The 72,089-nt window shown below is 46.7% G+C and overlaps 1 protein-coding gene across 1 annotated transcript; it reads right to left on the bottom strand.

The window, feature by feature from the left end:
* Positions 1-16,193: 16,193 nt before the first annotated feature.
* On the bottom strand, positions 16,194-52,260 carry LOC147683429 (C-C motif chemokine 20-like). Its single transcript, XM_086944844.1, has 4 exons — positions 52,018-52,260; positions 27,297-27,414; positions 23,256-23,333; positions 16,194-16,729 (listed from the first exon to the last, which is right to left on the bottom strand). Exons 1-4 carry the CDS (start codon positions 52,091-52,093, stop codon positions 16,702-16,704), a joined length of 300 nt encoding a protein of 99 aa, XP_086800970.1. The 5' UTR covers positions 52,094-52,260; the 3' UTR covers positions 16,194-16,701.
* Between the last annotated feature and the right edge of the window lie 19,829 nt (positions 52,261-72,089).

Raw genomic sequence — 72,089 nt, 5'->3', positions numbered from 1 at the left:
ATCAATTGGGGCAAATCCCAAATATACCCTCTCACCGACTCCACTCCCAGATTCGAACCAGACTACCCCCTAAAATGATGGGAGGACACGCTCACCTACCTTGGGACAGTCATCTCCCGTAAACGAGAGGAACTTATGAGGGAAAATTATGGTCACGCATTAGACTCAATCACGAAAAAAATTGCAAGGTGGGCCGTGCTCCCCCTGTCCATGGCCGGCAGAACCACTCTTATAAAAATGGTAATATTATCCAAACTATTATACTTGTTCGTTAATATTCCCTACACTCCCAGCCGGCACTTTTTCTCATCCCTTAAAAGCCAACTCATAAAACTGACTTGGGGAGGAAAAATATCCAGACTTCGCTGGACCACTCTCATGTGTCCCTTCTGCGAAGGCGGGTTAGAAATACCAGACCTGGAGTTATGGTTTAGCTACGCGCAAGCCCATTTTGCCTCATATTGGATAAACCCCCCTCCTACATGCCGCACTTAGCAATCGAAGACCGATATATAGCCCGACCCCTTGCACTACCTATTTAAGCAGCCCTGCAGTCCAGCGGCGTCTCGCCTTTACCACTGTACAATGCACCATCAGCGCATGGCAAGACCTAGCGAACCTCACACAGTGTGCTCTGTTGTATTCTCCCTTCTGCCCCTGTCCAGTAGACAGGATATCCCAGTTACACAAGAGGGTGGATGTTGCAAACTCCTCCGCAAACTATCAATACAATCCTGGGGACATCTCTACACTGGGGGTAAATTCCAAACAAGTGAGGAATTCTTCTGATCTGTAATTACCTCCCTCCTAGAGCATTTCTACTATGTCAGACTGCGCCAAGACATTAAAACCCTGACGCCCTGCTTCCCACAGGAACCCTGTGGTGGCTGGTGACATTTGAAATTGGTGGGGCATAAAATTATTGCCGTACTGCACCGCGATGAGCAAGCGCAGCGAGTGAGCCCGAACAACCTATAGGGGGTTCGGAGGGATCTCCCCTGAGAACATTTTGAAAAAGAGAGTTGATAAATAGTGCATTGCCAAGCAAATTTGAGGAAATGAAAAAAAATATGGCTGCTCTGGTAAATTGATAAACATTCCACACAATAAAAATAACAGAATACGCAATCAAGCCTAGCTAACAAGCAAAGACGGGTGTTTCTAGATTGCATTGCGTCTGAGAAACAAGGCACAGCAGGAGAACTTTGACCTTCCAAAACAAAATGTTATGAATTTAGGTAATCATTTGCCTTCGTGACTAGCATACACGGTACAGTGCAAGAGTTAACAAAGAGCTCGGCAGGAAAAAGCATCAAGGCACACACATCCGTCCAACATCTTAAGCAGAATGCAGCGAACAAAATGAAATTTTAACATCAAACATGCAGTTCTAGGTACCTGTCAGTGCACGGCCCAATGTACTTTACTGCTTTCCACGCGAACCACTAAGATCTATCGCTCTGTTCAAACTCTCAGCCCCCATGTTATCGCAATAGCAAAAATGTCTGGCAAGCCACAAACAAATGTATTCTCAGCACAGCAGCTCTTCAGTTAGAAGCATAAAATAGCACTATATTTTTAACATCTCGACAGTCTAAAACCTTATATAAAAAGTAAAAATATACGTGAGAGTGGGAAAGAGATGCATGAGGGTGCAAGGGGTGGAGGGGCTGAGGATTGTCACCCAGAGCGACTAGTAATGCACACTGAGTCACCCAACATTCTCACCGCCTACTGTGCTATGGGAGAGCATATTATTATTACAGGGAGGGGCAGTGCTTTTTCATGTGGGAAGTTCCTTTTTTTGTGCCTTTAAATCATTTGGACAGAAGTAGATGAGAAAGGCAGAAGGGTGTCTGCACACAAGCTTTTCAATAATTTCTATCCAGGACAGTATAATTTCCCATATGCGACATTGGGATATTGCCTTTACCTGCTCGTGAAGTGATGCTCGACTTTGAGCTATAACTGTGCATAAGATAATGTAGCTTTCACTAAGGGCTTTTTATGTTTGTGATGTAATATTATTCTACCTTTACTAGACCATCGAAGTTGTAGTGTATCTGAGTGTATATTACAGTGCCTTCGAAAGATAATCCCTATAGGTAATGCATAGAAGTGTTTAATGACGCCAACTCCGTGTTCTTGTGCGCTGACATATGCAAACACTGTAATAGACCCTAACTGCGTGTTCCTCCTCCTAACCCCAGAGTACATTAGCAAACCTTGACTGCATCAGTCCAACGTAAAACGTGTAATGTCTGCTCTCCACTTCACATTTACAACTGACCTGTCAATGACATTTTGACAAAGCACCAATAATTCAAAAACACAAAGGCACACAGACCTTGCCAGAACTGACATAAAGATTCACACCAGTTAATGGCCCCCTTACCAGTCAGCAAGTCAGGTCCTACGTGTATGCCGTTTTGACACTATATGCTGCGCTGCATTGGTAAATGGAAACACAGTGAACACTATGCTTACCCACTTCACCTTTGGAATGTAATACAATTATTTCTTACATGCTTTTTGCAGGCTGATTACAAACACTAGACAGGGAATGAAAACGTAGTTGAAAATGATTGACAAGACATGACCACGGATGTAAAGAAGTGACGTTCATTTCACGTCTATATGACTTCACTGGAGGCAGATAATCACAAAAGCAACTGGAGAAAAGAAAATCAGTGTTGCCTGTGGTTGCAGTCAGCTAAATGATGATTGCATTTTCACTCTAATGTTTAAATTTCACTGAAATTATGTCTCGCGTGCCTTTCAATTATGGGTTGATTACGTATTTATAGACAATCAAAAGACGTATACTGAATAAGGCATACACGTTTACAGGACAGCTGTGATTTCCCTTGTTTGCACTTATGGCTCTGTACTGAGCCCCCCCCCCCCCCCTCTCACCACATAAGCTTCACTTAATTGAATATCTACCTCAATTTAAATGAAAACACCAGGACATGTTTCTTTGCTAAAGAGGAGGCATCCAACCTGCATCCCAGAGCGCCCTCCACACCCGCCACCATATTATTGCTGCCCTCTAACAAATTAAGTGTTAAAGGGTGGAGGTGAACTATGTCCATAGTTTTAGGCATTTTATGTTGGTGAGGGGTTGGTGAAGGGGTCGGGGGCATGTGGAAGGCGGAAGAGACTACATTTGAAAAAGCTTTTTGGATAAACGGTTTTAAGCAGCTAATCCTGCGTCGCGTGTTGCTTGCCAGTGCTGGTTCTTTCTCATTGTGCGGTCCTGTTTTAAAGGGTGTCAGCCTTCCTCATTTACTTGTTTTGAATTCTGTGTGTAGATGGTTTTCTTTGCTTAGCTATCCCTCTTCATGTTTTTCTACTGCGCTCTCTGTCTCTTTCTCTAACAGCAGTATATTTTATGTCCGTGCTTCATGCCTCAGCGCTGGGGAGCCCAGTGCCCTACACAGGTGCTCACTGCATGTCAACACTTATCTCGGAAGGTAGTGCTCAGAACGTTCACCACGTCAGGTTTTTAAATAATTCATGGTGCTGCTATTTTAATGGGTGTTAAATATGCTTTTAAGAAACGTTGTTTCCTCTGTGAATTAGCCAGAAGCGCAGCTCACGCGTTCCTTTGAAAACTCCGGGTAGACAGTCACAACTCGCTTGCAGTTTGGGTCGGGCGGGGGGGGTGGGGGATTTAAAGTAAAATAAAAAACTTACCTGGTCTTGACCGGTTCCGCGCCGCCTCTGCTCCGGGGTCCCGTTGGCGCCTTGTGCTGGAAAACGCTCTCAGCCAATCCTGGCGCTGCTGGCAGCACCAGGATTGACTCAGGGCACGGTTACTCTCCGCCCGCCTGCCCATTAGGAGACCGAGGCTGCTCTCCTAATGGGCATGTGCAAGACAGAGCAGACACTAGTGCGCATGACTGGGCACGGCGGAAAAATTTGCCGACCTTCACAAGTCATGCGCACTTGTGCTGCTGCCTGCCCCTGGTCTGACAATGCCTGTCAGTCAACATGACGCTGGACTGCCCACCCCCTTCAGAATCTGAATGGGGTGGGTGGTCTGATGTCCTGCTGACTGTCATGATTGTCAGTTCTCCCTTGCGTCTCTGAGCTTAAGTAAACTGAGAGATTACTTAAGTTCAGAGACCCCGAGGGAGCTGCGGGGGTTGGCAGCTTGTGGGGCAACGCCCCAGCGCCCTAATGGACACACCACCGCTGCAGGAATCCCCCATCATGTCCCACTTAAACGCCCTCCTACAACAAACCACTCCCGCCCACGTGACATCACTACTATACCGTACGGTACAGAAGGAAAGGGAATATGAGCAACCTCTGGCCAGGGGCAGATGGGAGGAAGAGTTTGGACATCCTTTAACCGACAAACAGTGGTCCTTTTGCTGCAGGCAGACGGGAGATATATCTGTAAACAGCAGATTTTTAATTATTAATTATAAATATAATTTTTCTCATTCGCGATCAGCAACATCAAGTTGCCGATCGCGAGCACGGAAAATAAACCTCCCGGCGAGATTCTTAACGCAGGGAGGTCAGGTTACTCATTGCGAGTGGTCGCGTATTCTCGCGACCGCTCGCGATGAGAAACTACAAGTCCACGTTGAGAAAACTGCTAATCGAGTACAAATCTAGTTGAGCTGCAGAAAACGACTGCTTGCACTGTACAAGATGCCGTTTGAAATGATTGCACAGTGCGGACAAGCATCCCCACTGTGCAATCATTGTGAACAGCATTTCCCTACCGCACTGTGCAGTCTGTGTAGTGCTACGCGTATCTTGCGTAGTGCGAACGGCACTTCGCGTAGCTTCGCGTAGCGTTCATATCCAAACTACGCCCAGGGTTAGTGCTAGACCCTTAACTTACCCAACCCCAAGTTCAGTAGAACTTACTTATCTAAGCTCGTATTATATGTGCCTAGTACTTAGTGGTTTTCAGTTAATCAATACAAAGATATATCTGTAAAACAATGCAGGCTTGAATCCCAACCGCTGCACACCAATGTGAGAAGTTGGTCTGGTATATGATGTACACTAATTGAAGTTGGCACCTTGCACCAGTCCAAACAACCCTTATGATGATTTAAGAGGTCAAAGATAACCTTCAGGCTTAGTCTTAAAGAAATGTTAAGCAGCTTGTTTGACCAGAATATTACCTTACTGTATTGGTGAAATGAAAGGAGAACCACACAGTAGTTATAAAAATATGTATTTATTATTATAACACACCTTAAAAACCTCACAGTATCTGCTACAGTCGTAAGTAGCACTAATGCACAGTGGGCTCCAGGGGGAGACTAAACCATATACTAAAATAATGGTATAAGAACCACAACTCGAGTCAAGACAGTGTCTAGAGCAGAGCTTTCCAAACTGTGTGTCTCGACACAGTACTGTGTCGCCAGCAAATGGTGAGTGTGTCGCGGGATGACACCAGTATTAAGGGCACTTAGCGCATAACTGCTGCTAATTAAGAGGCATTTCTTTGAAAGAGTGTCTCAGAGTCTGCCGCAGGAGTCCGCCGCAGCAGCGCTTACTCCGAGACACTCTGCTCTATGGGGGCTGGGCGATTCACAACAAAGCCTCATTAACAAGTAAATGGTCTTTTAAAGAGCTGCGAAGTACTCTGGTGCAGCTGTGTGTGTGCCCGGGAAGCTGGGGTGAGGTGACAGAGGGTGACAGACAGAGGGTGACAGGCAGAGGGTGACAGGCAGAGGGTGACAGGCAGAGGGAGGGAGATAGAGGGAGGAAGACAGAGAGAGAGGGAGACAGAGAGAGGGAGAAAGAGAGGGAGACAGGGACTGAGGCAGAGAGATGGAGACAGAGGGAAGGAGACAGAGGGAAGGAGACAGAGGGAGACAGAGAGGGAGACAGAGGGAGACAGAGGGAGGGAGACAGATAGAGGGAGACAGAGGGAGGGAGACAGACAGAGGGAGACAGAGCGAGAGGGAAACTGTGGGAGACAGAGAGAGAGGGAAACAGAGGGAGACAGAGGGAGGGAGTCCGGGTTAGACAGAGGGAGGGAGAGGAAGACAGAGATAGGGAGTCAGATAGAAGGAGACAGAGGGAGAGAGACAAAGGGAGGGAGACAGAGGGAGGGTGACAGAGAGAGACGGAGACAGGCAGAAGAAGACAGAGAGTGAGAGAAAGAGAGAGGGAGACAGAAGGACAGAGACAGAGGGACGGAGACAGAGAGAGGGAGACAGAGGGCGACAGACAGAGGGAGACAGACAGAGGTAGACAGTCAGAGGAGGACAGACAGAGGGAGGGAGACAGAGGGAGGGATGAGACAGACAGAGGGAGGAGGGCGACAGAGGGTTGGAGACAGAGGTAGGGAGACAAATAGAGGGAGACAGATGGAGGGAGACAGATGGAGGGAGACAGAGGGAGGGAGACAGACAAGAGGGAGACAGACAGAGGGAGGGAGACAGAGGGAGAGAGAGGGAGAGAGATAATGTGGGGGGAGATAGAGAGAGGTAGACAGAGAGGGAGAGAGAGGGAGACAGACAGAGTGAGTGAGACAGAGGGAAACCAAGAGAGACAGCGAGAGAGAGAGTGAGAAAGAGATAGAGAGAGGGAGGGAGACAGAGAGAGACAAAGGGAGGGGTAGAGACAGAGACAGACAGAGATAGAGACAGACAGACAGAGACAAATAGAGGCAGAGACAGGGACAGGGCAGACAGACAAAGGCAGAGACAGACAGAGATGGAGAGGGAGACAGAGGAAGGGAGACAGGGACAGACAGACAGATAGAGGCAGAGAGGGAGACAGAGAGGGAGAGGGAGACAGAGGGAAACAGAGGGAGAGAGAGAGAGGGAGACAGAGGGTGACAGAGGGAGGGAGAGAGAGGGAGGGAGACAGCGAGAGGGAGACAGTTAGAGAGAGAGAGAGAGAGAGAGAGAGAGAGAGAGAGAGAGAGAGATCGAGAGAGAGAGAAAGAGAGGGAGACAGACAGACAGAGTGAATGAGAACCGTCCCAAACCCACCTTAGATGGTTCAGGCTCGCTCGCAATGCTCTCTCGCTACACTGCCTTACTGTGTCCCAAAATGATGCATCTCCAAAAAGTGTCACCAACATGAAAGGTTTGGAAAGCTGTGGTCTAGAGGTTGTAGAATCACTGGGACCCCAAGGAACTACCCAAGGTGGCTAAGTAGGGACCCCACGGAGGACGGGTGCAGTGTGAGAACTCGACCGCGTGCTACGTACAACTCAATGGGAGAGTCGTGGCTGCAGTTTTAGTGTTTAAGGACCCCAGTGGATCATGAAGAAACCCTTTAAAACATAGGAAGCTAGAGAGCCACCCCACCCGTGGTTACCAAAGTACCAGAGTTACCTATCCCAAGGAACCCGGGTGCATAGGGTTGAAGTGGCGTTAGAAACCACTGTCATTCTCAATGGGAGTCTTCAAAGTAATGCCACTGCTGGAAAGAAGAAAAGTGTCAGTTGGAAACCACAGGTGGATTATTGAAGGAAGGAATCTGAAAGCAGAGGGGACAGAGTCTGGGTCACTCAGGAGTGGCCAGGGACTCGATAGACGAATGCCCACAGATGTCGGGTGCTTCAGGTGCGAGGAAGGAGACCATGACTCTGCAGCCACGGGGAGCAGGAGATGTCAAAGATGACCAGGAGATGGAGACGCGTTGTCCCACAAAGGATGTTGAGTGCTAAGAGGTCGCTGTCCAGCGGGAGCACAAACAAACCTTGGCAGCGGCAACACATGAGGAAAAGCTGCGGAAGGTCACGGTCTGGCCTGGCAAGGACCAGGATTCTCACCACAGCAAGGGGAGTCAGAGCAGACCTGGAGCAACCAGAGGAGCCCAAGAAAATCAGTGTTGTCCCTCAATTGGACCCATAGGCCGAAGGGACAGGAGTTGCGAGGGGACCTCTAGCAGTTTCACAAAACAACAGCTTTCAGGGCACAAAGTGAGAGAAGGCCAAAGTCCTTTGGAAAAAATATGCACACAGTTTGTGGCTATCAATAGCCTATTACACTTAGTTGGGGAATGCCAACAAACAAATGCAATTGCAAAAGTATGTGTTGCACAAGGGTTCAGGTTATGTGGTCCCCACAAGGGATACTGGCCTCAAACTCAGTGAGAGGGAAGCTCAACCTCAACGAAAATAGCAACTCACCTCCTGTGTTGCTAGAGCTTCCGGAGCTTGCAGGAGCTCAGGATCACCAGACCGGGCAGTTGCATTACCTTGCCTGTGAATTCAGGGGAGTGACTCCTTCACCCCAAGGGAGATTCTTCAGATGTCCTTGATGCTCCACAGGTCCTGCAAGGAGCCTGTATGGTGCATGGGCACAGACAATGCTTTGGACGGAAAGGGAGACAAAGTCGGGCCTAGTAAAAGTCCAGAGTGTCCAGACGGTCAAAGTTCAGTGGTTTCTTGATCAGAATCTTGTTCACATTGAATCTAGGGTCCTACCACTAGATAAGCCCTTTTGTACCCACGGGAGAGGGTTGGACAGATTCAGGTGACCCTCCCAGAGGAGGGTCAGGACAGCAAGGTGGATGCTCTCCTTTCTTTTCTCCAGTTTTGCGCCAGAGCAGGAGCCAACGGCTCCCATGACTCGTTTTAACTGAACTATGCACAGGGACACCAAGTGTGCCCCTGATTCAGACTTTCTGGCACTTTGGAAGTGCACCCACCCAGACCCAATACACTAAATCCTGTCTGGGAGGTGGTCACACCTCTCTGTGACTGAATTCCTGTTGTCCTGCCTTACCCTGCTTGAGCTTGGCTCAGCAGCAGGAGGGGAGAAATGTGTCTCTGGTCGGCAGCAACCATTCTGTGCTGCCTGGGTCGAGAAGGCTGGTACTGAAAGACCAGTGACCCCACGAAGCTCGCTTCAGAAGGGTGATATCATACCTCCCACACCAGTTACCGGTGTGAAGGTATGATTCCAAGGTGCTTGATACCAAACACTACATGTTTTGTTTTAGCCATTTTCGAGATCGCATTTACTGCAAGGATATAATGCACCTCTACCTATATGTCTGGCAAAAATGTCACCCACAACCCGGGAGAATGGTCTCCGAAGTCTTCAGAGCGGTTCAGCTCATGCAGGGGCACCCTCTCAAGTAAAACCCAGCACCCTGCCTTCAGGATTGTAAAGGCCTGCTATAGGGTTGACTTATAAGTTTTAAGTGTAGTGACCTATAGATATAGTAAACCTATATCTAAAATAAGTGGTGCAGGCACCATCTTACACAGGCTGCAATGATAGGCCTGTAGCTCAATTTTGATGGCCTCTCATGGGTGGCATAATACATGCTTTAGCCCATGGGGGGTCTCTGGGGTACCTATGCCCTGGGTACCTGTGTACCATATACTAGGGACTGACAAGGGTACCCCAGTATCCAATCTGGAGTGCACCTAAGTACATGGCATAACATTTTTGGGAGAAAGCAGATAGACTGGGGTCCTGATTAGCAGGATCCCAGTCAGACTAGTCAAAAACCAGCAAAACACCAGGCAAAAAGTGGGGGTAGCCATGCAGTCAGATCCTACCTTCCTACACTGCCTCTTAACGAGGCAAATGGTGAGATACCGGAAATCAAATGTTGTGTAATGCGATAAGACCACAACATTTCTCTTTTGTATTTGTATTCAGAACTTCCTTTTGTACTTGCAAGTTGCATAGTTTCCTTAAATATCCTGTGAATAATTTCTACTAAGCCTTTAGCTTTGAGGCAATGGCAATACAAATGAGTTTTTATGTGGGTTATAGATAATCCTTTGAAGAATGCAGACATTTCCTCTGAAACAAATTGCGCCCCTTTGGTAGTTACTATGGTGCTGGGCATTCCTTCTCTAGTAAAGGTGTCTGTCAAGAATTCAATCAAAGATTGTGTGTTAATGCTGTTTACAGAATGAGTGACACCCCAATGCGAGTGAAAGCCTATGAAGACAAACATGACACTTTTGGCCAACTTGGGTAAATTGAGAGGTCCAATGGCCTCTTAACCTGATTTGTCTTATGGTTTAGACAGAACGTCTACAGGTAAAAGGGGAGCTCTGCTAATAGATTTAGATTTGTCAATAGTGCTACAAGCATAGCATTCTCTTACCTTCCTCTCAACCCCTGCGCCCATATATGGGAACCCGTGTTCGTCTTTGATCTAACTTTTGGTCATGTTTCTGCTCAAATGGCCCTTTGTGGGCTAAATCAATGGTATCTTCACAAATGCCTTCTGGGGGAACTATCTTCTCTGATCTGCAGATGAGATTCCCTACTATGGAGAGCTCATTCCAAAATCAATGGTGTTCATTAGGTGTTTCCTTGCACTTCTCAGATCACCAATTCACTATAAAGTGTTTGACTTTCTTTAAAATGTCATCTTTTCCCATGCATTTCTCCCATTCATCCTTGACTAATGCCGGAACTGAGATTGCTAGCACTGTTTCTTCCAATACATTCTCTTCCACAGGCATGTGAGGTAAGCAATCAGCTATGTAGTTTAATGCTCCTGGAAAATACTCTACTTGGAAGTTGTAACCTCATTAGCCTAAGATCAACTTACAAATCATAGGTGTAGTATTAGCAATGCTCTTAGTAGAAAATACAGACACCAAATGTTTATGGTCTGTCCTTACTGTGAAACATAAACCCCGTAAATACAACTTAAAGTGATTGATTGCCCAGCAGCAAGCCAATCCTTCTTTCTCTGCTGCAGAGTAATGGTACACTGCCACCTTAAGTGTTCTTGAGGCAAATGCCACAATGCTCTCCTTCGTGTGGCACCCAAGTCTTTGATGCTGGCATCAGTAGTGAAATTAGCTTTAAAGGTGACCTTGCAATTCCCTAAATTGGGGGCATTTGCGATTGCTTACTTGATCTTTGTAAAAACTTCCTGACAATTTGAATCCCATTCAGAAGGAACTCTTTTTTAAATAGAGATGTCAGAGGATGAAGAAGGTCAGCAAAACCTTTGACATATTTTGCCAACCCCAGAATTACTCAATTTCTTCTTTATGTGTGGGAGACGTGGCTAGCTTGACAGCGTCAACTGTATAGTGCTTGGGTTAATATTCCATCCCCTGATATGATGTGATCCAAATATTCTACAGACATAACTACAATCTTGAATGTGTCTATGTTTACTGCAAGACCTGCATTTTTAAGATTACCTAAGACTTCTCTTAAGATTTTGTAGTATTGATTCTCGGAAGCTGCATAAACTAGAATATTATATTGGAAACATAAACCACTTCTTACATGTTTGGAAAATTCAATTCATGGTGCTCTAGCAAACTGCTGCAGTGAAAGCTAACCCAAAAGGCATGCGGCAAAACCTGTATGAAGGAAGTTAGTGGTTTAGATTCAGGGTGTAGTGCAATTTAATTGTATGCAGATAAAGATCAAGAACACTAAGCACCTTAACATCATGTATAAGGGTCAACATTTTGTTTATCTTGGGCAGAGGATGTCTGTATACCTTTATGCAAGCATTCAAGTCTCTTAAGTCTATGCAAATACATATTTTCCTGTCACCATCCTCAGCACCTATCACTTTTGGGGCTAACCATTCTCAACATTCAATCTTTTCTTTGACTCCTTGTGGCTCAAGTTTATCTAACTCCTTTTTGTAGGGGTTCTTGTAGCATCAGGGGATAGTGTGAGATTTATGAACCACGGGCACAGCCCTAGATTTCAATTTGATTTTGTGAATAAAATACTTGAGTAGCCCAACTTATCATTGAACACATCTGGGAATTCCTCACAAATTTTCATTTGTGATTGATCTATCCAGTAACACCACCTGTTCATCTCCGTTGAGGTCAAGTTTGATTCCTGCATCTTTCTGATGTTTCCAACCTAGGAGCTTAGATCCTTGCCTAGCTACATAAACATTTCCTAATGTGGTTCTCCCTTTGAGTGTTATGTGCAAACTTAACATGCCTTCTAGAGGTATAGGATCTCTGTTAGCCCCCAGGTTTTATGTCAGGATCCTCAAGCTCATATCTTTTTCCAGAAAATTTCTCCTCAAATGTCCCTAAATCAATTAGGGTGTAAGGAGTGCAGGAATCTGCATATACCGTGAAAACTGTACCATCTAAACGTATCTCTAGAGTAGGATAGCTCAAATCTTTCCTTCCCATCTACTTGGAATATAAATGTACATTTCTTTGCTTCATCTGTTTTAATCAAATGCACATTCTGTGGTTCCAAATGTTTGCAAACGTTAGCACAGGGGCATCTCTTGTTTCATTACCTACAGATAACATTAAGTACGGGACAATTTGAGTTGTTGGTCATGTGATTTGCATTACCACATCCAAAACATTTCAAATTCCCTGGTCAGACAGTTTGTTTCTGTACATCTCCACCCTTCTGTTTTATACCTTGACTTTTTATTTAAAAAAGGTCTTCACTAGGATTCTCACTATTATCAATCTTGGCTATTTGGCAAAACGTATGTGAATCTCCCATTTCTTTAATACATATTACAGTGTGTTCGATGCTTTTGTCAATCTTATTGGCTTCAGATAAATCAGGGCTTTCTGTCAACAACCTTTCATGTATTTTCATGTCATTAGTGCACCTTACGAGTTGGTCACTAATGAGTGAGCCTGTTAGGTTCCCAAAATTCACACGTTAAAGACAATCCCCTCAGGACAGCTATATAAATGATTACCTTGTTATTCTTTCCTTGGGTTTTTGAAAAAGACGTGTTCCTTTGTAGTACAATGTTAATTTTATCACTGAACTGTTCTTTTAATTTCCTTAATGTAGCTTGGTATACATCTATTTGCCTTTCTCCTTCTCCCCCATCTCATTCTTCATTAGTGTATTGGGAATCAGTTAAATCCTCATACATTTTTCTACCATATAGTCCTAAATGATGTAATAGGATATGTTGTTTGCGCAATGCTCAATATCTGTCACCACCTACAGCTATCAAATAAGGTTCTAACAATCTCACCCAGCATTTCCATGGTAGAATTGGTTTGCCTATTTTATTTAGGAAGGGAGGTGGTTGAGACATGCTTGACGAAGCCATGAGGGTAGTTTCAACTTTCACATACAGAATTTGCTATAAGCAACTAAACTAGTACAAATTGATTGCTAAGGTACAGAAGGAAGTTATTAATACAATACTAACAACCCTTCAGAAAATGACAGGGTTACATGTCAACCATTACAAAAGTACTACTAATATGATGTCAAATATGGCACAAACCTTAATGCTGAAGAAACCAGAATGGTCACAGCGTGCTGCAAAGTAAAATGTAACTAACACCTCTTATGTGATTTCAAAATATTGTGCGCTCACTAGTGTAACACTTGTTTCATTAGTGTACCGTTAAATTGACATTAAGGAAGAATTAGTGTGGCTTATTCAGGAGCTAATTACTTCACTCAAGAAAGTCTTATGAGTTATATTCTGAATCAGTTCCAAAATTGAGAACTCTGGCAAGTAATAAGGGTGATCAGCTTTTAGATTAATCAATCGAAGTGATTGCGCTACACTTCACAGCCTCTTAATGAGGGAATAGGTGTGGCACAACCTCCTACATCAACGCACCGTAAAGGCAGGTTCTGTTGCCAGACACCCTCTTTCTGTCGACCTCTCCAACTGCCACTCGTGAGAGGCTGCCTACCAGTCACAGCCAGTGTGGGTAAGCGCAGTGAAGCGGGGCGGGGTGAGGCAGAGGGGAAGTGACAAATAACAGAATAGGAAAAATAAAATAAATAAATAAAACCACTTACCTTGCGCTTGCCGCATCACTGAGTCGGCAAGCACAAGGTAAGTGTTTTTTATTTTATTTTCCCTATTCTGCTGGTTGTCACTTCATACCTCACCGTGCTTAACTGCACGAGCCACGACTGCTGACTACCCTCGTTTAAATTGTTGATACGTTGCTGTCCCAAGTTATTGTTGCGCAGCTGGAAAAGTGCTAACCTGCATCAATGTGTCAGTGCTCGCTGTCAGGAGCCAGTAAATAGCAGCCGACCCTGTGAAACACCGTCCACTGCAATAGCTCTCCCGACCCTGGTGTAAAATAATATATATAGTTCAATAGTGAAAGAAGGTTTTTGATAACTTTAGTGGGAAAGTATCTTTATAAAAGTGGGGCTTGTGATGCTTGAGAGTAAACTGATTTAGAATTGGTTTGCCTCACATCCCTGCTCCCGAAACTGAATATACATCTCTGGCTTACTGTTAACAGCCCCCCTTCTGGAAGTCAGTTGCTTGGCCTCTGATGGCAGGAAGGTTAGAGTGATCTTAGCAGAAGCCACTTAGCAGGGAGGGGGGCGAAAGCAATTGGCAACACAAGAGACAGCTGTCTCAGCTCCTCATTTGAAGTCTAGATTTTGCAAGAACGTGGCTAGGATTGTGTGTATACAATCACTGATGAGTAAACAGGATAAGAATGGTACTATGCCACCACCTAATTAGAATTAGGTGGAAATGTTTGGAATTAGTTGGAAATGGAATGAAATAATAGGAATTAAAGAAGATTGTGCCTGGCTGCTGGAGAGAGAAGATTGAAGTTATCCTGTCTCCTGCTGGCATGCAGGTACTGGAAGTGTTGTCCAAGAGCCAAGTTGTTAGCCTCCTGTTGCTGTTACAGGGTAATAGAGGAAGGAGGATCCCTACTCTGAAGAAGGCCCAGCAGCTAATTTGGGGCAGGACCTTCAGTGAAACCCAGAAATAAAGATGTATTACCTGCCCAAGTGGCCAAAGGGCTACAGGAGAGATCTGGATTGATTTTCCCCTCACCAACAAATCATTGGGGTGCTTGGCTGTAACAGGATAGTAGGAGCAGCGAGTCCTGTCTCCACACTTTGAACTTTGAATGGAGACCTCCAAAAAAGTACCAGGAAAATTGAAAGCATTAGAATGTATCACTGTGGAACATTACTTACTCTGCTATTCACCTCCCATCCTCAGTGAGGCAGAACAATTTCTTGGGAACTTTTCTTTGCTTTTGCTTCTGTTGTAAGAGCAGCCTCTGATGTCCATTTCTGGGTAATTCACATAGGCCAAAGGAGCCCTTAAGATCCTCATTGTTCCTATGGGAAGTTTTTCAATATTCTACCTCAAAACTATACAAAAAGTTAGAAATCTATATCTCCAGTGCACCTAAGCCAGTTTTAACTACTTTTGCATCTTTTACACCACACGTGCGAATGCAACGGGCTCTGGTCCCCCAGATTGGTAGAAGAACATAACGTAAGCAGAATTGAAAACTTCACCAGCTCAATCACAATGACAATCTCAAGTAGAACTGATCCTCATGATAATGTAGCGCTTCAGACCTCTCCATTAACTGGTCCCCACTGGGGCAGCTGTGTCTTGTCACCCCATCGCCCCTGCCCTCACATACTCTTCCCCCTGCCCACCCACAGAAACAACAGAATGAAAAGTGTTATACCCCCCTAACACAGATAGGTTATAGCGTAGTCTCACCTCTCGCTTAAATGCCTGGGTATCAGTTAGACAAATCTGTCACACAGTGCACTGCCGTGATCCAAGCATGTACAAGTAACTTACATAAAGAGTCTCTACAGCAAATTTTAAGGGCATATACTTTTAATGTGTTAATTAGTTTTTTTTGATTTGCAATGCTTTCTCTATGCAGCAGCAAGGAAACAGCAGACTCATGATACGTTATCAATATTTGCGTATATACTATATATGTATAACTGTACAACTCCGTACTGAATGGTATACTCAAATTCATGCACAACCTCCACTGCTCTGCTGTTTACGTATGTTAAATTAAAAATTCCCAAACATTATTGAAAGAAAAAAAAATGTTCTGTATCTTTTTGCTCGTTTTATTTCTCTAGGTTTTTCTAAATTGGTTCGGGAATGTTGCTGTATTGCGCACTTAACTTTAATATTGCCTGGTCTTGCGTTGAACTTGACATCCATTTAACTGGGGAATTCCCTACTGCTTCTGCCATTGCTATCAGGAATTGAGCTGAGATTTTGTTAGAACTGTGTTGTGACTTGCTAAAGTTAAGTTGTTATTGGTCACTCCCTTCCAAATTAACATCCCAGTTTCTGTCATTATTATTCTGAGAAGTGAGATTAAGTTTTGCACGTAGGTCCTCATGGAGAGAGTACAGAGATCAGTTGTCTGCACACAGTACATGAAGTTCTTCCCCCAACTACAATACAGTTGGGTTACAATAAAGCTCTGTGATGCAGATCTTCGGACTGCATTTCACAAATAATGTTTATTTTTTTATTATTTTGTTTCTTACACTGAGTTTTTCCTAAGATAAGTGTACACCATTTATACAATAAAACATTTAATAAATACAAATATTATTAGCTGCCTACACAAATAAATTAATAAGGCAAAAGAAGATACTACATAGAACTCCAGGTAGGAGTCAGTAGTGAAACAAAGAAGCTCTCAACTTCAGGTACAGAATGTTAGGCAGCCATTTTGAAAACACGGCCTAATCATCTACATTCTGTCTCCAGTGCATGGCTTTATGACTTTAAGAAAGGTTTGATACACCACGCAGAAACCATGCTTACATATTTTTTCACACCAGCGACAAGGCAGGCTATATCAACTATGGTTTCAAGTATGTTTTGCTGCAATATAAAGCAAACAGTGCAAAAGCCATCATTGTTTCCATTGAAACTAATTTAGTCGACTGATGTGGCATTGTTGGCCAGCAACCAAGAAAGTCAGTCCTGTACTTATGTTCAGATTCAGAAGTCGTCTTAACCACTTCTTCCCTGATTGGTCTTTCTGCAAGGAAAAAACAAAGAAAGAATTAGGCATAAAGTAAATATTACTATAAATGTGCTCTTCTCATGTGAATTTTACAACACTCAGCTGGTTTTCATAAAGGTTATCAATATATGAGACCTATGTCCTGGTAGCACCCTCTTGGCAATAAGTTGCACACTGACACCACCCAGAATTCTGGGAATCCATGGACAGTCATTTGCCAACTTCAATATTTATGGAATGAAAGAAGTCTACGAAATGTGGCTTCCACCATCAAGAAATCTGTCAACATTCATCACATCCATCAGATTCAAATTTTCACAACCTATAGTATAGAAGAAGACTGAAATGGTTGTTTGCCACAATTTCAAGGTCTATTTAGGGGTGGGAAATAAATTCGGCTAGCGGAGTTGGCGAAGTTTTGCCCACTCTGTGCTACGCTTGTTACGAGGAGTTCTGGCAAAACTCTGCCAACAGCCGCTTGGTGGAGCATTTTCTCACGCGCGGCTCGCCAACTTTAAGCTGGCAAGTGGGAGTGAGAATTTGCATCCCTCTAACACAATTTTAAGGTGCTAGAATGGCACCTGGTGAGATTTTATCAACGTGGGTGGTTGCAGTAGGTTGCGACCATTCGTGGTGAGAAAGCTGCCGCTAAAGTAGAAAATCTATTTGAGCCGCAGCAGAGAAGCAGTGCCCTCTGGCACACCGCGTGGTGCCATTTGTGCTTTTTCTGCAGTTTAGAACAAGCTCCCAGTGCTACAAATCAGAGAAAACAGTACAACATGGCGCCTGCTCGTGACACTCCAGAATCTCACAGAGTTTTATCAACTCCTCGAGTTCCACCCATCTCTAGGTCTATTGTATTGACCTGCACATATATTGACTCTATAGTATTGCCTCCCACTATAGTGTCAAGGAAGGCATAGAAAGGAAACTATGCATTTACGATTCTAACCCCACATCTACTTACTTTGCTGATATAGTGGTAGCCAATATTATGAAGCGATGTAACGGCGTGTAGATGTTACAAATTTGATATTGTGACCCTCCATCAACTCAAAGGTATAAAATTCAATTCCTATTAATCGACAATTGTCTCTACTTCTAGACTTTTTTGACAATTAGTATCACCCAATATGGAAATTGATTTACCTAACCCATGACATTCTTGTCTACCAATTTCAAGACCGATCACAGGCCTCAAGTTGGTTGTTAACCCCTTGCGCGCTAGCGGTTTTCCCGCTGTGCGCTGGATTTTTCAAAAACCCGCGTTACATGACGAGCTCAGCTCGTCATCAGCATCGAAGGGGTTAAGAAAGAAATCAACAAAATTGCCAATTTTCCTGTGTTCACCAATAAGCATTTGAAAAGTGATTCACCACAACACAAATGGGCTTAAAAACTGAAGAAAATTGAATGGAGATCCACATGACCTTTAGACCTTCCCCCTTGGACATCCAGAGCACATGGCTCATCCCCCAACTCTTTAAACTAAACTGATATGTCTTCTAATACTGAACCAAACAGCACCTAACAAATTCCTTGTTTAGAATTAAGTCACTGTTCCCACCACACCACCGTTTTCACTCCACCAATACTTACTTGTGGAAGAAGCGGCTTGGACTGGACTAGTAAGAAGTGACTGAACACCAACAAACTACTTTCACACAAACCTTCTGTACGAAGTCAACCTTTTCTGTGTGGTCACCACTGATTTTTCATCTTTTACGGAGCCTATGTTTTTGCTAGTGTTAGACCTCAGTGCACTTTAATCCTGCAAACCATTGGTAAAGGGCATGTGCTCCCCCTTTTAACATGATTTATTTGGCATATTTCATAACATGGCCTCAGGCCTATCATTGTAGCCTGATTGTAGCAGTGAAAAAAACTATTATTCGACCTGCAAAAATAAATCCTTTTGACAGGTCAAAGACTTCCTTTTAACTATTAATAAGTCACCCCTATCTAGCTCATGTTGCCCACAAGGTAGGGTGCATGGAATTGAAAGGAGATCATAAACTTGATGTTAACATGTTCTTTCAGTGACTAGCACCCTCAATCTGTTTTTCACTGTGCCAGTCCTAGCTGCATATGTAGAACACCAGAATACAGATTAAAAAAGCTAATAGTGTATTTTGGGAATTGGACCAGCTAGAAAAATAACTAAACATCTATTTTTAATAGAATTAAAACCCAATTCGATGATGAAGTTGGATTTTTAATAACTATTAAGAAAAAGTAACTTTATGAAAGTTTTCCTTTCCCTGCCTGAAGTTCCTGTAGGCTACATTTGCATTTTCTCAACAATTTTTTCAGCCAGTAATTAGCAGTTGACGAGGTATGGAACCTGCTCCCTGAGTACTTAGAAGGGGAGGGTGGTGTTGTTCCCTTGACAGAATGGCATTTGGGTTGAACCCAAGAAAATAATTAACTTGAAAGAGGTCTCCCTGTCACATGCAAATGTCAGCTGATATCTGGGCAGGGCCAATCCTTAGATCCTCACCACAGCCAGGCAGGCTTTACTCAGAGAGGACCTCTTTTTGACCCTACAATGTCCAATCCTGCAGGAGTGTCAAATCATGCTTATCAGACTTGCTGTGGTTTACACATAACACTGAGAGCGCACTTAAAAGGAAGACAAACCAATCTTGCAAATCCAGTGTCTGGTTGCCCAGAAGCCCTGATTTGTTCTACTAGATGTCTGTGTTTGGGTTTAATGGGGGTACAGTGACTGGCACCAACTAGATTTTAGTGTTAGATGTGAGCAGACACTAGGATTACCATAGTGCAATCTCCACACAGATATATTTCAGAGCCTAAGTTGAGTGTGTCCAAAGACTTTCACTAAATGCCCAAAGTAGGTAGGGCTGGCCCCAGAACATTTATCGCATTGTTTGAGGCGTGCTCAGGAGCCATTCCCACATGCTAGCTGGTGGCAGGCATAATGGTGGTAACTCCAGACGTCCGTTTCAGAAAACTAATGGACCTGTGGAAGTTCAGAAGAGGACTGCACCTGCAGTCTGAACTGGAGAAGAGCTCTAAAGGATTGGACCTGCTCTCCCTCTTGTATGCAGGACAAAAACGTGGATGTCAAAGGTCATAGACTTGACCTTCTGTTGAAGCTACAGGGATACAAAACACTTCAAGAGGATTTTCCTGCAAATGCCCAGCTGGCTGGTGACACCGCACCTGGATGGATCCTGCTGTTTGGCCTCTGCCTGATAATGTGAGTCTCTAGTGCCTCCCCTGAGGTTCTAGGGAACTTTAGAAGTGTGCTCTTGTGGTGGATTGGGACTTTAAGGACTAAGGTCAGAGGGAAAAGTCTTTCACCAGGGTGAACATGGTTGGTGTAGCTGACACGTGCTCCATCGCAGTCAGCATCAACTTGTGTCTAGGTCACAATTTACTGCGATCATTGACTATCAATGACACTTTATTCTTCTTGGTGCTATTCCTACTTAAAGCTTTAAGAATTCCTATCTTTGGGAACTCTCATTGAGGCTTTGTCATTTTGGTGTAAGTTCTAATTCAGTTTCGGGTTTTTGTTATTTTGTATTTCGACTTCATTACTGTTTTGGTCCTGCTTAGGCATTGCTCTATGTTAAGTCTGTCTGCTCTGTGCTATAGCTACCAGGGAGTCTGAGCTCAGATTAATTTAGTGACTTTAAAGGTTCACTCTGACAAGGGTTGTGATTATTCCTTGAGGTGAGTAGTCACCCATTCCAAATAATGATCCAATTTCTTACATCTTTTTTAAATAAATACTATAATTAATTCAATATTATTACTTTTTCAGTCTTTGAAAGGCTTTACAAAACCATAATCAAATGCACAATTTCAAAATACTTATATATTTAATACTACCAAGTAAATTCCTTTTGATGGGCAGCATACATTTATAAAATAGCATAATGATTAAACGAAATCCCTGCAACTTCATTAGCTACAAAACTTTTGGAAACCTCAAACTCTTTTTAGGTAACTGCACAGAACATGTAAAGCAGGTTAATGATTAAAAAGTATGTGTGAAAATCTATTTATTAGCGCATGGTACTAAAATATAGTGCATTAAATATTATTTGACGCAAATATTGTGTTCTAAATGTCATTTATACAAAATGCCAGATTTTAGTGAATACTAGAACATCTGCATCCAATGGGATGAAAGTTTTCTAACTCATAAAAGTGATTTGAGTAAATTCAGAGCTTCCAACAGAGCACCACTGTTTATGTGAAAGTATTTCACAAAATCAATTTCTTTAAGTATGTTTTCTAATTTATATTCTTAATAGGGGTATGGAATCGAATTTCTGAAATATTCATAATGGTAGTGTTCAAGCACGGTGCAAAATAGTATCTCATAACTTCTGATTGCATAATTTAGGCCGCTCTGCATTCGGGCACTATAGCCCTTCTACAGGGGGCGGGGGTTTTAAGCAACTGTGATGAAGAACGCAAATCCTCATGAAAATAAGTTACATATGTCAAAAATAAATTGCTATTTACATTTAAAGGCCAAATGTTCATGATTAAAACGGATACGCTGCAATGTATGTCAAAAATAAATTGCTATTTATATTTAAAGGCCAAATTTTCATGATTAAAACGGATACGCTGCAATGTGTAATATCAATGCCAGCATCGCTCGAGAACTTGCAGCGCACCTTAAGTCAAACAGATAGTGTTCATTAAACAATTATAATAAGATCATTGATTGAGAGCTGGAATATTCAGTGCAATAAAAAATATCATGGAACACTAACATCATGGACAAATTTGAGGGACAAAAGTGCAAGTAAAGAGGTATAAAATCTACTATTCTCAATTCCACATCTATGTACCTTTACAATATCTACATTGTCAAGATATAAAGATGTGGAGTTAGGTAAAGAAAATCTATACATACCTTTTTATATGTTGCCACTTGATAGTGTGACTACAATATTAGTGCCCAATGGTATTATGTAGTCGATATTCTGGATCCACACCAAAATCATGGTGATAGAATGAATTGTGCTAACAGGAGACGTTATGAGATTTCCACAACCCTTGAACACATTCATTGTGAACACTGCAGAACAGTAATCCTTTACACCGTTGAAGAATAAAAGCTGAAACATACTTAAAGCGATTGTAGTTGTGATATATATTAACTGAGAAAAAGGTAGTATCCAGTTGCACTCTCTGTAAGTACTCAGATTCCATTGTTGATTTGCCAAATGATTATCCAGGCATGGGGTATTAGACAGGATGCACACCACTACATTTACACATATTGAGAACTATGTCAAAACATTAATAGACAGAGAGTTCAAAAAGAGTGTACAACTAAAGGAAGTTTATTCTCTCTCTCTCAATAGTTCTGTAACAGATATTTGGGACATTCTATGAATATCAGGTGATAGTTTTGATAACAATATTCTGACATTAACCAATAAATAAGTATTTTGCCTTTGGTGTATAGAGTAACATTCTGGCAATGCATTTAATGGTTAATGCATATGTGCTTTGGTTTTACAACGTAAATGTATTAGTATGTCTTTATGGAAATGACATTGCTGGTTATAAATCAATTTTTAATCAAAATTAGTGGTGTCACAATCCATGTATCTAACACTCACGACATATATTCAGAAGAGATAACATTGGGTTGTCCATGGCTAACACAAGAAGGACTCTTGGAGACTGCCCAGCCAGTGTTCCATGATGACTGTCTCCTGCCCCAAAGGAAAATCCTTTACATGGGGGGTGTCTAGACAAACTGGGCCACCATCACGACCTTTCAAACAATGCCCAGGATCCCATCTGCAGTCCCTACCCTCGTTCCGTGAGGAAGCCTGCAGTGGGCACCAAATAGATCACACCTTCAGTTGGTTTATACTACAAGCTAGATAAACCATTGTAGCTACTGTCACTTCGATTCAAGAAAACCAGAAATACAGGCCCAGTGGAGATTCACCATCAAAAGCCACCCGACTGAATCAGAGACAGTTATATGGCATAAGGAGAAATACCTGAAGATAACATCTTATACCATAGCAATCCACATAATGCACAGCACGATGACCAAGGAAAACACAACAACAAACCCAACCCCCTTCACAATTGACAAATACCAGGTTACTGGCATCAAACATATGTTGCAGCACCGACTGGTGACAGTCCTTCTCTGTGTCTCCACCCTCATGGTTCCTGACACACCCCTACCACTTGCCACATGCCCATTCCTGTATGCCTCTCCTGCTCCTGGCAAGGTCTTGCTGACCAGCTCCATCCTAATATCACGCTCAGGGATGCAGATCCCTATGCCGTTGGGAGTCCCAGCCCTGGCCCCCATCCCATCCCGAGCAATACCGTGTAAGTCTTTGCCGATAACTGAAATTCCAGAATGTCAGGTGTAGGTAAACATAAAGTCCATTTTGTGCATTCTATTACATGGAATTTTGCCTCTCTGGTCACAAGAACCAGAGTGAGTGGAAGGAAGAAGACTGCACAAGTTCTGCCGGTTGGCTTAAGAAATATGCGTGTAAAGAATCTTACGTGCCTCAAGGTTTTGATCAACACTGTCACCCACTTCTCCTGGGGGTTGGCACACACTCTGAAACCACGCCTAGTGTGGAATCTGGAAGAAAGAGACAAGTTGTGAATGCAACACCTAAAATAAATTTCAGACAAAAGCAAATCTGGCAAACTTTCAATATTTTTTCTGATCAGTGATTCTGAGACGATGTGAATGGTTTTGGGTGAGTTTGGCGTTTACAGCCAGAGCTGCCGACTTTGGATCTTGGGAGCCAGGTTTGAGTCCCGGGTTGACTCATCATGATGTGATTCTGGGCAAAATCAAGGGCCAGATGTAGGTAATCTCAATTTACCTATTCTTAAATACTGAATCATACTGATTCGGTATTTAAGAATAGGTAAATGGGATGTAGGTAATTTTTCGTAAAAAATTACCGAATCGGTAAGTTTCGGTAATTACCGAATCGGTATTTACCGATTCGGTAATTGCCATTCATTCCTACGGGCCTGTAGGAATGAATGGCAATTACCGAATCAGTAGATTCGGTAAAAGGGGGAAAACATTGAAGGGTGGCAGGGTGTCACTTTGACACCGTGTTGCACCCCTCAATTGTGTATGGGTGCACATGTGGCACACATGTCTGCCACATCGCACTGTTGGAAATACAAAAAAAATGCTTTTTCAAAGGTTTTCATTATTTACCACCAACTTGTAGTTGGTGGTAAATAACTAATCATTAACTGAGGAATGCACCAACTTGAGTGCTCCCTACATCCTGGATTCGGTAATTTACCGAATCGGTATGTTAAGAATTCGGTATTTTACCGAATCCTTAAATTACCAATTCAGTAAAATACCGAATCCTAAAAAAATGCCCCCTACATCTAAAAAGCCTAATACCGGTCTGTAACGGCCGAAATTCGGTAATTTCGACAGTTACCGACCGGTATGGGGCGACCTACATCTGGCCCCTAGTCCCTTCGTTCCTAAAAAACTGATCTGGCTTTGTGTAATGTACCTGGTGCCCTTGGGCTGAGTTTGTGCTTTATGAAACTGAAAAAAACTACATTCCCCTTGTTGAAATGGGAACCATTATCAATAGTCATTGCCCAAATTAAAAGGTGGTGATATGATACCAGGGCTGGAGAAATCTATTTCGGTCAGTATTTCGACCAGTAATTCCAGATCTGGAGAGTTGAAGTTCACAAAGAAACATGCAGACCAAGAATAGCTGTAGCAAAAATGCAGGTTTTCCAGATTCCTGGGCCTTTTTGATTCTCACACCTAACAACTGCTAAGAGACAGTAGTAAATGTGAGTGTGGGGGGGCACAGTGGGTTGGTGTGTAGGGCAAGAGCCGGCTCTTCTGCTTCTTGGTTGGGTATTGATCCCACGCCTTCCTTGCTTTTACAGGGTGGTTTCACCGGTAAACAACATATATTCCGTTTTACCATGTGCGTTTCTGCACCCAGTAATCTGGGCCTAGTATTCTCACATTCAGTAATTTTGGGAGTGGGGACACCAGACCATTCAGAATCAGCCGGGGAGAATACTTGGGACAACAGCTAATGAGAGCCCTGCAGTATGAGTTACTTAAGTTTTACCAAGGCATAAATAAACCTTAAAACTGTTTTAAGCCAGAACACATCTCCCAGATTCATGAAGGTATTTGTCCTGGCTCAAGGCAGTCATAACAATGTTATTTCTGACTTTAGGCACTTGTCTTCTTATAGAAGAAATTCAGTAAATGTGACCTATGTTTCAATTGTGACAGTTTTGAGAATGTCTTAAGTGAGAGAAAATATTTAGTTAATCAGGCTCTAAGTCCAGAAAAACACCAACATCGCCTCTCTCAAAAAACCCAGCTATCATATTAGTCATCAGAGACATTATGTTTCAGTCTGAGTTTTTCCTTTACAATGATTTTTTTCGACTGTATTTACAAATGAACCAGGTTTATAACCCGCAAAAACAGTAGGCCCCATTCACAAAGAAAAGTTGTAAATCTGCACCCTCTGCAGAGCTCTTGTGAACAGGCTTGGATGGTCTTAATTTGTTATGCTCTCACAGAGAGTGACTATAGTTTATTTCAGTTTCTAAAACGTATGCCTCAACACTATGACATAGCAACAGTTACTCATTTATTTTATTTTATTTATTTATAAAGTTTTATATACCGCGAACATGACCCTTGTGGGTATCGGAGCGCTTTACATTACACCGTTCAGAAACATTAGATGGTTGAGGGGTAATATAAACACAGTCAATATTCGACATTCAACCCAAAAAGAGGTAGACAGTGGTACATAAGATAACATATGTTGCTAACAGTCACATATGATTTAAAGTCTTAGGATATAAATGTGTTCATTAGAAGCATTTTTACTTCTTTTTTTGAAGGAGAATGAGGGAGTGATTCTGCATACAACTGGTTTCAAATCTTCGGTGCGATACCTGATAAGGCTCTGCAACACGTTCTATTTTTGTGGAAGGATTGTGGTTTCAGTAGCAGTGAAATCGTGCTTTGCGAATGTCTACAACTTCCCGACAGCTCTAGCTTTTGTGTTAAGTACCTGTGGGTTTTGAGATGCAGGGCTTTATGGGTCATGCAGGTGATCTTTAGTTGTATTCTTGCCTCGCAAGGTAGCCAGTTAGTTTATAACAAAACACGTTACCCATATATAATTCTATTTGTTATGTATGGCTTTCAATAGGAGCAACTATTGTGAACACCGGATTCTAACTCTGGTAATTCAGTGTTATGATATAGCAAACGTTGATAACCAAAGCTGCTAGCCACTGTTGCTCCCTCATAAAGGAATCCCATACTGCTCTGACAGGGCTTCTTAGAGACTGTCAGAGGAGTTCTGGAAAGAAGGGAGCACAGCTCCTGAAGGAGAAGAAAAGGAAGACTTAGAGATTGATGGGTCTGTGTGGCAGGAGGCCAGTTATTTATTTTGTTTTACATTAAGGGTAGGGGGGACAGGCCATGTTATATATGGCTTCCCTATTACTCCTCTGCTCCGGTGTAGCAGTTGAAATATGGGGCAAATGATTTTGGGTGCCATACATAATGTGAAATTATAGATAGGTAAAAAGTGAATTATTGGGATGTTTTTTACTTCAAGGTTCTAAGTGACATCATAGACAACTCAAACCTCACTCTCGTTGTCTATTTGATGTCATTAGGAACGCCTCAGTGAAAAACATCTCCATAATTCTCTGTTACCTATCTATAATTCTCTGTGCCAATTCACAAACATTACCCATAATAGCACAGTGCAGTACAGGAGCCTATGCAAAGATGAGGATTGACTACTCATAGATCAAAGAACCCTGAGAAACATAGTTCAATCAGTAAATTTAAAAAAATCGTACTACTGCTGATGCTGTTTTCAATGAACGCCCTGAACAAATCAATTATTCTTCTGTGTGGCGTTTGACTGGTGATTTGAACTTGAATTAAAGACCTGCAAAAGTAGAATAAATCATTTGCAAAATTTAGCTGTTTTCTTCACTTGCCTGTGAATGTTTGTCAGGCCTTTTTTGAAGTTCATAAAGACTTATATAAAAGGATACTTTTTTTATATTAGTACGAATCGTGTTTATATGAAAGTTTCTATAATACAGGGAATGTACATACTGCATCATAATATTTGTATATTTTTTTTTGCTTGATTTTCTCACCACCACAAGCTCTTTGTCACATTATGTAACTCCCAGAAGTGTACATAGAGAAGTACGAATGTGAGTTACTCCAGTCATATGCTTGAGTAAAAATCTTATAATTTCCAGTGCAGGAAAGGGTCGAATTGGAGTTTGTGTGGGGTCGAATTGGAGTTTGTGAGTGCCCACTATTTCACAAGTTTGTGTGCGGTTTTTAACTTTAAAAGCAAACCACACTTTGGTCGACCCGCTCCTTGCTTTCGATGTACTTCTACGGATTTCTGTGAACTCATAGTGGAGAAGTCTGTAGTTGTAAAACCATTTATGCCTGTCAGAAAACATTCTCTTTGCCATCCCTGGTTATGGGACTCTTAGCACGCCCTGGTCAGTCATTACTCACATTACCGCATCTATGTCACAGACTTCTTCCGCACTCTGAATAGTGAAACTCCTCACAGCATGTCTTGGAAGAGGTTTTCTTGTATAGCGGTAACAGCAATCATAACTGGTTGGGTAGGCTGAAACAGAAGACAAAATAAACAATGACAATAATAGACTAATGGAGAAAAAAAAACCTTCAAGAAAATGGAAACTAGATTACTTAAAGGAAAGTTATTAAAACTATGTTGCTCCCAGAAAAAAGTTGAAAGTTAGCCAAAGGTTTGAGGATGTGGCCTAACGCTAGGGTGGTCGACCTCGAAGCTGGGGAACCAGGTTCGAGTTTTGGCAGGGAAACTCAACATCCTGTGATTTTGGGAAAATTACTTAGGGCGAGATATACGACCATTCCAATTTGCGAGTTGCAAATTGCATCGTTTTGTGACTCGCAAAAAGGAATTTACAACTCAGACACTGTTTGCGATTTCTAATGAGGTCGCAAATTGCCTACCTCATTCATGAGGCAGGTGATATTTCGGACACCATTCGGAATGGATAGCACTCCCAGGGATGGTGGCCTGCTGGGATTAGCGGCCCACAATGTCTGTGACTGCTTTTTCAATAAAGTATTTTTTTTTTTAAATGCAGCCTGTTTTCCTTAACCTGTGTGCTGCGCCCTTCGGCCAACGGCCGTCGTGAGCACTACCTCCGTAGTGCTGCCCAAGTCCGTTGGCCAGCGAGGTCCCGCCCACGCAAGAAATCAACCGCACCGCGGTGGAATTTACGCCGCGGTTAATGGGTTAATCTGCATATTTTAACAAAATCATTTTTTGTTTCTAGCTCAAACCGATCAAAAGTTAGTAAAAATGTAGCAACGTGTTCGCATATAATAGAAAGCCATTCTCAAAGGGTAACTGGTCAACTTACAGTTGCTTATTTCTGTATTTTGTTGTTAGACAGGTATTGTGAAATCTTTGCCCAGACAGTTTTACCATCTATAAAAATGAAAAAATTATTAAGTAATACTAAAAACAAATGCCACTTTTGGACGCATATTTTTCCCACATAGTTTAGTCAACCCTGATGCATAATTTGACACTGCCTTGCCGCATTATTCCAGTGGTCCTGCATGTAACCAACCAGTAACAAAGAGGAGGCCGTAGAGGTATCACGATTGGGCCAAATAGTCAATCATTTAATGTCATTGCGCTGCTTCTAGCGTTTTAGCACAATTAAGTCCATGGACAGTTTAGCATGTTGTTGGACTTGGCCCTTAAGGCAGGTTCACCCCTAATCTTTTTGCTTTTAATCTGTGATATGTGTGGATGATTTTCTGGTCTGTGCGCACTTTTTCTCTGTGTCCCAGAGTAAAGTGCGTGCATGTAGTTAAACTGGCCTGCTCTCCCATAGGGATGCATGGGGAATGTCTGTGTCCCTAGTAATTCCTGATGTGTGGGGAGTGCATGCTCGAGTTTGGTATGTGCGTGTTCGTGGGAATGAATGCTTCGCAATGATGTATGTTGCGTGAGTGTGGCATGTGTAGAAATGCCATTTCTGGGACTTGGCATATTACTGTAAAATATGCCTGCAGTGTGATTGGCTGGAGCTGGCTGGTGAGCCTGGCTCCAGGAAGGCTGGATGGGTCTGCCCGGTGGTGAGTGTGAGATCAGCATGCTTGATGGCTTGGGAGGAGTGCACTTGGTCCCTGATGGGCCTGGACTTTCCCCGGACAATGCTGGCTCCACCCCCTGTAGTGCGACTGATGGCCCTAGCCCTGCCAGTGAATAGAGAGGGTGGCTGAGGTAAACAGAGTACTTCAGAACCAGCTGCGACTGGTTTTCCCCCACCCTGCACCCTTGAGACAAAGGGTTTGTCTGTATAAGAAGGGGCTGTGTCCCCATACAATTTGTCCTGTTCTTGGTTCTGTTCTAGGATCCTTGCCAGAGGGGGCTGCTGCTGCTGCAGGGGCCAAGAGGACCGCCACTTGGCTGTCTCCCTGCCTGGAGACCCAGTGTGCTGGCTCTGGCCCTGCCTTGCCCCTCTGCCTGCCTCCAGACCCTGCTGGAGCTGTTGCTGCGCCTGGAGGCGCCCTGACTTTGATTTGTAGCGCTAGGCGCGCTTTCCTGATGCCCCAGCGCTCAATAGCGCTTTGCTTGTATTTCTAGCGCCGAGCGCGCTCCTCCTGTGTCCCCGAGCGCTTGGGAGTGCTTTATTTTGCATGGCCGGTGCCCACCCGGCATTGGGACCGAGATTGCCGATTTTGCGGCATTAGCGAGTGCCACCTCGCTTTATTTTTTAATTAGAAGGCCGGTGCCACCCGGCATTGCCCCGTGGTATTTATTTAATTACGAGCCGGTGCCCACCCGGCATTTCCAAGGAATCACCGCCGCAGCCCGGGAGCATCGAGAATTGTTGCCGGGCCGCCGCTCTGCCTGCAGCGACCCGGAAGTCCCGCCCCTGACCCCCAGGGCCGCGCTGCCATTGGCGGCCCCGGCGGAAGTCAGGCGGGAAGACGTCGTGACGAGGCCAGGCGGGAGACCGAGGAAGCCTGCTCCCGTGTCCGCGAGGCTCCCCGTGTGGAGAGGAGCCCCGCGCTGCTGCTGGGAGGCTCCCCGTGAGGAGAGAGGAGCCCCGCCCGCCCTGAGACAGCCGGTGAGTGCGTGAAGGAGGGAGAGGGGCCGCGGGACACATTGCCGGTGTCCGCCCCTCCCCCATAGCGCGATCTCGCGCGCACTACTGCGTGGAGCCTCGATAGGCTCCTGGGGGCATTATCTGTTTCTGAGTCCCCCGTGAGGGACTCCAACGACTCACATTTTTTGGTGCTTGGAGCCCCGAGGCTCCCGGGGCAAATTGTTTGTTGAGCCACGAGAAGGCTCCCGCCCCAGCCCACATGGTCTTAGAGCCCCAGAAAGGCTCTTGAGCGCCCACATGTGTTTAGAGCGCTGAAGCTCTTTTGTGCATATTTGTTTTACGAGCCCAGAGAGGCTCCTTGCCCACTTTGTTCTTGAGCCCTCCTGGCTCCAACGTTGTGCATTCCTATTTAACAACTGTCCAGCACTTAGTGGACAGTTGCCACGTTTAGGCTTTGTGTTCTGTGCTGCCTGCACAGACCCCCTGACACTGAGACTCAGGGCATTCCGCCCCTTTCGAGGCCAGTTGGCCTGAGGGACATTTATGAGTGTTGTGCTTTGTGCACCCTGCGCATTGTAATTTATTGTTGTTATGTAATTCTTGCGCATGTGTTCTAACCTGTACCTTTTCTAAAAGTAACCTGATTAGGTATTTTTATGGTTATCCCCTTTTGCTAAATGTGACCTGCAGAGAGGATTGTTTATGGTTATCCCTTATGCTAAATGTGACCTGCAGAGAGGATTGTTGATGTTGCATTTTATGTTTAGGTTTCCTTCCCTTTGCTAAGAGTGAACTGCTTAGGTGTTGGTATTCCTTCCTTAGGTCCTGGTTACCTGCGTGATTTACCTACAGTGAGTTAGGGTTGCGTAGGAGGTCCTTACTTTTCCAGTGATTACTGGATGCGTGTTGCATTTGTAATTTTGGTGCTACTCATTCTATGTTTACGACATAAGTGTATATCTACCAGTATTATTATCTAACAAGTGCCTACCCCTGACAGTGGTCCATGTGGCCCTGTCCTGTACATAATTCCCCTTGTAAATTCTGCCCGTGCCTCTGGCACATTGTACAGTTTGCGTGTGTTATCTAATGTGTTTTGTTTATTATAAATACAAAGGCTATTTTTGATATATATCCTTGTGTAGAGTCTTTCTTTGTGGTGGGCCTTGGGTGTTGTTGCTGGGGTGCGTGCGCAAATACTTAACTCATACCGCCTCCAAGTTTAGCCTAGACTGCTCGCGCCACGCTACCTAGAGGGCGAGTGGGGGTTGCCTTGGTGTGTGACTCCCCTGCCCTGACTTTAGAAATGCTGATCCCTGACTGACCTCGACGCGAGTCTTGGCCGGCCAGGGTCCCGTTTCTAACATTGGCGGCAAGCGGTGAGGATAAGGATTTGTGTTTGCGCTGTACCACAGTGGCGACAGGCCACACTTCAAAGCTCTGCATTTTTTTAGATAACCACATTTTGGGAATTATTGTTTTTTAGGGAAGTTTAGTTTGGCTTCTCCTGAAAGGTGTCATTTGTATTTTGTCCAGTACCTTGTTCCCCGCCCTGCTCCCAGAGTTTGGTACCTGTGTCACTAGTGGTCAGGTTGAGAGAATCAGGGGTGGTAGAAACTGCCTTACCAGTCCGAGGGGAGGGTTGTGTGTGAATGAGTGTGTGTTACGCTGGACAGTGGAGTGCAAGTTCTCTGAGAGATAGGAATCTTGCTGAATTGTGATTGTAATCTCCTGTTTAGCTCAGACCCCCAGGTTCCCTGTGTCAAACTTTTCCCGAGAACGTCCGTCAAAATGGAGCCAGTTTTTGATCTCTGTAGTCTGTTTAGGTACAGTAGGTTAGAGCTGGTCAGATTCTGCGAAAAGGGAGGCATAGAGGTGAGTGAGTTGGTTACTCAGTCCCAGCTTAGGGACAGCCTGATCCTGTGGCAAAAGGGTCAGTGGGAGCTTGAGCACAGAGAGAGAGATAGGGCCCGGGCCGCACGCCATGAGGGTGGTGAGTCTGTGGGGAGCCCTGAAGATTCTGTTGATGAATGTGAGTTGGATGGTGATGACAGTGGATGGATGTCAGCAGAGAGTGATGACCCCATAGATAGGGAGTCCCTTGCTGGGTCCAGTGTCAGTACCAGCGCCCCATCCCTTTCCCTGTCCCCAGAGGAGTGGTTGGATAGGAAGGAAGAGAGGGAGTATCAGCTAGCGTTGGAACAGCTCAGGTTGGAGCTTGCCAAGCTAGAGGCTGAGAGGGCCTTGCTCAGGGAGAAGGTAGCCCAAGAGAGTAGGTTACCCCCTGAGTGCATGTGTAATTGTCTGGATTCCCCAGGGAGGGTGGAGTCCAGTGGTGGCAGCTTTTTAAATGTTGGTGTTGACAGTCCCACTCCCAGTTCCCCGAGTATGGTGCCTGTTTCCCCCGCAGAAGAGTTTGGGTTGAAGTTCAGGAGACTTAGGAAACTGCCTCATCAGTCTTGGGAAGACTTTGAGGATGAGTGTTGTGGAGCACTGTTTGATTGGGAAAAGGCTCACGTGAACGACAAGTCTGGCGGATTGTTTAGCATGGTTGTCACAGAGCACCTGCTCAGTTATAGTTCACCAGGGTTGCGCCAGCACCTGTTGAAGTTTGGATCGTTTTGTGCATGTGAGCTTGCAGCGGAAGCCGACCGATGGGAGAGTGCAAGAGGTTCCTTAGCGCCGCTAGCGAGTGATTCCGATAATAGTGGGTCAGGTTTTCTCCAACCCAGCGTGGTGGAGGAGGGTGAGAGTAGCCCAGCTAGGTCTAAGTATAGTGAGGAGGGTGTAGGGGCTTGCTGTCTGTCTCAGTGGAGCGGAAGTGAGTGTGAGACCGAGAGTCCCCAGATGCCCGAAGCCCTGCCTCAGAGCCTGGATGGTTTCTTTAGGGAACACCAGGGTGGGGACCTATGCTTGCCTGTTAGTCCACTTGAGGGAGATCTCCTAGTGTGTGGAGGACCTGGAGCATCTGTGAGCGGAGCTTCTGTAGTTGTGGAGTCTGGCAGTACTGCTCCAGGAGGGAGAGTACAGAAGTCCAGTGAAAGGAGTGATTTGGGAGTGACCTGTGAGTCCTCAGAAGTCCTGGAGTGCCAGGCAGTGATTCCACCAAAGGTTCTAGACCGGAGGTTGGAGGTCCAGGTTCAGGGGTTGCCTGACCTGAAGGGTGGGAATACTGTAAGCAGTGTCCTAACCAGTTCTTTCTCCAGAGGTACCGCCCCGGTTGGGAGGGAGCAGGACTCTGGAAGGGGGTGCAGAGGGTGGGAAAGCCCACCTCTGACCCCGGTACCACCTGAGGGGTTAAACCCTAGGTTGGGAGAGTGGTGTTTAGAGGGTACCCCTCGCAGGAGGAGGAGGAACCCTAGGAGAAGAGGTAAGGGGAGGAGAGCCTTCCCTGAGACTCCTGGTCCACCTAAGGTTGTAGACCCTAGGCTGGAGAACCAGTGGCAGTCTAGCCCTGTCTTGCAGACAGGAAGAGTGGAGCATGGCTATTATGTGCCAGGGGTTACTACCCCCCGCTTGGTGAGTTGGCAGGAACCAGTGGCACCTGGGTGGCCTAGGGCCTGGTCCTCGCCGAGGGCAGCTGGAGAGTACCAGTGGGGTAATCCAGTGTGTCCCTACAGTAGCTTTAGAAAGAACCCCAGGGGTTCACAGTGGCGTAAAACAGGAGGGTGTCCCTGCAGTTGCGGGCCCGCGTCCGTGTTTTATCGCCCCAAGCAGGTAAGTCCATCACGGTGGTGATTGGTCTGCCCTGCGTTTTTGGCTGGTAGGGGGTTGTGTTGGACTTGGCCCTTAAGGCAGGTTCACCCCTAATCTTTTTGCTTTTAATCTGTGATATGTGTGGATGATTTTCTGGTCTGTGCGCACTTTTTCTCTGTGTCCCAGAGTAAAGTGCGTGCATGTAGTTAAACTGGCCTGCTCTCCCATAGGGATGCATGGGGAATGTCTGTGTCCCTAGTAATTCCTGATGTGTGGGGAGTGCATGCTCGAGTTTGGTATGTGCGTGTTCGTGGGAATGAATGCTTCGCAATGATGTATGTTGCGTGAGTGTGGCATGTGTAGAAATGCCATTTCTGGGACTTGGCATATTACTGTAAAATATGCCTGCAGTGTGATTGGCTGGAGCTGGCTGGTGAGCCTGGCTCCAGGAAGGCTGGATGGGTCTGCCCGGTGGTGAGTGTGAGATCAGCATGCTTGATGGCTTGGGAGGAGTGCACTTGGTCCCTGATGGGCCTGGACTTTCCCCGGACAATGCTGGCTCCACCCCCTGTAGTGCGACTGATGGCCCTAGCCCTGCCAGTGAATAGAGAGGGTGGCTGAGGTAAACAGAGTACTTCAGAACCAGCTGCGACTGGTTTTCCCCCACCCTGCACCCTTGAGACAAAGGGTTTGTCTGTATAAGAAGGGGCTGTGTCCCCATACAATTTGTCCTGTTCTTGGTTCTGTTCTAGGATCCTTGCCAGAGGGGGCTGCTGCTGCTGCAGGGGCCAAGAGGACCGCCACTTGGCTGTCTCCCTGCCTGGAGACCCAGTGTGCTGGCTCTGGCCCTGCCTTGCCCCTCTGCCTGCCTCCAGACCCTGCTGGAGCTGTTGCTGCGCCTGGAGGCGCCCTGACTTTGATTTGTAGCGCTAGGCGCGCTTTCCTGATGCCCCAGCGCTCAATAGCGCTTTGCTTGTATTTCTAGCGCCGAGCGCGCTCCTCCTGTGTCCCCGAGCACTTGGGAGCGCTTTATTTTGCATGGCCGGTGCCCACCCGGCATTGGGACCGAGATTGCCGATTTTGCGGCATTAGCGAGTGCCACCTCGCTTTATTTTTTAATTAGAAGGCCGGTGCCACCCGGCATTGCCCCGTGGTATTTATTTAATTACGAGCCGGTGCCCACCCGACATTTCCAAGGAATCACCGCCGCAGCCCGGGAGCATCGAGAATTGTTGCCGGGCCGCCGCTCTGCCTGCAGCGACCCGGAAGTCCCGCCCCTGACCCCCAGGGCCGCGCTGCCATTGGCGGCCCCGGCGGAAGTCAGGCGGGAAGACGTCGTGACGAGGCCAGGCGGGAGACCGAGGAAGCCTGCTCCCGTGTCCGCGAGGCTCCCCGTGTGGAGAGGAGCCCCGCGCTGCTGCTGGGAGGCTCCCCGTGAGGAGAGAGGAGCCCCGCCCGCCCTGAGACAGCCGGTGAGTGCGTGAAGGAGGGAGAGGGGCCGCGGGACACATTGCCGGTGTCCGCCCCTCCCCCATAGCGCGATCTCGCGCGCACTACTGCGTGGAGCCTCGATAGGCTCCTGGGGGCATTATCTGTTTCTGAGTCCCCCGTGAGGGACTCCAACGACTCGCATTTTTTGGTGCTTGGAGCCCCGAGGCTCCCGGGGCAAATTGTTTGTTGAGCCACGAGAAGGCTCCCGCCCCAGCCCACATGGTCTTAGAGCCCCAGAAAGGCTCTTGAGCTCTTTTGTGCATATTTGTTTTACGAGCCCAGAGAGGCTCCTTGCCCACTTTGTTCTTGAGCCCTCCTGGCTCCAACGTTGTGCATTCCTATTTAACAACTGTCCAGCACTTAGTGGACAGTTGCCACGTTTAGGCTTTGTGTTCTGTGCTGCCTGCACAGACCCCCTGACACTGAGACTCAGGGCATTCCGCCCCTTTCGAGGCCAGTTGGCCTGAGGGACATTTATGAGTGTTGTGCTTTGTGCACCCTGCGCATTGTAATTTATTGTTGTTATGTAATTCTTGCGCATGTGTTCTAACCTGTACCTTTTCTAAAAGTAACCTGATTAGGTATTTTTATGGTTATCCCCTTTTGCTAAATGTGACCTGCAGAGAGGATTGTTTATGGTTATCCCTTATGCTAAATGTGACCTGCAGAGAGGATTGTTGATGTTGCATTTTATGTTTAGGTTTCCTTCCCTTTGCTAAGAGTGAACTGCTTAGGTGTTGGTATTCCTTCCTTAGGTCCTGGTTACCTGCGTGATTTACCTACAGTGAGTTAGGGTTGCGTAGGAGGTCCTTACTTTTCCAGTGATTACTGGATGCGTGTTGCATTTGTAATTTTGGTGCTACTCATTCTATGTTTACGACATAAGTGTATATCTACCAGTATTATTATCTAACAAGTGCCTACCCCTGACAGTGGTCCATGTGGCCCTGTCCTGTACATAATTCCCCTTGTAAATTCTGCCCGTGCCTCTGGCACATTGTACAGTTTGCGTGTGTTATCTAATGTGTTTTGTTTATTATAAATACAAAGGCTATTTTTGATATATATCCTTGTGTAGAGTCTTTCTTTGTGGTGGGCCTTGGGTGTTGTTGCTGGGGTGCGTGCGCAAATACTTAACTCATACCGCCTCCAAGTTTAGCCTAGACTGCTCGCGCCACGCTACCTAGAGGGCGAGTGGGGGTTGCCTTGGTGTGTGACTCCCCTGCCCTGACTTTAGAAATGCTGATCCCTGACTGACCTCGACGCGAGTCTTGGCCGGCCAGGGTCCCGTTTCTAACATTGGCGGCAAGCGGTGAGGATAAGGATTTGTGTTTGCGCTGTACCACAGTGGCGACAGGCCACACTTCAAAGCTCTGCATTTTTTTAGATAACCACATTTTGGGAATTATTGTTTTTTAGGGAAGTTTAGTTTGGCTTCTCCTGAAAGGTGTCATTTGTATTTTGTCCAGTACCTTGTTCCCCGCCCTGCTCCCAGAGTTTGGTACCTGTGTCACTAGTGGTCAGGTTGAGAGAATCAGGGGTGGTAGAAACTGCCTTACCAGTCCGAGGGGAGGGTTGTGTGTGAATGAGTGTGTGTTACGCTGGACAGTGGAGTGCAAGTTCTCTGAGAGATAGGAATCTTGCTGAATTGTGATTGTAATCTCCTGTTTAGCTCAGACCCCCAGGTTCCCTGTGTCAAACTTTTCCCGAGAACGTCCGTCAAAATGGAGCCAGTTTTTGATCTCTGTAGTCTGTTTAGGTACAGTAGGTTAGAGCTGGTCAGATTCTGCGAAAAGGGAGGCATAGAGGTGAGTGAGTTGGTTACTCAGTCCCAGCTTAGGGACAGCCTGATCCTGTGGCAAAAGGGTCAGTGGGAGCTTGAGCACAGAGAGAGAGATAGGGCCCGGGCCGCACGCCATGAGGGTGGTGAGTCTGTGGGGAGCCCTGAAGATTCTGTTGATGAATGTGAGTTGGATGGTGATGACAGTGGATGGATGTCAGCAGAGAGTGATGACCCCATAGATAGGGAGTCCCTTGCTGGGTCCAGTGTCAGTACCAGCGCCCCATCCCTTTCCCTGTCCCCAGAGGAGTGGTTGGATAGGAAGGAAGAGAGGGAGTATCAGCTAGCGTTGGAACAGCTCAGGTTGGAGCTTGCCAAGCTAGAGGCTGAGAGGGCCTTGCTCAGGGAGAAGGTAGCCCAAGAGAGTAGGTTACCCCCTGAGTGCATGTGTAATTGTCTGGATTCCCCAGGGAGGGTGGAGTCCAGTGGTGGCAGCTTTTTAAATGTTGGTGTTGACAGTCCCACTGACAGTTCCCCGAGTATGGTGCCTGTTTCCCCCGCAGAAGAGTTTGGGTTGAAGTTCAGGAGACTTAGGAAACTGCCTCATCAGTCTTGGGAAGACTTTGAGGATGAGTGTTGTGGAGCACTGTTTGATTGGGAAAAGGCTCACGTGAACGACAAGTCTGGCGGATTGTTTAGCATGGTTGTCACAGAGCACCTGCTCAGTTATAGTTCACCAGGGTTGCGCCAGCACCTGTTGAAGTTTGGATCGTTTTGTGCATGTGAGCTTGCAGCGGAAGCCGACCGATGGGAGAGTGCAAGAGGTTCCTTAGCGCCGCTAGCGAGTGATTCCGATAATAGTGGGTCAGGTTTTCTCCAACCCAGCGTGGTGGAGGAGGGTGAGAGTAGCCCAGCTAGGTCTAAGTATAGTGAGGAGGGTGTAGGGGCTTGCTGTCTGTCTCAGTGGAGCGGAAGTGAGTGTGAGACCGAGAGTTCCCAGATGCCCGAAGCCCTGCCTCAGAGCCTGGATGGTTTCTTTAGGGAACACCAGGGTGGGGACCTATGCTTGCCTGTTAGTCCACTTGAGGGAGATCTCCTAGTGTGTGGAGGACCTGGAGCATCTGTGAGCGGAGCTTCTGTAGTTGTGGAGTCTGGCAGTACTGCTCCAGGAGGGAGAGTACAGAAGTCCAGTGAAAGGAGTGATTTGGGAGTGACCTGTGAGTCCTCAGAAGTCCTGGAGTGCCAGGCAGTGATTCCACCAAAGGTTCTAGACCGGAGGTTGGAGGTCCAGGTTCAGGGGTTGCCTGACCTGAAGGGTGGGAATACTGTAAGCAGTGTCCTAACCAGTTCTTTCTCCAGAGGTACCGCCCCGGTTGGGAGGGAGCAGGACTCTGGAAGGGGGTGCAGAGGGTGGGAAAGCCCACCTCTGACCCCGGTACCACCTGAGGGGTTAAACCCTAGGTTGGGAGAGTGGTGTTTAGAGGGTACCCCTCGCAGGAGGAGGAGGAACCCTAGGAGAAGAGGTAAGGGGAGGAGAGCCTTCCCTGAGACTCCTGGTCCACCTAAGGTTGTAGACCCTAGGCTGGAGAACCAGTGGCAGTCTAGCCCTGTCTTGCAGACAGGAAGAGTGGAGCATGGCTATTATGTGCCAGGGGTTACTACCCCCCGCTTGGTGAGTTGGCAGGAACCAGTGGCACCTGGGTGGCCTAGGGCCTGGTCCTCGCCGAGGGCAGCTGGAGAGTACCAGTGGGGTAATCCAGTGTGTCCCTACAGTAGCTTTAGAAAGAACCCCAGGGGTTCACAGTGGCGTAAAACAGGAGGGTGTCCCTGCAGTTGCGGGCCCGCGTCCGTGTTTTATCGCCCCAAGCAGGTAAGTCCATCACGGTGGTGATTGGTCTGCCCTGCGTTTTTGGCTGGTAGGGGGTTGTGTTGGACTTGGCCCTTAAGGCAGGTTCACCCCTAATCTTTTTGCTTTTAATCTGTGATATGTGTGGATGATTTTCTGGTCTGTGCGCACTTTTTCTCTGTGTCCCAGAGTAAAGTGCGTGCATGTAGTTAAACTGGCCTGCTCTCCCATAGGGATGCATGGGGAATGTCTGTGTCCCTAGTAATTCCTGATGTGTGGGGAGTGCATGCTCGAGTTTGGTATGTGCGTGTTCGTGGGAATGAATGCTTCGCAATGATGTATGTTGCGTGAGTGTGGCATGTGTAGAAATGCCATTTCTGGGACTTGGCATATTACTGTAAAATATGCCTGCAGTGTGATTGGCTGGAGCTGGCTGGTGAGCCTGGCTCCAAGAAGGCTGGATGGGTCTGCCCGGTGGTGAGTGTGAGATCAGCATGCTTGATGGCTTGGGAGGAGTGCACTTGGTCCCTGATGGGCCTGGACTTTCCCCGGACAATGCTGGCTCCACCCCCTGTAGTGCGACTGATGGCCCTAGCCCTGCCAGTGAATAGAGAGGGTGGCTGAGGTAAACAGAGTACTTCAGAACCAGCTGCGACTGGTTTTCCCCCACCCTGCACCCTTGAGACAAAGGGTTTGTCTGTATAAGAAGGGGCTGTGTCCCCATACAATTTGTCCTGTTCTTGGTTCTGTTCTAGGATCCTTGCCAGAGGGGGCTGCTGCTGCTGCAGGGGCCAAGAGGACCGCCACTTGGCTGTCTCCCTGCCTGGAGACCCAGTGTGCTGGCTCTGGCCCTGCCTTGCCCCTCTGCCTGCCTCCAGACCCTGCTGGAGCTGTTGCTGCGCCTGGAGGCGCCCTGACTTTGATTTGTAGCGCTAGGCGCGCTTTCCTGATGCCCCAGCGCTCAATAGCGCTTTGCTTGTATTTCTAGCGCCGAGCGCGCTCCTCCTGTGTCCCCGAGCACTTGGGAGCGCTTTATTTTGCATGGCCGGTGCCCACCCGGCATTGGGACCGAGATTGCCGATTTTGCGGCATTAGCGAGTGCCACCTCGCTTTATTTTTTAATTAGAAGGCCGGTGCCACCCGGCATTGCCCCGTGGTATTTATTTAATTACGAGCCGGTGCCCACCCGACATTTCCAAGGAATCACCGCCGCAGCCCGGGAGCATCGAGAATTGTTGCCGGGCCGCCGCTCTGCCTGCAGCGACCCGGAAGTCCCGCCCCTGACCCCCAGGGCCGCGCTGCCATTGGCGGCCCCGGCGGAAGTCAGGCGGGAAGACGTCGTGACGAGGCCAGGCGGGAGACCGAGGAAGCCTGCTCCCGTGTCCGCGAGGCTCCCCGTGTGGAGAGGAGCCCCGCGCTGCTGCTGGGAGGCTCCCCGTGAGGAGAGAGGAGCCCCGCCCGCCCTGAGACAGCCGGTGAGTGCGTGAAGGAGGGAGAGGGGCCGCGGGACACATTGCCGGTGTCCGCCCCTCCCCCATAGCGCGATCTCGCGCGCACTACTGCGTGGAGCCTCGATAGGCTCCTGGGGGCATTATCTGTTTCTGAGTCCCCCGTGAGGGACTCCAACGACTCGCATTTTTTGGTGCTTGGAGCCCCGAGGCTCCCGGGGCAAATTGTTTGTTGAGCCACGAGAAGGCTCCCGCCCCAGCCCACATGGTCTTAGAGCCCCAGAAAGGCTCTTGAGCTCTTTTGTGCATATTTGTTTTACGAGCCCAGAGAGGCTCCTTGCCCACTTTGTTCTTGAGCCCTCCTGGCTCCAACGTTGTGCATTCCTATTTAACAACTGTCCAGCACTTAGTGGACAGTTGCCACGTTTAGGCTTTGTGTTCTGTGCTGCCTGCACAGACCCCCTGACACTGAGACTCAGGGCATTCCGCCCCTTTCGAGGCCAGTTGGCCTGAGGGACATTTATGAGTGTTGTGCTTTGTGCACCCTGCGCATTGTAATTTATTGTTGTTATGTAATTCTTGCGCATGTGTTCTAACCTGTACCTTTTCTAAAAGTAACCTGATTAGGTATTTTTATGGTTATCCCCTTTTGCTAAATGTGACCTGCAGAGAGGATTGTTTATGGTTATCCCTTATGCTAAATGTGACCTGCAGAGAGGATTGTTGATGTTGCATTTTATGTTTAGGTTTCCTTCCCTTTGCTAAGAGTGAACTGCTTAGGTGTTGGTATTCCTTCCTTAGGTCCTGGTTACCTGCGTGATTTACCTACAGTGAGTTAGGGTTGCGTAGGAGGTCCTTACTTTTCCAGTGATTACTGGATGCGTGTTGCATTTGTAATTTTGGTGCTACTCATTCTATGTTTACGACATAAGTGTATATCTACCAGTATTATTATCTAACAAGTGCCTACCCCTGACAGTGGTCCATGTGGCCCTGTCCTGTACATAATTCCCCTTGTAAATTCTGCCCGTGCCTCTGGCACATTGTACAGTTTGCGTGTGTTATCTAATGTGTTTTGTTTATTATAAATACAAAGGCTATTTTTGATATATATCCTTGTGTAGAGTCTTTCTTTGTGGTGGGCCTTGGGTGTTGTTGCTGGGGTGCGTGCGCAAATACTTAACTCATACCGCCTCCAAGTTTACCCTAGACTGCTCGCGCCACGCTACCTAGAGGGCGAGTGGGGGTTGCCTTGGTGTGTGACTCCCCTGCCCTGACTTTAGAAATGCTGATCCCTGACTGACCTCGACGCGAGTCTTGGCCGGCCAGGGTCCCGTTTCTAACACATGTAATTCTACCTGTGGTAGAAAAATGCTTGCAAATAGAGGGGGAGAGGATTGCTGCATATCTTTCGCCATATACTTTATAACAACTCTAACCTTAGGCCCCTAGAGATAAAATGGAGTGCTGACAAGTGCTCAACAACTAGAAGTGAACATACTTGGGATGTACCCTGACACTTGACACAGCTGAGCATCATACTCTGAGGTTTTAGCTAACTGCTCATTGCATTCTGGGACATACAACTTTGCCTTTAACCTTCTCTAAGCAGTGATTTAAATTGCCAGGCTCTGATTACCTACACCTATTTTATTTATTAGAAAGAGTACCAGCACTTCTGAGAATTAATTGATTACTGCGAATGATAGAGCATCAGCACATCTCAGTAGAATTGGTTAGTATGTGATTTTGAGTACCTGTATCTCCAACTATCAATCTAAGACACTGATTGCTCAAAAATAACAGTATACAGTGTTGCTGGTTACAGATTCAGGACTGACTGATGGTGTCACTTGTGGCTTGGCCTAAACTCTAGCTCTCTTTGATAGTGCCAAGCACTCTTGTATCACTTTCATCCCTCAACACGGCTGGACTGGGAACTGAAACCAGCCCTGGCAATCAGCACAATCGGCCCTGGGGGGAGGATGGGGGGGGGACAGCACTCACTACCCCACTTTTGTTACAGGCAGCCCCTTGTAATAAAACCGGCTCCCAGGGGTCCACCCTTCCGGCCCACCTGGAAACGCCCAGTGCCCACTAAGACCAGTCTGGCCCTGTCTCACAATGGTGTGGTTACAATAATCTGGCACTCATATGTGATCTGATGGGCCTGTTCGCCCCCACGCTCATCCTACTGCCTCTTTGACCTGCCTGCCTGCCTGCCTCCGCCGGGCGACCCAGCCGCCGCTGAGCCGCCCGCCCACCCGCACCAGTGCACCAGAGTTTCCCGCCGCTGCCTCCCTGCGGCCCCGCCCCCGACAGCCCATTGGCAGACCCGCCGCCGACCCTCCTCCCGGCTGCCCTCTTAAGGGAGCCGCGTCCATCCCTCGAGAGCGACCACTGTGCCACTCCTGTGGCCTGGTCGCCCCCACGCTCATCCTGCTGCCTCTTTGACCTGCCTGCCTCCGCCCGGGTGACCCAGCCGCCGCTGAGCCGCCCGCCCGCCCGCACCAGTGCACCAGAGTTTCCCGCCGCTGCCTCCCTGCGGCCCCGCCCCCGACAGCCCATTGGCAGACCCGCCGCCGTTCCTCCTCCCGGCTGCCCTCTTATGTCATCCCCGCACACGCGCAGCGTTCACGCGCAGCTGGCACGCCGATTGTGCGCCGAAGGCGTGCCAAAGGCAAGCCCGTCTGCGCCTGGACCACGCCCAGCGCCAGAACCCCTGGCCCCCGCCGATGCAAGACCACCCGAAGGACCTACGACGCCGCCACTCTCAATGCACTCAATACCGGCCGAAACCCTGCCTGCTGCCGAGCAACCCCGAGACGCAGCCACGGATCCTTCCCCTGCCAAGCCTGCCGTTTCACCTGCCACCGGACCTGCACCACCCCCGCCAAGACGAGCACTAGCAGCAACCACCTGAAGTGCATCCTGCTCAACACCCGCTCCGTCCACAGGCACACCGTGGAACTCTGTGACCTGCTCGATGCGACAGCACCGGACGTCGCCTTCCTCACCGAAACCTGGATGAACACCTCCTCAGCGCCCGACATCGCCATAGCCATCCCGGACAGATACAAGATCACCTGGAAGGACTGCGTCAACCAGACGGGAGGAGGCATCGCCATCCTACACAAGAACACCATCCGCATCTCGACTAACTCCGACGAAACCTTCACCGCCGCCGAACACCTGCACTTCCAGATACACGCTGACCCCAAGACCACCCTCCGAGGCACCCTCATCTACCGACCACCGGGACCACGCACCCAATTCAGGGAAGACATCGCAGACTTCATCAGCCCGCACGCCCTTCCCTCCGCCGACTACATCCTCCTAGGGGACCTCAACTTCCATCTGGAGAACAACAACGACCGAAACACCAACGCCCTACTGGACAACCTCGCCACCCTCGGACTCAAGCAACTGGTGAACACCCCCACCCACTACGCCGGACACACGCTTGACCCAGTCTTCTCATCCAGCAAGCCCATCTCCTTCAGCCACGCCACCGGACTCCATTGGACCGACCACAGCTGCGTCCACTTCAGCTTCAGAAGAACTACGACCCACCACCACCCGCAACAGGTTCCCCGCCGAAGCTGGAGCAAGATCACCGCCGAACAGCTCACCGCCTCCCTCAACCAGAAAACTCCCACCAGCTCAACGGAACCCAACGAAGCAGCACGCAACCTCACCAAGTGGCTGACCGCCTGCGCCGATGACCTCGCACCTCTAAAGAAAACTCCCAGCAGACCCGGCAGCAAGAAAACCCCCTGGTGCACCGACGCACTCAAGGAATCCAAGAAGAACTGCCGCACCCTCGAGAAAGCCTGGCGGCTCGACCAGACCACAGACAACAGGACCGCCCTCAAGCACGCCACCCGCAAACACCACCAGCTGATCCACGCAACAAAGAAGACGGCACTCAAAGAACGACTGGACAGCAACGCCCACGACAGCAAGAAACTCTTCAGCATCGTCAAAGAGTTCTCCAACCCCAGCGCCAGAATTAACGACATCACTCCCTCGCAAGACCTCTGCGACTCACTCGCCTCGTTCTTCCACCGCAAGATCGCAGACATACACAACAGCTTCGACGCACAGACCACGCACCCTACCACCGAACCGACGCCCGCCACCACCACCCTCCGCAACTGGACCCCGATCAGCACCGAAGACACCACCCGCTCGATGAACTCCATCCACTCCGGATCACCAACCGACCCATGCCCACACCAGGTGTTCAAAAAAGCCGACGCCATCATCGCACCCCATCTCCAAGACATCATCAACTTCTCCTTCCACACCGCCACCTTCCTGGAGAGCTGGAAGCACGTTGAGCTGACCGCCCTCCTGAAGAAACCAACGGCGGACCCCACCGACCTCAAGAACTACTGTCCCATCTCGCTCCTTCCTTTCCCGGCCAAAGTCATCGAGAAGACCGTCAACAGACAGCTTGCCGCCTTCCTCGAGACGAACGGATCCCTCGACCCCTCGCAGTCCCGATTCCGGGCCAACCACAGCACCGAGACCGCCCTCATTGCAGCCATCGACGACATCAGAACCCTGATCGACAACGGAGTAAAAAGGCAGCCCTCATTCTCCTGGACCTCTCTGTGGCATTCGACACTGTCTGCCACCGCACCCTAGTGAAGCGCCTCAGCAACATCGGAATACGAGAGAAAGCACTGGAGTGGATCATCTCGTTCCTCGCCGGAAGGACCCAGAGAGTCCGCCTCCCTCCGTTCAGATCCGAGGCCACCGAAGTCATCTGTGGCGTACCACAAGGATCTTCACTCAGTCCAACCCTCTTCAACGTCTACATGAGCCCCCTCGCAGCCATCGCACGCCAACACAACCTCAACATCATCTCCTACGCCGACGACACCCAGCTGATCCTCTCCCTCACCAATGACCCCACCACCGCCAGAGCCAACCTACACGAGGGGATGAAAGACGTCGCCGACTGGATGAAGAACAGCTGCCCTAAACTGAACTCAGACAAGACGGAAGTCCTCATCCTGGGATCATCACCCTCCGCCTGGGAGGACTCCTGGTGGCCCCCGGCCCTGGGCACCACTCCCAAACCAACGGACCACGCACGCAACCTAGGCTTCATCCTGGACTCCTCCCTGTCGATGACCAGACAAGTCAACGCCGTCTCATCCTCATGCTTCAACACTCTGCGCATGCTCCGCAAGATCTTCAGATGGATCCCCACTGAAACCAGGAAGACCGTCACCCAGGCACTCGTCACCAGCCGACTGGACTACGGGAACACCCTCTATGCCGGAACCACAGCCAAACTTCAAAAAAGACTCCAACGCATCCAGAACGCCTCCGCACGTCTCATCCTGGACATCCCCCGACACAGCCACATCACCGGACACCTGAGAGACCTGCACTGGCTTCCCGTCAGCAAGAGAATCATGTTCAGACTCCTCACCCACGCACACAAGGCTCTCCACGACCTGGGCCCCAAGTACCTCAACGACCGCCTGGCCTTCTACACGCCCACCCGCCAGCTACGATCGACCAGCCACGCCCTCGCCACCGTACCACGCATCCGCAGAACCACCGCCGGAGGAAGATCCTTCTCCTACCTGGCAGCCAAGACTTGGAACTCCCTTCCCACCCATCTACGGCGAACCCAGGACCATCTCTCCTTCAGGAAGCAGCTCAAGACCTGGCTGTTCGAGCAGTAACTTACCCCTCTCCCCCAGTGCCTTGAGACCCTCCCGGGTGAGTAGCACGCTTTACAAATGCCGTGATTGATTGATTGATTGAATGGGAGTTTTGACAGTACTAGTATAGGTAATAATTAGGGGTAGAGAGGGGCTTTTAGGGTTTAGGCAAGGGTAGTGTTAAAGGAATGTAGAAAACCAAAGGGTGAGCTCCTACATGCAGTGAAATCCAAGTTCCGCCTGATATGGTGGCATGTAGAGCTAGATACAGACAGGCACTAGAGTGTGTCAAGAAACAATGGGAATGTTCCTTATGGTTCTTTCTACATAATGCATTGGTAGATAAAGATAAAAAGTTCTTATGAAGAAAAGCAGCCCATTGTCTGAATGCACCCAAGTCTGCTCTGGAGTTTACAGTCCAGACAATAGAGTGGGTATCCCATTTTGAGGGGCTATATGCTCTAGGAAACATGAAGGAAGAGGAGTGTGTAGGCACAAGAGAGAAAGCCCCATCTGGCACTGTTGAAGCCCTATAAATATCTCTCGAGGAAACCCAAGTAGCCATTAGCTCCTGTATCCCAGCTAGAGCCCCTGGCCCCAACCGAATCCACAACAATCTATATAGAGAGGATTTAGAAGTCCGGGCCCCATATATTAATATGTTAACCAATGCTATCCTTTCAGGTATGGAAATCCCTACTTCCTGGAACTTAGCTGAGATTATATCTATCTAGAGGGAAAGGAGATAGGGCAAACCCGGCCAGCTATAGACCTATCAGTCTAAGTGACTCTTTGCAGAAAATGTTCTGCAAGCAGCTACTGGCCCGCATCCAGGATTGGATCCTAGAGTCAAATATTCTGTCTGAATTCCGGGTGGGCTTTCGGGCTAATATTAGAAACCTGGACCAGAACCCTGGACCAAGTATTCCACTTTATCTGCATTTATTGAAGAGAGGTTGCCATCAAAGGTGGGAAGCTATATGTAGACTTTGTAGATCTACGTACCGCCTTTGAACTGGTCCCTCGAGCTAAACTCTGGAGGGTGCTGGCAGAGTTGGGACTCCCTTAGAATTTGCTTCACATTTTAATTCACCTGCACTCAGCTAATAAAGCCCATGTTAGATGGGGGGGGCAATGGTCAACTAACTGAGCTCTTTACGATAAATTGTGGAGTGAGACAGGGATGCGATTTAGCGCCCACTCTATGCTCGCTTTTTATCAAAAGGGTAGTAGGCTTCCTCAATAGGGATGGGTGCATGTAGTATCCTGATGTTATGGATTGCCTCTGTCATGTTTCCCTGTCCCTGGCTGGTCAGCCTGTGTGAGTGTTCTGAATGGAATGTTTGGTGTGTGGGCTATGAGTGGAATGCTGGGTGACTGAATGAGGGATGACAGTTGATGGATGGGGCTGAGCAGCTAGCAGGCTTCTCCCGGCGGGGTTGCTATGGCATTATACCTGGATCTGTTCTACCTGTTTACCTGTCTATCTGCTACTTGAATAAACCTACATTGACTTCTTTACTCCAGCGTGGTCCCTTTACTACAGTGCGATGCCACAAAAGTCGGGGGGAGGAGTGCCCGCACTTCTCTTCTCTTCGCTGACGATGCGCTACTAATATCATAGTCCCCACAAGGTCTCCAACAGCTATCAAATGATTTTAAACTCTTCTATGATGAGCGTGGCCTGGAACTCAATGAGGCAAAATCAAAATATATGATATTTTCCAAGGGGATTTCTTAGCCCTCTAAGAGACGTATGTATTTAGGTAACCATGCAATAGAATTAGTCTCTGTTTTTTACTATTCGGGGATCCGTTTAACTCCAAACTTATGCTGGTTATCCCATATGGAGAAAACACAGCTGTCCCTAACCTAGCAGACCACCCACATAAGCAAGATTTGTAAAAATAGGGGGGTATATTACCAAGCAATAGCGATAATTATCGCTATTGCTTGGTTAGAGACAAAAATTTACCGCAGCGCTGCGGCGATTTTTACCGTAAATAAACCTTGGTATTACCAAGGTTTAACGCAAATGCGGTAAAAATCGCCGCAAAGCATGAATATCGCTGAAAAGTCAGCGATATTCATGCATTAGCGAGCTAATGCTCTTAGCCATGTTATCCACCTCCCATTGGATAACATGGCTAAGAACTGCTCAGGGCAGGTGTTAGCTTTTGGAGATATTCCCGCTTAGCGCTAATATCTCCAAAAGTTGGTAATAGGAGATAGCGATGTTAGCGACTGTTTTCAGTCGCTAACATCTTGGCACGCCCACTTTGCATCTCATTAGTGATAAATATCACTGACATGCAAAGTGGGGCCCAAGATGGTCGCTATCTCCTACTAGCTGTCGCTAACTGGTGTTAGCGGCAGCTAGGTAATAGGGAGATAATTTTATCTCCGCTTTCTTGGCTTTTAAAGCCAAAAAAGCAAAGATAAACCCCCTTGATAATATGCCCCAGGGTGTCTAGGAAAGTGGCCCTGGCATTGGAAATATATAACATCAAAGCCTTAGGAACTGTTTTATACGGAACAGCACTGTGGGGTAGCAGGAATACTGACCGTCTTACTGTTATAGAACATCGCTTTATAAGATCCCTTTTTAATCTACCAGCCAGTACCCCCCTGACTCCAAATTACCTGGATCTGTCCAAAGAAAATTGGATCACAAGCTGATCTACAAGCTTTTAATGTTCTGGCATTGCCCCCTACAGAGTGGTAATTAGGGACCTTCTGACACAGACCAAGGTTATTATAATCTCCTGATTTAGTACCCTGAGAGATCTGTTGAAGAAATCAGGGATTGAGGCTTATTGGTCAAGTCCTGAGGAGTTGCGGTCAATTCCGAAGTGCGGGGTCAAAACCCTTTATTGGCACTCCACTCTGGTGAAAGATGTGACAAATCCGGTGGGCACTCTGACCCAGGAGTTTATGAACTTTAAACCTCTCCCATTGTTTGAGGAAACAATTGATGAAATTATTCCACCCCTCGCACGTAAATTATTCCTCCAGTTCAGATATAACTTAAGTCCCTTCCCACTAAACTGTTTTGTAATAAGTGGCGCACTAATGATTCTTCTGATGATAAATGTCCAGCTTGCAAAGGAAGCTCTGAATCCCTAATCCATCTGTTATTCTCCAGTCCCCATTATAAGACCTTGAGGGAAAAGTGGATAATCCCCTTGTGTAAGCTTATCGGACCTGGCCACCACCTCAATGTGCTGAGAATCCTTTCTAAAGACACCTGTTGAGTAAAAGTCTTTGGCTTAGCTAACTTTTTTTTGTTAGCTTTCTGGATCAAGCTTTCAAAATGTATTGTATAATAATTTTTTATTGCATTTTTAACTGTGTATATGGAAGAGATGTCATCTTCTAATGGCTCTTATGTTTTCATGCATCTTTAACTTGTTTCTTTTTCTATGTACTTTTTAATATTCTTGTGATCGAAATAAAGTTGTGATGATGATGATGGTTAAGGGTTAGTAAGAGGTTTTTATGGTTCGTTAATGGGTAGTGCCAATGGGGGAGTAATGTTTTTTAGAATTCTGGGCAGGGCATTTTAAACTGTGATAACTAATTTGTGGGGTTCAGGAATGGTTAGTGCTAAGGGGTTGTAAGAGTTTTCTAGGGTTCGGAAAAGGGTAGTATTAAGAGGCAATGAGGGATTTTGGGGGGTTAGGGATGTCTAGTGTTATGGGGTAGTAAGGAGTTTTTAAGAGTTTAGGAATGGGTAATAAGCTATTTTTTAAGTATTAAGAAAGGGCAGTGTTGAGGTGTGGTAAGGAGTTTTCAGGGCTCAGGGAAGGGTAGTGTTTAGGGCATTTGTGGATTTATGGATGGGAAGAGTTTAGGTGTAGTACAGAGTTCTAGGGGTCAGGGGTAATTTCCCTTCAGGAGTAGTATGGGTTATTTTTCAGTATGCATGTATAATATAAAGTCATCCATGGTTATGGTTTGCGTTATAGTAACTTAGACACAATGTATGTGCTTGTTACTGATACACATGTGACCTCAAGTTTAGAATGTTAAATCCTGACAAAACTGCCTTCATACTTGTGCGGGGGACAAAATGAGTACTATTAAGTTGGGTAATGGTAACACCTGTTATTTGCAGTGTTATGAATCAGCTTCTCTGTCAAAGAAAGAGCTTAACAAAACAAGTACTGGCAAAGCCAATAGGTATGGGCCTAATGCGCCAACACATTAGCACATTTGAGTTAGAAACACCAAAAGGGACCAGCGGGAGAGTCCAGAGAAGACTATCGTTTTAAAGTAGTCCCTCATGCAGTTTAATTCAAGAATTTGTGTGGAGAATAGAGGATACAGCCAATGGTGCTAGATGATAGGTGAATACTTAACTGGGCTGAGCCAAAATATGATTGACAAATTCTCTGGCCAATGGTTGAAAGAGGATGAATGAAGAGAGCAATTGATTGAAAGGGGGAGAAACCAAATACCACTCTGTATACATTGTTACCAGTGGGCCTATTTTACAGCTTCATTGACAAACGCAAGAACTAATATTTTATTGTCATTTGTGCATTTCCTCATCTTCAAACCTCTACCCCGCCACCTCTCTTTACTGCCTCTCAAGTTTTCTGCAAGTTTCTACATGCATGGCTGAACTCTTGGCTGGCTTGAATGGTAGTTGCATCCACACTTGCTTCACCATTTTAAATCACACCTGTTTTTTTCCGTTAGGTCATGGCTGTATCAGTAAATTGGTAAACGTTTCCTCCTAGGTCCCATGGGCTCCATGAAATGTTACTTATGAAGAGGACAGGACAGAGGTCAACGTTTAATTTGAGCTGGTGGTTGCCGGGTAGTGATCAACTGCATCCAGTTTCGGGGACTGTGACCATTTTTCATCATCACAGCAAGGAAGAAAGGCAGAAAAAAAACAAAAAAGGAGAAGAAAGAAAGGAAAAGTAACAAAAGGAAAGGAGGGATGTAAGAACCTGCAAGGGCGAGATAAAGAGGCAGGTAGAGTGGGGTGGAAGAAAGAAGCATTAAGCTGGAATCAAGACAAGCCTTGGTATTCAGGAACCCTGCCTTCGGCAGCACCCTAGAAGCTTCTCAGGAAAGTTTCGCCGCTCTGCATTTATTTATTTATGCATTACAAATTAAGCATCGCTAAAGAGCTAACACTCATGCCCCTCCTTTTTTTCAACATAAAGCCCCTTCACCAGCAATCTATATGAACCTTTCTTAAACGTTTCACTTCAGCGGACCACAGTAAATAACTACTGAAGGCGGGAAACCACAGCCTAAGCAATTTCTATAATTTGAACCTCAACACAATAACACAAATACAGAAACACGTTTATATACAAAAAACTATTTTTTTTCCTAAAAGACAAAACTATATGATAGAGTCAGGCCTATCACTATAACTCTTTTTCTCCTGATGATGGTCCCTTTTGTAGGCGCACACCAGTGCTTCAATTGAGGCCACCAATTGTCAATACCAGACTCTGCCTTCTGTACTTGCTCTATTCCTACAGGGATATCAACTTAATTTGTTGCCTTCAATTTCAAATTCCTTCACATTTACTGAGCGGTTTGAAAAATTATATTTTCCATTTTACTTTATTGTTTACATGCACTTTATTATTCTGCTGACCTAATTTTATTTTCAAAACTGTGGACCCCCTGTTTAAGTTTTGTGGGCCCCAGGGGTTCACCCTGACCCTCACTGCACCTAATCCTATTTGAGGTCTGCCATTTCCTAATGCATATTATTAGATGTGAGATTCCATGGTAATGTGGGTAATGCTCTATTCACAGAACAAACTGCGAGTGTGCCTTTCAACCACCCCTATTGGGTTGTGGCTATCAGTATTGCAGCAGGTGCAGTGGCACCAGGCCCACATGTGTAGGTGCCAGCGCACTCCATTTATAGCTGCCTTTCACTACCTAATCAAGGGGCGAGGGGAGGGGGGTGGGCAGGAGGATTAACTTCCTTCCTACATTAGGACCGTGGCACTACAGCCTTACCTTACCAGCCAAAACCGCTGAGCATTTTGGGACTTGTAGTTTTACTTTTCCCGTTCTAATGTTCGACCGACAAGTCCCTGCGTGCCTAGGGGTTTTGTCGGAAAAAAAACAGGCGCACCACTCACCCAAGAAGACTACTGAAAGATTTAAAGACCAACACTCACCTTCATGTATAAGTGGCGTGAGGAGAAGCCCCGCTAACATTGAAGAAACAAGAGTGGTTACTGGAAGAGACTTCATCGTCTTGGTGATTACGTTCTATCGCGCGCCTTTGAGAGATTCGCGTGAAGCCAGGAGAGGCTGAACAAAACACGGGCCTGTCTTTGGCAAAAGAGTTATATGCACTGCGCTGCTATGTGACAACGCAGCACCCACACGCCTCTTCTGGGTATTTCCCTTGTTCTACCAGAGGTTGTGAAATAGTTCTTGCTCTTTGTACAAATGGAATCTGGTTTTACTAGAGACCAACGTGGTGTGCCATAGAGAACAGAAAAGAGGAAGCGCTGGCAGGTAAAACGTACTGCTGTGATGTCACCTTGGGTTTTCCTCTGTGCGTGGGCTGGGGTGCAGGTGGCATGGACTAACATACAGACACGAAACCTTGAAAAAAAACTCCAAACGTACAGATTATCAGCTGGATGGGCCGGTAGATAGATGTATCGGATCAATGGGCAGGCACTTTTTTTTTGGGGGGGGGGGGGGGGGGGGGGGGGTTGGGTTAAACCTTTTTTTCTACTGATGTAATTTCATGACCTCGGTGGTAAGTTAGGGCAATGCTTGCGCCTAACACCTTTTGCCACCTATTGTGAAAACAGTTTTCTGGAAGTGGTAATGTGTGAGTAGATTTTTGAGCATATTTGTGGTGTGGTATTTTTCAGCTGGTGACGTGTCCTTTTTGTTTTTTTCTATTGTGGTTTTGTGTAGCATTAGCGCAATGTGATCTTGCTTTGTTGAATTGCCTTCTGTTTTGACGGTTTTGCTGTGTTGATCCCTATCATGTTTTATTTGTGTTTTTTATGTGGCTTTGTGTATGTCATTGTGTGCTGCTCTGTTGTTTACTTGAGACACGTCAACAAATGCTTCTACATTTCCAGCCAAATGCAGCACATACTTTTCAAGTTCCAGTGACAAGCAACCATTTACGATTCTAGAAGGTGGTAAAATAGCGCTGCTCCAGGTCTTCAATTGTTTATCTAACTGTCGCAGAACTGTCCCATAAATTAACACTTTCAGCGCTCACTTTATGTGATGGGGCCCAAAAAGAGATACAAAGAAGCAAAATTACTAACCTGGTGTTTAGAAAGCTATAAATCGGTAGGAACTTTTAACAATATTTATTATTTTACCATGTTGCCATGTGGACCAGTGACACTTTGCCCACTGGCCACTTCACAGGGGCATAGCTTGTATTGGTGCAGCAGGTGCAGAGGCACCGGGGCCCAGAGGCGCCATCTCAACCCTGATTATTGCTGTATTTCACAGTTGAAACAATGAGCTCATTTATTCCCTTGCACTAGGGGCCATGACACATAGGCTACGTCACTGCCACTTCCGGGTACGTAGTACATAGTAAAATACATACCTTTATCAGAAATAATAACTTCTGTACTAAGGACAGACAGCCCAATTTGTATTGAGGACATGGCTGACTGTACCTACCTCCATGGTATCTATATTTCTCATCCATTAATGGTGCTCCATGTTATGTAGATTACTCCACGACTCTATTTAACTAAAGAGCCCAAAAGTGTACCCATATGCATATAAGTGGATGACTGTAACCCCTCACAAAAGTATGGGGAGTCATGTGGCAGCTGGTTAATAGGTTTCTTTTCCTGTACTTCTCATCGTGGTGTTGACTGTTCTCTTGCTAATATACTTTCATCCTTCCATCACTGTTGCCCCTCACTTCCTTGAGTGTTCATTGTGCGTCTGTACTACATGTGACATTTGTGTTGACCATGTGCTTTGGGAAATATGTCCTTTTCAAGAGCACAGTGCAGGTAGCTAAGTATGGGATTTCTCGGCATTATGGTTAAGGTCATTTTGACTTTCCTGTCATTTGTGCAGGCACCTCATTCAAGAGCCTTGAAGACTCCTTTGTGGTTTCACCTGTGCCAGGTTTCTGGATGTGTTCCGCATTCTGAACAGAGACAGGCCCATCAACAAAGCCTACTCAAAACAACTTGGTGGCCAAGTAGAATAAGGCTCTGTCCAACATCCTCTAGGTCCCCTTGGAATATCTGACCTGTAACTTCCCAGTACACATCACCACCTAAGTCAATTTCTTTCATGTGTGCAATCAGATGGCATACAGTACACTAGCCACATAGGTGATGTCCCACTACTCCCGGAAGTCCTAAAGCATTGTGTATGGTGTTAGTTGGCATTATTTTCTGCTCGGGTCCCTTGTTTACCAGGGTGTCTTTAAGGCTTCTGGCTCTTTTATGTGAGAACAATGGGTAATTCCATTGTCTGGATCCTGTATTAATGATGCACCAGTTGCGTTAAATGACTATTCTCTATGCTGTCTGAGGCAATCTTGTATGTAGTTACGTATACTAATGGGGGTTCTGTGTTCTCTCTCACTGGTGTTTCAAGTAGTGCATTTATTGTAATGAACTTGGAATGTTATGGGGGTGGGTTCCAATCATCCTAAATCATCTTAGAATGACTACATGAAAAGGATTCTAAGTGAGTCAGGTGAAGTGGGAGAGTTAAAGGTGAAAACTACTGCTTCCATGGTTGGTGCATTATTGGAATAAAGATATTTTACAACATTGGATTTACTTGTGGATTATTAAATATCCTAGCACTGGTGATGAGCTCCTGAGAGGAGACAGGCATTCTGTGGCCCTAATCTCTCCTGAACCCATTGCGCTGAAGAAACTCACCACGCTGGGTAAGATTATATGTGTTTATTTTTTATTTGAAGAAGACTGAAGAAGATTTCCTCAGCGGTTGTTTGGTGCTTGGCGGGACATTTGTGCAAACTGCCTTGGCAGTCTGGTGATTTTGAAATCAAAAGTAACCTTAGGGGGTCTTGTGATGTTAACCTACTAACGGCAAGGCCGTTTCTACCATTGGCGAGACTAGGCGGCCGCCTAGGGCGGCAAAAGAGGGAGGGCGGCATAAAACATGATTGCGTGAACGTTTGTTAAATAAATATACCCCTTTTATTTGTGCTGTTCTCGTTAGAATACAGCATACCAAAGAGACTGTGATTAGAGTTAAATTTGGGGGCTACCATCGGCAAAACGCATTTAGCGCATCTTGTTTTTTTCATAATTGTTATGCTTTCACACCATCTGTAAACAGCACTGGAAACAGTCCAACAATTTTTCCATTTTGAGCTCTAGACAGTGGCATCTCTGCATAGACAGCACTAGAGAGATTAGTGCATCTAATCTGTATGCAGCTCTAGAAACACTCTCACAAATCTTTTACTAAGAACTCTCTAGTCAATCTTACATCTTTTCTGTATACATCTCTGAAGGCAGTTGCGCAATATTGCTTCGTCAGCTCTAAACAATCTACCATCTCATCCGCATACAGCTCTAGAAACAGTCTTACTCCACACAGAGCTCTAGACAGTCTGGCATCTCATCTAGAGACAGTCTTTGACAATCATGTCACATCTGTATACATTTCTAGAGACAGTCCCGGAATTATTATTATTATGTTTGCACTTGTAAAGCGCGCTGCTACCCGGAGGTTTCCTGGCACTGTGCAACGCTGGGGAACCGGTCCTGGCTTTCCCTGTGGGATGGTCCCTGCTGGGAGTCCCCAGGGTGGAGCCAGGCATCCCCGTCGTTGGGGGGGGGGGCTGTTGTGGAGATTAGGCAAGCTAATGCCCAGAGTTGCCGAGTGAGACCCCAGATTAGAGTAGGCACCGAAGCGAGAATTATCGAGTCCGCTGACCCAAGTCCACGACCCTGCCGCGTCGGGAATTGAACCCTGGTCCCGGCCGACTTCTGCTCCCGGGTCTGCCGCCTCTAACTGGTGAGCCACACCACTCCACTGGAATGTTGCATATACAGCTCTAAAGAATCCTACATCTCATCTGCATACAGCTCTGGAAACAGTCTTGGAAGTATTCCATGCTGAGCTCGAGCCTAGACAGTCTGGCGCATCTCATCTATAGACACCTCCTGACAGTTGCATTTTCTCTGCACACAGCACAGCACTAAAGTCACAGATCTCCAGTTAGTGTTCCTCATATCGGGGGTCACCCTGTCTCGAGCTTGGCACTGTACATTGCAGGACAAAGAGCCATCCAAAGAGGCCCGTGTAGAACTGGACCGAGCAGGCGCCAAGGTGTGCGTTCCGTCGTCTTCCGCGTGGGATCATGGCTTTGCATCCTGGGACTTGTAGTTTGCTCCAGCCGCACACACGCCCCTCACACTTGACATGGAGAATGTGTGATCTCCGGGAATGAAAGCGATGAGAGATGGGCAGACTGATGGGTGGGAACAGGGAGGAGGATGAAGGGGGCGAGGAATGATGGACGGGGAGTTGAAGGCGCGAGGGGCAGAGCTGAACAGGAAAGGAGGAGGGAGCGGGGAAATGGTCGTATTATATTGAATTGAGCGGGGCGGTGGAGGACGGTGATGATCATGAATGGAAGAGAGGAACTACTCGCTTAGCGACAGGGAGAGAGAAAGAGAGAAGGGTGCTGTAGGGGGAGGGGGATGCAGACCTGACTGGGGAAAGGAAGGGGACATGGAGACGAGGGGCCGAGTGCTAGGGATGACCCCCCATGTAATATTCAATTTCAATGGCAGTGAGATTTTGTACTCCTGCCTGTGTCTGGGATCTTCAGATTAAATGACGGGGGGATTCTGTCCTAATACCAGTGTCTGAGGCCCGAAGCTTAATAGCATGCTTCTGGCATGCTGGCGTTGTAAAGGAACCCTTAGAATTAATGGCAGTGGGAGCTCAGATGAACTTATTCTTTAACTTCATGGAGCCTGGTTCCTGTGCTCAGAGCCCTCAGTAGTAATGGCAGTCTCTGATTCCGCCTGCTTCTGGTGTCTGTGGGCCATAGCTTTAAGAATAGCGTGGTTCTGACGTGCTGTGGATATCTGTGAACCTTACTAATAGCATTAGAGCGCTGGGATGCCCCCGGGTAGCCAGCGCTATACAAATCTGTACTCATTCATTCATTCATTCATTGGGAGTTCAGACACTCGCCTGATGCTTGTGTTCAGAACCCTCCGTTTTTATTATAACAACATTTTATTAGACTTTGCATGGAAGAAAGCAAAACAAAAGCCAAGCCTAGGGTACAGCTAACAAGAGATAAAAACACATTGGCAATGCAACCAACACATCCACCTGTAGCGGCTTACACATGTCCCATAGGTCAGAAAACGTATTTCCATTGGCCACAGAAAACCAAGGGGCCACTGTGAAACGAAGATATAGGGCATCCCTCTCCCAGAACTCAACCTGAGACGAGCTCATAGGAACGCAACTCTGTCAATGAGACTCGTCCTGGACGTGCAGGGTTCTATTTGAATCCCTCTAAGGTCGGCTCAGTCCTTCTTGCCCAATAAAGCAGCATTCTATGGGTTGGTTTGATTCTGCGTGGGTCTGTGTATCTGCCTGTGTTGGGTGGGATTGAAGGTGTAAGAGGCCAATAGCCCTACTGTTCTCTCAACTCGAGACCTTGATAGCATAACTGAGTTAATACCCTCAGAACAGGGCAATAACACTTACATAGCCACAACAATTGACACAGATGACTTACTTTAATACAAATTTGACAGTCCAGACTAGATAGAGAGGCACCAACGCAGGCCTCTATTCCCCAATACCTGGATGACAGGGGGAGAGAAGGATGGTAGTAAAAGGGAGGGGGCAACATTTTTCAATTCTCACCTTGGATGGCAGAACACCTAGAAAGCGCCCAGACTAACGGTTGCTATTTCTCATGCGAGTGGGACGCGAAGCAGGTTCATGATTACTCTTGTGGAAGTTCTTTTTGCTCGTGAAGTTTTTTGGGATTCATCTGAGCATTTCATCTGTGAGCACGTGAGTTGAGTGACGCATACTATGTTCCTGAAACAAGCTCCATTTTCTGTAGAGCACATCACAGAATGACACATTGGCGGCCCTTTTAGTGGATTGGGCATTTTTCACTGCATTCTTATGGAGAATGTGACGTACCACCAACACCCTCAAACAAGCTCCTATTCTGGTGGAAATCATCACGGAACAACACAATGACGGCCATTTTAGTGAATTGGGCATTTTTCCTGAATATTTTTTTATGGGCAATGTGACATAGCAGTCACACTGTCTCTAAGCATTGCATCATTGTTTTGGAGCATTGTGATTCTGTGTGGTGAGCATAGTTTTTTTTTTTTTAAATTTTTTGGAAACCTTTATTGTGCATCAGTAAAAGAACAAATACGGGCCCACAACCCTCAGGCCGGCCACGGATATACTTGAAAGCACCAGGGCATGCAATACGGCGACACAGTAGCACATTATTACGTTAAGCAGGCATGTAAAAGTTACACTGTAGATCATCGTAATACCGTGTCCAGGAATAGTGAAGGTTTGTTTTATATTTTTGTGGCAGCTATTAAAGTCCGACATTTTAAGTTTACATAAGCAGCAGACTAAGAAAGTGGAGTCCGTGCAGGCATGACGTGACAGTAGCAACAATTGCACCGAGTAATCCAATTACCCAAAAACCAAAACCACCCAGGCGGCATGGCGGCTCGAAGTTTATACAGCAGAAGTAGCAGACCTAACATCATACCCAGTGTCCACCGCCACCCACCCTCATCTGTCCCGGACACGGACCCAAGAAAGAATAAAGAGGAAGAGACGAAAACAAAGAAAATAAAAGGCACCATAGAAACTGAAATCAGCAGTGTGTCTGTCGTCCAATAAACCCGAAATAGAGAACAAGGAAAGAAAGAGAGAAAAAGAGAGGAAGAATTATAACACTTGAAATATAGGGAGTAAGAAAAGAATAGACTAATCTATGACTCCCATAAAAAAGGGGAAGGTGGGGAGGAGCCCACCAAATACCAGGTCTCCCGGACTCCACAGCCACAAAATACCCCCTACACCATATGCAGCAATAGGTTTGGAAGACATAGGACCCAAAGAGGGCCAGGATCATTCACACTCAGACTCCCCAGCCCGCACCAAACCGCCATCCCATCAACAAGGGTAAACAACAGGACATAGCAACTGCAATCTTAAGTGGGGAAGAACATCACATATAACGCATCAAAATATCAGAAAGCGTTCCAGTCCGGGTCTCCGCCAGCCGATCAGGTAAAACCAACAAGAAGAACACCATCAGCCCTGGCCTGATCGTCGAAATCCCTCCAAACATGGCCACCGCTGAGAGCACACCCCAGGCAGAACAAAGGAGCAAGATGGCCGCTCTCGACAAAGAAGAAGCAGATGAAGAGGAAATGAATGTCTCCAGTCACCAACGAGTTCATTGTCCAAGAAGACGAACTTCCCCTCGATCGCAGGATGACACACACTCCACCAGTGTAAAAAAGAGGCTCCGGAGGCAAAGGCTGCGATGGGGGTCAACAACTGGGAAGTCGATGAGCAAAGCCATAGTAGCGATTGTGTAGGCAGAGTCTCAGATCTCGGAGTGGAGGGAGACTTTGCAACTGTAGCCCCATCAATAAGTAAACATCTAACATTGTAGCCAGGGACATGCCGCTCCTCTGTATGCAAATGCTGCAACATTGCATCCACTTCAGGAGTAATTAGAGGCAGCAGGGAGCCAGGCAGCCGCGGTCTCCCCATGTCAGATGTAACTTCCTCAATCTTCCGCCCCAGCTCCCGGGTGTTTCGCCGCCATGCAGCCCGTAGGTCAGCAAGGGCTGCCAGAATATCACCACAAGTCAGGTCCCTCTGCAATTGCAGCCGGTCCGCACTGCGCAGCGACGCCCCCGGACCAGCTGCCTGCTCGAGGACAGGCAGGACAGCACGTACTGGGGACAAGGGAGCAACCACCTCCTCGTTCTGAAAGTCAGGCGCCATTACCACCCCGTCAACGAGCCCACAATGGAGGGAAGGGGGCGACATCGTTATCGGGAAAAACAGCAGTTCGAGCCACCGGAGGAAGCACGGCTCATAGTCCGGGAGTGGCGCAAAGTGAAAGCCCCTTCGCCTCCTGCTGATGCGGGTAGCCCACGACCGAAAAGGCACTCCAAGATGGGGTCTGCTCAGCCCGCAAACAGCGCTGCAGAGAGAAGCGTTACAAGGAGGGCTCCCGCCACGCAAGTACACACTTCATCTCAGAAGGGGAGTCTCACCACAATGGAAAGGGTCCACACCGTCTACCCTGCAATCGGCAGCGCTCCCTTATACTCAGCACCTCCCCAGCTCGTCCTACCGACTACGTTCCAGCAACGTCCAGCGGCGGCGATCGGCACAGGTTCCAGGGGCAACAGCGGAGGTTGGCGAACGCTGCGAGTTCTCCGTCAAAACAGCAGGCAGAGACCTCGGAGGAACGCGATTGGCATCAGCTCGTTTATGTCTCCGTTTCACCGCGGTGTAGGCGAAGGATAGATGTCAGGATATCGATGCGGGATCGGACGGCTTGCGGAGCCGGGAGCCTACACGTCCGTCCCGTCCGCCATCTTGGCTCCTCTCCGGTGAGCATAGTTTTGGAGCGTTGTGACTCTGTGTGGTGCACAGGTTCGACAGTTTGTGGTGATTATTCAGGGCAGGGGGATACTACAGTGATTGGCACACCTTGTTTTGCCGAGCAGTCAATGCAAGGTTGCAGTCACTATTTAACCCTTTCGATGCTGATGACGAGCTCAGCTCGTCATGATGCACGGTTGAGCTGTGCTGATGACGAGCTGAGCTCGTCATGACACCAGCAAAATGGCAATTTCCAGCACAGGACGGGAAAACTGCCAGCAGCCAAGGTGTTAAGAAGGATGAAACCTACGGTGATTGGCACACCTTGCTTTCCTGATCATACACTGCAAGATTACAGTCACTATTTAAGGTAGAAGGAACCTGCTGTGATTGGCACCCCTGACTGAGCCTGGCCATTGTAAGTTGTATTGTGCTTTGGCTGCACAGTGGTGGGCACATCTGGAAGAAAAGTGCCTTACATGTAATATTAAACTGCTAGGGTGTTTTGAGGTGTAGATACACACACCTGTTTATTGTGTGTTAACTATCATATTGAGACCATTATTTACACAGTACTTGACATATTTTAAGGCATCCTTCTTGTGGTATATTTTTTAAAGTGTTTGACTGTACTGTCACCATGGCTTCGAAGAACATTCCTTCTCCCCCTGTTTTCCTATTGGATAACGGTGAACCGACAATACAGTGGAAGAGGTGGATGAACCTTTTTGATACATACCTGGTTGTCATTGAAGGTGAAAAATTCTCGGCGGCTAGAAAACATCAGTGTTGCTCCACAATTTGGGGGTTGAGGGACGCACTATTTATGATAGTTTTGAAATCATTACTATCGGCAATGCAGAGAGGGATGCTGATGATGCTTTTAATATGTCAGCTCTGACATTAGAAAAGCATTTTGAAGCAAGAACTAATGTAGTGTTGGAGCGTCATATGTTTCTTTACAGAACACAGGGGAAGGATGAGAGTGTTGGAAATAATGTAGCTTGTTTAGGAACCCTAGCGCACACTTGTGAATGTAATCTTTTTGACTGACTCTCTTATTAGGGATCAATTGGTAAGATGTACAAACAATGTAAGGGTCCAAGAAAAATTGTTAACTAAAAATCCAGATCTGAGGGAAGTCATTGCAATTGTAGAGGGTGTGGAAAGTAGCAACACATTGGGAAGAGAAATGCGAGCCGTGCCTTGCACATCACAGAGACATGTGAAAGACTCAGGTGTGTGTGAGATGGTAGGAGAGGTTGGTGTGAAAAACAAGCAGGAAGATGAGAAAAGCAAGGATGGTATAAACAGAATAGTAGCAGCAAAAGTGGTTGATCTACCAAAATGAGGTGTTATCACTGTAGGAACCCTGGCCACTCAACAAACAGTACACAATGTTATGCCAGGAATTCGGTGTGCAGAAACATGGCAGGAAGGGCCATTATGCTCGGATGTGGAAAGGTGAAATGGGTCAGTCCCATAGTGTGGATTCAGTTACTGAGGACCTGAGCAAGATGGTGTTGACAAATTGACCTGAACAGTGAGGTGGATATTGGTCCTTTACAGATGCCTGAGTGTCATATCAGGTAGGATGATAAGGACATGGTGGTGGTGTTGGTGGATTTAGGGCCACCATATACAATGGTTGGTGACAAGAATTGGGAAAAATAATTTGGTGGTGGAGAAGTAACCCTGTACCCACTGGATATAATCCAGAGAGCTATCGAGGGTCCACAATTGTTGGGTTGGTCTATGCTGTGATGAGAATCACTTTTGAAGACAAAGGAACTATGGGAAAAGTGTATATTGAGAAACATGGGGATGACTTGCTGGGGTTGGGACACCAGCGTGACATGGAGATAACTCTCAATCCCACAACTATGCATCCAGTTATGTTAATATCATTGGAGCAAGGCAATTATGACATTGCTTTAAAGTTTTCTGGTGCGTTCAATGAAAAGTTGGATCTTCTTAAGAACTTTGAACATAAGATAATTCTTAAGAAGAATGCAGTCCAATGTGCCCATAAAATTAGGAAGGTTCCTAATCTTGAAAGGTTGGTGAGAGAGGGGATACTTGTGGATATAGAATCCTCTGAGTGTCTGGATCTGATTGTTATAGCACCTAAAGATAGGATAAAACAAAGTTGGATGTGTGTTGATCTTCGTGATCTGAACAATCATATATGGGTTGATTGATTGCCAGTCTCGTCTGAATATTTCTGAGTTCCTGGCCATGCTTGGTAATGCAAATGTTTTTAGAGTGGTAGATCTCTCATCCGTTTATCATCAGGTGAAGTTGCCTGATGAGTCCAGGCACTTAACATAATTTGTAACACCCCTGAGAGTGTACCGCTTTGTAAGGATGCCTTTCGGGCTGGCATCTGTAGTGGCATGTATCCAGAGGGTTATGAAGAAGGTGCTTGATGGTGTTCGTCCAGGATATCTTGATTCATGGGAGGAATTGTGAAGAACATGATAACATTTTAATGCAAGTGTTGGGAAGGTTGGCTGAGGCGGGTTTGACGTTAAAAAAATAAAAATGTAGGTTTAGAAGGACTGATGTCTCCTATTTGTGTCACACTATTTCAGCAGAAAAATCAAGCTGAAGGCAGAATTGGTTGATTCCATTATTAAGACACCCAGCACCTGCTGACAATGATCAAGTTAGGTCTTTCCTTGGTCTAGCTGAATTTTATTCAACATTCATCCCCAATTTTTCCATTTGGACTCATCCCATTAGAATGTTGTTGAGAAAAATGTGAAATTTGAATTGTCTGATGACTGTGGGAAAGCTATGAATCTGTTAAGAGACATATCAGTGTGTTGCCTACATTAGGACATTTTGATGACATTAAGAGAACCATATTAACCACAGATGGGAGTCTTTAAGGCCTGAGTGCAGTGCCCTCCAAGAGAGATGCTGGGGAGGAGAAAGTAGTGGCATTTCTGCCATGCGGACTGAGGGGTGCAGAGGAGAGGTACTCGATGATAGTGAGGGAGGCTTTGATGAGTGAGTGGCCAATCCATCACTTCAAGTTCTCCCTGTGGGGAATGCCAGTTATTGTTCCGCCTGACCACAGACCACTGGTTCATGTGTTTTCTACCAGAAAGAGTGATGAATCTACTCCTTGCATCAAAAGGTGGGTAGTGGGATTTAGTAAGTTCAATTTTCAGGTGGAGTACATTTCGGGCTCAAAAAATGAGGTTAGAGACTGTTTGTCTCATCTTCCAGCTAATGAGGATTTGGGAAAAGAGTTGTCAGATGTGGAGGTGAACCAAACTCTTCCGGTCAGTTGGATTAGTGAAAGTGCCTTGCAAGACAGTGAGTGGAAATCTGCGAGAGAGGCACACAATGTTGCATCTGAATTCAAGGAGTTAATTGTCAGAGAAACAAGTTCATTCCACCTAAGGTGATTAGCAGTGCTTAATTTGTAAAATATGAAGTGCAGTTGCTCAAATGTTTGTCAGAGGCCACACCTACTTTCCCCGGGCTCCACCCACTTCCTCCACTGGCTCCACCCACTTACTCTATTAGTTCCACCCAAATCCTCAACTGGCACTACTATAAATCAGTTGTAATCCTAGAAAGCATGGAAATGTTTACAAGTGAGTGTGTGGCGTGTGTTGTGGTCCTGAGGCGGATGCCGGGACAGTGCATGAAACTTGACCAGCTTGACTCTGAAAAGCCTTACCTGTTTTAAACTGCGCACTTAGGAAAAATATTTTTAAAATTTGCACTTTGCCAAGAAATACGAATTTCGGTATTTTTACCTTAATTGTCAGGTCGCCGCTGAGTTAGAGCGGATCCTGCTCCCCAGACTACTCATCAGAGCCCTCGGCTCTACTGCCCCATTCAAACTTTTGGACCCGCCATCTTGAGTGAGGAACCGATCACCTCTGTGAGGCCCCTCCCACCCCGAGGCACCAGACACTACAAAAAGCACAGCATACTCTCCACCCCCCACTGATTACAAGTGAGTGTGTGGCGTGTGTTGTGGTCCTGAGGCGGAAGCCAGGACAGTGCATGAAACTTGACCAGCTTGACTCTGAAAAGCCTTACCTGTTTTAAACTGCGCACTTAGGAAAAATATTTTTAAAATTTGCACTTTGCCAAGAAATACGAATTTCGGTATTTTTACCTTAATTGTCAGGTCGCCGCTGAGTTAGAGCGGAACCTGCTCCCCAGACTACTCATCAGAGCCCTCGGCTCTCCTGCCCCATTCAAACTTTTGGACCCGCCATCTTGAGTGAGGAACCGATCACCTCTGTGAGGCCCCTCCCACCCCGAGGCACCAGACACTACAAAATGACTCCCCTTCCCAGGAGGCGCAGCGGACGGGCGCAGCGGCCGCGCCGGCGGGGCTCCGAAGGCGCGCCAAAGGCAAGCCCGTCTGCGCCCGTCCGCGCCCAACCGGGCCCAGGGGCCAGGACCGCTGGCCAAAATCCACCCATACACTATCCCTCCAAAACTTTACACCAACTTCGGCACTTCATTAATGATCGGTGTCTCACAACCTGGGACCCTACATCAAAACACTTCAAGTGTCCACACTGTCCATTTTAAAGTCACCCCTCTACACCCCCCCCCTCGTTTAGCATGCTCCTGCTTAATTGCAGATCCCTTCCCAAACATGCCACAGAAATATCCCTGCTGATCATGGACAAAGACCCGGATGCCATATTCCTTACGGAAACTTGGCTTCAAAGTGACTCTGACCCCGATGTCATCCAAGCTCTTCCAGCAGACTACCAAATACTGCGAGCTGACCGCTCCCTAGGAAAAGGCGGCGGCTTAGCAATTATTTATAAAAAACGTTACATCTGCCGTTCCTCTCCAACCAATATACCCAGTTGCGAACACCTCACTTTTTCGCTGGATTTCTCCCCTACTTGCACATTCTCAGGGACCACCCGGCACCTCGACTAACTTCATTAATCAGCTCTTCCCAGAGGTAGCCAGTGGTATCTGCTCTTCATCTAACTACACCCTATTAGGTGATCTAAATGTGCACTTAGACGATCCCACGGACTCGGCTGTCATTGAACTACGTAACAGTCTGCTAGCATTAGACCTCTCCCAGCTAGTACTGCAACCCACTCATGAAAAAAGACATCTCTTGGACCCCATTTTCAGTAACTGTACCCACCTCATAGTTAGTCCACCCATTACTCTTCCATGGACGGACCACTTCCTGATTCCATTCTTGTGGACTCCACCAGGTTCCTGCCTTCTAACTCTTCCTGCTCCTAGCAGAGACCGCAAGTGGACTCAACTTAATACCAACTTGTGGACCTCCACACTGGAATCCTCTGTTCCAGAGAATAACCCCGACCCTATTGTCAGCAATGACAACTTTAACAACTGGATCTCCTCTTCCCTAGACTCCATCGTTCCACCTAAAATTATTAAATCTAAACACAAACCTAAAAATGCCCCTTGGTACTCACAGGAACTACGTTCCCTAAAAAGAGAATGTAAGAAATTGGAACGCAAATGGCGCCTTGACTACTCAAACACCAGCAAAACTGAATATCGAGCGTCTATAAAAACCTATAAAATTAACATAAAAAAGGCTCAAGCAACCTTTTTTGAAAATAAGATTAACGAAGCAGCATGCAAACCCAAGGAGATCTATCAGATTGCCAAAAGCTTGCTCAAACTCCCGGACAAACTACCAGACCCTCTGACCACACAAACCCGCTGCAATGAGCAGGCTGACTATTTTTACAATAAAATAGCAACAATCTACTCCTCCTTTCCCCCTCTTCCTCATCCACCTCCAGAACAACAACACCCCAGACCCACCCCCCCTACCTACCTGGAATCCTTTACACCTCTGGAGCATACCAGCTTAGAAACTATAATGCTGCAGGTAAAGTCTGGATCCCCTAGTGACCCAGCCCCAGCTCGCTTCCTAAAAACAATCACGCCCACCATTCTCCCCACTATCCAGTATCTGATTAACAACTCTCTTTCAACAGGACTCGTCCCCCCGAAGTGGAAACAGGCCACAGTCAAAGCCCTCCTGAAGAAACCCAACTTAGATCAGATGAATCCAGGAACTACCGTCCGATCTCCCTGCTACCATGGATCACAAAAATCGCAGAAAAACATGTAAATAAATGCATCACGGAATTCCTGGAAACAAACAACTCCCTGGATATCTCACAGACTGGGTTCCGTCCCATGCATGGAACTGAAACTGCATTACTTGCAGTGACAGAGGGAGCTAGAAGGATTGTGGATGAGGGTGGCACTGCGGCCATTATTTTACTGGACCTCAGTGCCGCCTTCGACACTGTGAATCACAACATCTTATGTCACAGAATGTCAGAGCTAGGAATAACCTCCATTGCGGCAGCCTGGCTTCACTCCTTTCTCTCTGACCGCTCCTTCCGAGTCTGTGAGGGCATGATCACATCGCCCAGTAAACCTCTCAGTTGTGGGGTTCCTCAGGGCTCGTCCCTGAGCCCCACACTGTTTAATATTTACATGCTTCCCCTTGCAGAAATAATACGCCCTTTTGGCGTTCAAGTCGTGTCTTACGCCGACGACACGCAATTGATAGTTACCCTTACCCATACCTACTCCTACTCCAGTGATCTCAGAGGCTGTATGGAAGCAGTCTGCTCCTGGATGAGCCAATCTTACCTAAAGCTCAACGGCGATAAAACGGAGCTAATGGTGCTGGGCAGCTCCACTCAAAAATCTATTGACTCACTGTGGCCGCCAGCCCTAGGTCCTGCTCCAGTAGCCAGAGATACCATCAAGAGCCTGGGCATCTGGCTGGATAATGCACTAACCTTCGGCCACCAGGCAACCAAATTAGCAGCCACCTGCATGAGCATAATTAGACTCATACGAAAGATCCTACCACTCCTCCCTCTCAAGGCCAGACAAATCATGATCCAGGGTCTAATACTCTCCCGGCTGGACTTCTGAAACGCCCTATATTTAGGAGCCCCCGAATCCACCCTGAAAAAACTGCAGGTTATTCAAAACTGCGCTGCTCGGACTCCTCTACGCATTCCCCGCCGCCAATCAGTGAAAACCGAACTCAGAGCCCTGCACTGGCTACCTGTAAAAGACAGAGTCAGCTTCAAAAGCATGTGCATCGCCCACCGTGCTTACTGGAGAAAGGGAGCAATCCTCAATCACACTTTGATTACCCCCTACCACCCCAACAGACAGCTAAGGTCGACTCTCGCCTTTCAAGTCACCACTCCCAGGTTTAAAAAAGAAAGAAGTGGAGGAAGAATGTTCTCAACAAATGCAGCAAGACTTTGGAACTCCCTTCCTCCTTCCATCCGGTCGGAACCTAACATCTTGCCCTTCCGGAAAAAATTAAAAACCTTCCTCTTCAACAGATAACCTCGACCTGCCTGACCCTCCTGTACTTCGGCTTGAGCGCTGGGACGCCTGCGGGTAGCTATCGCGCTATATAAAAACCTATTCCATTCCATTCCATTCCAATGTCACACACAAGTACTCAGACCAGGAAGCATCAAAATGTCACACAAAGGCACCCAAGCCAGTGGCGCTGGAACAAAGTGTTGGTAGGAGAGAGAGAGCTATACTCTCTCTTACCAACTGCAGAGGCAGAAAGTAATGTTCCAGAAGAATGAAAACGTCTGAAAATGGGGAAAAATATTGATATAAGTGGCACTTCAGGGGCAATTTCTATAGTTAACAAACAGTGAAATATCTCTATGGCTGGCACTTGTTTGGTATTCATATATTTTTACCAGAAGCATTGATAGTCCGAGGTTCAAAGTTTGTCACACCTGCCTTAATTAGGTCTCTGTTTCTGTGCTGTCTAGCCCTTTTCAGTCACACACCATATAAGTAAGAACCCTTGTTTATATTGACTCTGCATAGTGGCCAGTGCCAGAGTCCTTATCAAAGTAACAGATTACAGTGAAATGGTGTAGTAGAAAGTTCAATGGCTCTATAAAAAGCAGCGCTATGGGGAAATGTAAAATAAACAAAACTATTAAGTAATTATTGCCATCTGAGTAAAATATATACTTTTAATGCTGTTGGGGCATAATTCTGTTGTCCTCTCTGTCTCGTGGTTAAAATCTCTAGACTGAGATTGCATATTAAATGCATTGAAATTTACTGTAATTTTCAATAATCGATCATATAGGCCAAAAGGAATATGGCCCATAGGAATCAATGGGAAGGCATTTTCAAATTGCGATTTTCTTTTTTAGAATCGCAATTTGTTCATGCATTACATGGGTGCAGGGGGGTCCAAAGGACCCCCCCTGCACCCCTGTAATGTATTTTTAAGTGCATGTTTCACACACACATGTCCTAAGGACATGTGTGTCTGTAACATTACACTTTAAAAAATGCATTTTTGTGCATATTTAAACATTTTCGCAAATTACCACGAGGTTCAACCTCGTGGTAATTTGCACCCCCTATTTTGAAATTCGCAAATTTCAAAACATTGATGCATTGCTTTTAAGGAATCGAAAAATTGCGATTCCTTAAAAGCAATCGCATTTTTGGAAATCGCTAAAAATAGCGATTTTCACAAAACTGCATGATGCATCCCAAAAACGTATTTAGGAAGTGCAAACGGCCGATTTTACCGATTCGCACCGTTTGCACTTCCTAAATAGGTTGATGCATGTGCCCCGATACTTCAAGGGCAGGGACTGGGCAGGGCCTTTAACTTAACCCCGGTGGCCCTATTGTGATATAATGTGTACAGCTAGGCCAGGGCCCTGGGCATCATCGAATCTTCAGATAGTGGCGCTACCACAGGAACCGTCACAACACCACACTCAACTAAAAATTAGCATAGCATGGCTATTTATTACTTACAGTTACAGGTGGTGGGTGGCCGGGGCACTGCCTTTTTTTAACTGATAGGCCTGGTCTGCAGGTGCTGGTGCTGCTGCCTGCCCTTAAGGTCGTCCCCTGTTGACTCGTGGAGTGCGGGTGTGTTGGGTGTGGCATCCTAAAAAGAAATCTGCGCACGCTTCTCTCTACCCCGTCAAACCAACTCTAGGCCAATCAGTGTCCTATCCTCCCACTGGCAACACTGAAGGAAGGGCCGGCGGCGGCACCTAAGGCTAATTTGCAATGTGCACGCGATAAGGATATTGGCAGTAAATAATTATGGTTGGACCAGTCTGGGTTGGTTGGACCTGTAATGAATCATGATTCATATCATAAGAATCTTGGCTGTGATAGCCACAACCCTCTTTATCGGGATTCATCACTCGGAAGACAAAATTAACAACACTGTCTGCGCGGAGTCAGTAGCTGAGTGAGGTAATTATATGATCAATGCCATATGACGTGCAGACGCGTGTAGACCCGACCCTGATAAATAAGTGCTGGTGCTAAGCACTGTAAAGCACAAGCACAAATTAAGTACTGGGCCAAACTAATGTAGAGGCGATGTTAAAGGTCCATAAGGCTAAATGTGTGTCACTGCCCAACTATGGCTGTGAGATTTGGGGTTCTGTATAGTGTCCTCAGCTACAGGTGGCTTTTCTCAGGGGCCTCCTCAAAGTTACTCAAAGCATCCCTTCAGAAATGTTGCATGAGGAAGTAGGCATTGGTTACATAACAGTCTGGACTGCCCTTCATCCCCAGATCTTCTGGCTATCAATCTGATTGGAAAAATAGTTCTTGGTTAATAGGTTCATAATACACAATTGTATGGTGTTGAAAGGAACGATGAGTATTTCCTGGCTAGCCTATAGCAAGCTGACTTTTAAGTCTTTGGGTTGACCTGAGCTGTTTTCCAACCCTGAAGAAGTAGTCAAGAGGGCCATCCCCTGGGTAAAACAGGCTTTTTTGAAAGGGCAGTGTTATAATCTGTACATTCCACAGCTGACTCCAGCTGACTGGAACCTGTGGTGGTGAAAGGAACGAATAAAGAAGAATCCTTACTTCACTACGCTTCGTATGCTTCTTCTTTGTAACACTGGCGACAAACAACTGTGTGGGGACAGTTCACCATCATCCCAATACGTAATCCAGTGACAGCTGATACATGCATTACTGATACAGAAATTGTGAGTACGTACCTCACATCAAGTTGTGCTGCAGCTGGCGCTGACCGTATGTATCCGCATTGCTGCCTGCAGTTTAAAGACATTGTGCTAGATTGACTCATCACCTTGGAGGCATACTTTCGCTGTGCTTCAGTACCTATTACTGTGTGAGATGGTGCCTTAGGTGCGAGGGTCCGAAGCTGTTGTGGAGACTCCTCACGTTTCTAGGAAGTGGTGTGCCTGGAAAATATAGTCGTGGGACTATCGTCTTGATTGCCCTTACCGAGTGCCACTGTGAAACAAGCATTTACAATGCAATGGTCTCGGCATTATTAAAGGTAGAGCTATTGGCATTGCTCATGACTTTTTTTTTTTTAAATCATAAATAAATGGCATTGTCATTTACATTGCCAATTGCTTAATCTTTAAATAAATGGCATTGTCATTCACAATGCCAATAGCTTAATCGCACGCAAATGCATGACCGATTGCATTATACTCTGCTCACACAGCAGAACTGTACCTGATTACAGTGTGCAGGCTGCTGACTACTTTATCTGAAGACAGTTGAATTCCACCCTTATTCACCAGCCTAGCATGTGTCTAACTGCGGACTGTCATACCCAGACATGTTGCATCTCAGATCATTGGCGCTCCTCCTGTACCTAATGATGGCTTCAAAGCATTGTATGTGTCTGAGAAAGAGATATGAGCGGGGGAAAGAGAGCAACTAAGGTTCTATCATGAACAATGCGAGCCTGCAACACATTAGTTTTCAGCTGGTGCATGTCCTTGATGTATGCCCCTCATCACAATCCCTTTCCCATGCTCAGCGCTGATGCGCAGATTACCTTTGTATCAGTTAACGGACATTTTAAAAATGGGTTCTCCCTGAGGCTATACTTAACATATTAGCAATACCTGTTTTCTGCCACATTCTTACTAAGGGATCATCTGCATTAACGGACAAAAGTGCAGGGCCATAAATCACTGAAAATCTGCTGCAAGTGTGGGACTAGAGGAACGTAAACCTATTTTCCCCACAGGCACCCTCTACTATATATTTTCATTGCATGCTGTCGTATCGTACCTTTCATTCATGTGTGTCCCTTAAAATGACACCGCCCATAAAAACCCGCATGTAACAAGAAAAACACATGCCTTCTTTCCATGGATGTTGCACAATGATGGGAAACGCATGGCATTCCGTCCCTGCAACTTTCTGTCCTCCTGTTTGCCTGTTTATCTCTAAGCCACCCTCCAGTGGCCCGCATTAGGCTCTTTGGGCACGTCTTCTGTATGGAGAGAGCTCTCCTGGTATTCTGCCTTGGAGGCATGTGTGAGCGCCGCCACCTCTCTCTGCTAACAGCTTACCTCTGTCATCAGGGGATTATGCACCTGCCAAAGTTTTCAGAAACATGGAGAGCAGCCTCGAATTTCACCATGGCAATGTCAATGTTTGCAGAAAGCATTAATGACATGCACCATTTTATAGCAAAACATGTACGCTAAATTATATATTGACATTTGACTAATAAACACATTGTCTCTCAGCTCGAAAGTTCTCATCT

This window comes from Lissotriton vulgaris, chromosome 11 (assembly GCF_964263255.1).
Source record: "Lissotriton vulgaris chromosome 11, aLisVul1.2, whole genome shotgun sequence".
In the NCBI taxonomy this organism is placed as follows: domain Eukaryota; kingdom Metazoa; phylum Chordata; class Amphibia; order Caudata; family Salamandridae; genus Lissotriton; species Lissotriton vulgaris.
The sequence above is the reverse complement of the archived record's forward strand: the minus strand, read 5'-3'. Positions and strand labels throughout refer to the sequence as shown.

Excerpts from the sequence above, each read along its gene's own strand:
- LOC147683429 (XM_086944844.1), bottom strand. The coding sequence starts at position 52,093 with ATGAAGTCTCTTCCAGTAACCACTCTTGTTTCTTCAATGTTAGCGGGG. Across the intron at positions 27,415-52,017 it reads CACGCCACTTATACATGAAG|CCTACCCAACCAGTTATGAT; the intron begins GTGAGTGTTGGT and ends CTTCTGTTTCAG. Across the intron at positions 23,334-27,296 it reads TGTGACATAGATGCGGTAAT|ATTCCACACTAGGCGTGGTT; the intron begins GTGAGTAATGAC and ends TCTTTCTTCCAG.